At 40.5% G+C, this 72,089-nt stretch overlaps 2 protein-coding genes and 1 long non-coding RNA gene across 4 annotated transcripts; all 3 read right to left on the bottom strand.

The window, feature by feature from the left end:
• Positions 1–23,745: 23,745 nt before the first annotated feature.
• Positions 23,746–28,231, bottom strand: LOC110792297 (uncharacterized). 2 transcript variants are annotated; one of them, XR_008923528.1, is made up of 6 exons: positions 27,945–28,231; positions 27,764–27,842; positions 26,944–27,018; positions 26,020–26,148; positions 25,304–25,935; positions 23,746–23,825 (listed from the first exon to the last, which is right to left on the bottom strand). XR_008923528.1 is itself a non-coding variant. In XM_056831673.1 (5 exons), the coding sequence occupies exons 4-5, from the start codon at positions 26,084–26,086 to the stop codon at positions 25,514–25,516; spliced, it is 489 nt and encodes a 162-aa protein (XP_056687651.1). In that variant the 5' UTR covers positions 26,087–26,148; positions 26,944–27,018; positions 27,764–27,842; positions 27,945–28,231; the 3' UTR covers positions 25,003–25,513. The 2 variants fall into 2 exon arrangements, 1 of the variants encoding a protein (XP_056687651.1); XM_056831673.1 differs by lacking the exon at positions 23,746–23,825 and having other exon boundaries at positions 25,003–25,935.
• Positions 28,232–32,018: 3,787 nt separating this feature from the next.
• LOC110797962 (peroxidase 3) lies at positions 32,019–34,489 on the bottom strand. The gene is made up of 4 exons (XM_022003093.2): positions 34,205–34,489; positions 33,851–34,048; positions 33,567–33,729; positions 32,019–32,674 (listed from the first exon to the last, which is right to left on the bottom strand). Exons 1-4 carry the CDS (start codon positions 34,415–34,417, stop codon positions 32,259–32,261), a joined length of 990 nt encoding a protein of 329 aa, XP_021858785.2. The 5' UTR covers positions 34,418–34,489; the 3' UTR covers positions 32,019–32,258.
• A 27,157-nt stretch (positions 34,490–61,646) lies between these two features.
• On the bottom strand, positions 61,647–63,122 carry LOC130464224 (uncharacterized). The gene is made up of 2 exons (XR_008924579.1): positions 62,893–63,122; positions 61,647–61,868 (listed from the first exon to the last, which is right to left on the bottom strand). It is a non-coding gene; the product is annotated as an uncharacterized lncRNA (long non-coding RNA).
• Positions 63,123–72,089: the final 8,967 nt, after the last annotated feature.

Genomic DNA, 72,089 nt, shown 5'->3' with positions numbered 1-72,089 from the left:
TACGAACTCTAGGCTCGTTAGGATTTCAATTAATACGTAACTCTTATTTCCGAATCATATTAGGAATAGGATTCTCGCAGTTTTCTATCTCATTTAGGATTTATGTTGGAATGCAACACCTAATTCTGACAGGTTTCTATCTTTTATGATTTGCCACTTTTAGAAGCTACTTTTTACGACAGTTACTATTTTAGCAGGTTTCCATAAATAGCAGGTTTGGGGTGAAATGAAATGGGGAATTGAGATTCGTTTATTTCATAGGAGATGCGTTGTCAAGTGGAGATTTACGTTTTCATCATCGAACCTTTCCCTTGTGGGAATGGGGACAAAAGTAGGTGTCTACAATAGTACATACTCATGCCGAACGTAAACGAATTAATATATGCAGTGTATTATATTTGCATCGAAAAACAAATAGCAGTTATCATAAAAAGATAAAAATATCTTTACCAAATTCAACAATAAAGAGTTATGGAATCACAAAGAAATAAATCACTTTCTATGGATCAAAATTTTAAGATCAGAAATCACCCACCAAATACTACGCTTCCTTTGGTGGTTAAGAAAAGAAGGATAATCCACAGTTTCGACAATATCAATTGATTAATATAATTGGAAGATAAATAAATGGTAATGATTCATAATACTGATTGTTTGGGCTCCCAATTGATATTCAATTGGGCCACTAAGTCCAAAGCCCAATGGCTCAAAACAGTAACATCAAACCTGCCACAAACCAACATGGCTATTCAGCCATCCACTAAGGCCCAAGGCCCAATAGCAATAAATGACCTATGGGCATTTATTATGCAAACACTATAAATAGGCCGCCAAGGCTCACACCTCAAGGTACGTCCAATTTATCGCCTTAAGACTACTCTTCTAGGGAACTTCTCTCTTGAATCCGAGCATCGTTCTTACTTAGGCATCGGAGGGGCTTTCCTCGGAAACACCCCCGAGGCTAGTGATTTTATTCTTGTGCAGGTGAATTCGGACTCGACTCATTCAAGCAAGCAAGATCTTCAACACACACGAAAGGGCCTTCATTCGAAGCCCATTGTTTCCACCTTTACAACACCGGAACAATTTGGCGCCGTCTGTGGGGAAGAACACTTCAAAGCTTTGAAAGACATTAACCACCTCTTTCTGCAAAATGGTTAGTGAATTTGTCAACAACAATGATGACGATATGATAGTGCGGTCAGATTCAGAATCTGACGAAGAAGCGCATCCTCAATCAGTGGCGAGGTCACAGCCAAGCAGAGCTACGATCGCCACAAACGCAGGACCTCCGATCCCAACTAGGGAAGAGCTCACTGCGGCCATGACCATCATGCAAAACTTCCTCTTCAACGAGAAACAGCAAGGATTGGCAAAAGATCGTAGAGAGGAGAGGAGGACCAAGCGACGGCTGAACGAGCCGCTCAGTGTAGAGGTGTCCAGACCCGAACGAGAACTCCCTCCCTTGACAGGAACACACCTGACGTCGAGATGGATGGAAAGCACGTGGGACACCCAAAAAAGAGCACAACAACAACCAGATTGGTTTGCAAGACCAACGCCTACTCCAACAGCTCTCCAAAGCGAATCGACTACTCCTAACACTCGGATCCGAAGCTCGGTACTCAGCAGGTTGAGGCCCTCGGTCCATTCGAGGTTAAGACCTTCGATCCATTCAAGGCTCGGGGTAGGCGAATCAAGTAGATCCAGCGAACGGCCCGAGGTCAGTAGCCGAGAAAGAAGAAGAGACAGGAGGCATGATCGAACCCCTAGCCCCCGTCGTACGCCCGAGCGTTCTAATCACAGAACCTCGGCAAACGAAGGCATCAGGGCTAGACTCGGGAAAAGAATCATGACTCCCACATCATCCCCTTTCTCGGACGAACTGATCATGGAAGAAATCCCCAAGGTCAGGCTGCCAGCACACCTGACATATAGCGGAACCACGGATCCGAGGGACCACATCATCTCCTACGAACAAGAAATGTTCTTGAGCCCCTACTCCGAAGCATGTTGGTGCAAATATTTCCCAACCACGCTAACCGGAGTGGCGGGAGAGTGGTTCAGATCGCTGCCGAAGGGATCGATCAAAAGCTGGAAGAAGTTGAAGAAAAGATTCTGCACGTAGTTCGTGAGCAACAATCGCCCCGAAGGAACCACCGCAGAATTAACCTCAATCCAACAAGAAAGAGACGAAAGTCTAAGAGAATTCATGGCCAGATTCATGAAGGAATCAACACACATACCAAACTTGCAGCCAGACGTGGCCATCTTCGCTTTGAAACACGCACTCCAGGAGGGGAAATTCCGTGACAAACTTTCAATGAAAAACCCCTCCAAAATAGCCGACGTGCTCCAAATGGCTGATGCATTCATCAGAACCGAAGAATTCAACAAAGCTGCTGCAAGGTTGAAAGGATCGTCGGATCCGAGAGATACGAAAAATGTCCAGAGCAAGCCCGAGGGCAGCTCAAGGAAAGGGAAAGAGAAAGTGGGAGTTAGAGATATGAGCCCGAAGAAAGACGGGAGAAGAGGTGAACTTCAACCCAAATACGCTAACTACACTCCACTAGCTCTGCCCCGAAAGGAAATTTTTAGCCTCAACAGAAACGATGAGAAGTTTAAGCTACCAGGGAAGCTCAAGTCCAACCCAGCTCGGAGAAACAAGAACAAATGGTGCCAGTTTCACGATGACTTCGGTCACCACACCGAAGAATGCAACTCGCTGAAAGATAACATTGAGGACCTCGTTCGCCGAGGCTACCTGAAACAATACTTGTTAGACCGAAGGGAGGAAAAAGAAAAGGCCGCAAGCGGTAAACTGCACGAGCAATCCCAGAAAAGGGTTTACGAAGCAACAGGGCAGAAGAAGAATGACATCCTAGTGGTGTTCGGGGGGCAGAGGTCTGGCCAGGCCAGCAAGAAACACGTACGAGCTCTCTCCCATCGAGTCAACTTCAGCGCTGTGGGAGACAGCCAACCACACCCCCCGAATATGACCTTCACCGCTGATGATTGCTTCGGGGTCAAATACAAACATGACGATCCTTTGGTCATTTCCATGGATCTCAATAACCACAACGTACACCGAGTGTTGGTCGACGGAGGAAGTGTCGTCAACATCATCTTCAGGAATTGCTTCGAGCAACTGATCCTCGAGGAGTCAGAAGAATCGCTGACGAAAGTCAGCTACCCCCTGATCGGATTCAACGGATCCGCAACTATCCCTCGTGGAAAGATCACCCTACCAGTTACAGTGGGCGAAGGCCAAGCAGCAAAAATCCTTCGAGACGAATTCTTAGTGATGGATTGCGACTCAGTATACAACGTTGTCATGGGAAGAACCATGATTCACAAGATGCAAGCAATCCCATCCACATACCATCAGCTGATGATATACGTCTCGGACGCAGGATTTGCCGAGCGAATTAGAGGTGATCAAGAGGTTGCAAGAAGAACCTGCCACACCGCCATCCGAAAGCCAAAATTAGGAGACTGTTCCGAGGCTGAGGAAGAAAAGAAAGATACTCCAGAAGAGGAGAACGAGGCAAAGAGGAGAAAAGCAGGCACGAGCAGCCTATCTCCCGAGGAGGTTGATGCTCGCCCCGAAACCCTATCTCCCGAGCCAGATCAAGAAATGGAGGATATCTTCCTCGAAAAAGATTCAGACAGGAGCGTCCAAATAGGCAAGGGCCTAAGCTCGGGGCTCCGAATCGATTTGATCCAACTACTCAGGGATCATAAAGACATTTTCGCATGGTCAGCAGCAGACATGCCAGGGATAGATCCGAAGCTGATTTGTCACAAGCTGGACGTCAACGCTGAAGCTCGGCCAATCAAACAGAAAAAGAGGAACTACTCCTCGGAGAAAAACAAAGCCATCGCCGAAGAGGTAAAAAAGTTGCAGGAGACTGGATTCATCGAGCCATGCATGTATCCAAAATGGTTGGCCAACGTGGTGATGGTCAAGAAAGCAAACGGCTCTTGGCGAATGTGTGTGGATTTCACAGATCTGAACCGAGCCTGCCCCAAAGACTGCTATCCCCTGCCGAGGATAGACCAATTAGTCGACTCTACCAGCGGCCATGCACTGCTCAGCTTCATGGACGCCTTCTCAGGATACCACCAAGTGTTCATGCACCCCGATGATAGGGCGAAGACAGCATTCATCACGAGTGCAGGAGTGTTAAACTACAAAATGATGCCCTTCGGCTTGAAAAATGCCGGCGCTACCTACCAAAGGCTAGTTGATCACGTCTTTGCCGACCAAAAATTAAGGAACGTCGAGGTTTATGTGGATGACTCCATCGTAAAAAGCATCAAGAAGGAGGACCATGTCAAGGACTTGGCCGAGACCTTCGGAAATCTGAGGAAATACAACATGAAGCTGAACCCGAAAAAATGAGTCTTCGGGGTGAAGTCAGGAAAGTTCCTCGGATTCATGGTAAGCGAAAGAGGAATCGATGCAAACCCGGACAAAGTCCAAGCAACATTGGATCTACCCGAGCAGAGGACCAAGAGAGACGTGCAGAGGCTAACCGGCAGGTTAGCCGCACTGACAAGGTTCATATCAAAGGCCTCGGACAAGGGAGACCCTGTCTTCAAAGCGCTAAAACCAAAAAATCTCTCCGGATGAGAAGTAGAGCCAATCAAGAAAAAGGGCGTCCCGAGGAAAGGGGACCCCAAGCTGATATGGGAACAAGAGCAAAAAGAGGCTTTCCAACAGCTCAGAGCCCACCTAGCCCAACTGCCGACACTGGCCAGACCAAAGGAAGGGGAGACCTTATATCTATATGTCGCAGTTAGCCTCGGAACCGTCAGTGCAGTACTCCTTCGGGAAGAAGAGAAAAAGCAACAGCCGATTTACTTCACCAGCCGAACACTCACAGGGGCCGAAACTCGGTACCCACTCATCGAGAAAGTTGCATATGCAGTGGTGGTAGCTGCACGGAAACTGAGGGCATACTTCGACTCCCATCAGATCACAGTACTGACCGACCAACCACTCGAGAAAGTACTTGACAAGATAGAGAGGTCGGGAAGATTGGCTGCCTGGGCCTTCAAGCTATCAGAATTCGGCATCAAATATCAGCCGAGGACAGCCATCAAGGCACAGGCGCTGGCAGACTTCTTGGCCGAGTGCTCATACCAAGAGATGTTGGATGATACGAAAAGCACTTGGGAGGTCTTCACTGACGGATCTTCCACAGTAAACGGCTCGGGAGCAGGAGTTGTATTAATCCCCCCAACAGGGAAAAGCATAGAGTATGCATTGAAGTTCGGTTTCAAAGCAACTAACAACGAGGCCGAATATGAGGCCGCGATCGCAGGGATAGAGCTTTGCTTATCCCTGGAGGCCGAACATGTTTGTCTCAAAACTGATTCCCAGCTTGTAGCCAACCAGATCCGAGGGGAGTATGAGGCCAAGTGGCCCAGCATGACAGCTTACCTAGCGAAAATTAAATCCTTAACGTCAAAGTTAAGATCCTTTGAAGTCATCCTCATTCCCCGAGGACAAAACACGCAAGCCGACGCACTGTCAAAACTCGCAAGCTCAACACTCATTGACCTAAACAGGTCGGTCCACGTGGAGGTTCACCAAGAGAGAAGCATTGATTTGCCACCCCCCACAGTATGCAGTTTACAAACCGAGCCTAGCTGGATGGACACAGTAATTGCATACAAAGAAAGGGGAGAACTTCCCAAAGACAAGCTACAGGCGAGAAAGCTGAAAAGATTCAACAAATGGTTCATCATCGACGCCAAAGGAGAACTCATGAGGAAATCATTCTCTGCTCCATTGCTGAAGTGTTTGGGTCCAACCGACGCTGAATACATCCTAAGGGAAATCCACCTCGGAATATGCGGAAACCACATCGGAGGCAGGACGTTGGCACACAAAGCCCTTCGGGCCGGATACTGGGGCCCACTATGGTTTCCGAAGCAAAGCAGATGGCAAGGAAATGCGAGAAGTGCTAAAAATTCGCACCAGCTATCCACCAACCAGCTCAAACTCTACAATCAACACTATATCCCTTACCATTCGCACAGTGGGGGTTAGACATCATTGGTCCCTTCCCCTCAGCTGCGAACCAAAAGAAGTGGCTGATTGTAGGAGTCGACTATTTCAGCAAACGGATCGAAGCCGAAGCTGTTTCCTCCATTACCGAACCTCAGGTTCGCAAGTTCATATGGTAGAACATCATCACAAGGTTCGGCATACCAAGACTAATGGTCTTTGACCACGGGAAACAGTTCGACAACACCCCGCTGCAAAAATGGTGCAAGCGATTCGGCATCCACCTAGCTTACTCGGCAGTCTGCCACCCACAAAGCAACGGGCAAGCCGAAGCTGCAAACAAACTCATTCTCAACGCACTCAAGAAAAGAGTCGAGGATGACAAAAACAAGTGGCTAGAAGAGCTACCTGGAACGTTATGGTCCCTTCGGACCACCGAGAAGGAAGCCACTGGGCAAACACCATTCCATCTAGTGTACGGATCCGAGGCTGTCATCCCTGTGGAAATCGGAACAGAAAGTTTGAGGATCCAGGCATACAACAAGTATGATGGACTCCAAGGAGAAAGCAACGACCAACTTCTGTCCGAAGCTCTTGACCTACTAGATGAAGCTCGGAACGATGCTAGAACACTCAACGCAGCCTACTTGCAGAGGGTCAACAAGCATTACAATCGAAGAGTCAACGCCAGACCTCTAAAGGTCGGCGATCTAGTACTCAGAAACGCCGCCTCAGTTCAGAAAGGACGGATCCATGGCAAACTCTCAGCCACCTGGGAAGGACCATACATCATCCATTCCGAAAAAAGGCCAGGCACTTTAATGCTGAAACAATTAGATGGAACAATCTTGAAGAACCATTGGAATACCGATGTTCTCAAGAAATATTTTGTATGATCTCTGTCTATAAACCAAGTAAGTTGTTTAATGAGAAGAGGAAAGCCTTTTGGCACCATGTGTTTCATTAAACCTATCTCTATATTTCAAATTCATTGTCCTTTTATATATACACGCAGCCTCGGATCTGATCAATCCGAGACTAAAACAAGTTGACTTTGCCCATTCCTTGATAAAATGCAAGAAATGACCAAATCATACACTTCGGGGAATCGTCCAGAATCCTCGGATTCGCGATACCTCGATAAACCTTGTTCGCAACAAACAGTCGCTCAAATCAAGTTATAAAACTTCGGCTCAGATCCATGGATCACCAAAGTCATAACTGAGAGGCAGACTAGCGATCTCTTGCCCAGGTTTCCGAACCACAAGAGATCGAAAGAACAATTCAGACCTCTTAGCAGATCGACGGATTTGAAGAGTCTGGAAATTAAAGAGTCTCTTAGCAGATCTACGGATTTGAAGAACTCGCAAAATTAAAGAGTCTCTTAGCAGATCTACGGATTTGAAGAACTCGCAAAATTAAAGAGTCTCTTAGCAGATCTACGGATTTGAAGAACTCACAAATTAAAGAGTCTCTTAGCAGATCTACGGATTTGAAGAACTCGCAAAATCAAAGGGTTTCTTAGCAAGTCTGCAAAAAAGAAGAGCTCGAAAATCTACGGATTCAAAGGCAAAGACTTAAAACTTCGGAAGTGCAAAAAATTGAAAAGAGGCAGCCAAGTAACAAACATTCATTTTTCATTCAATATTCGGGGGAAGTACAAATACATCAAACAGCTCGGTGCATACCCGAGGACCCTAAAAAATTGAAAACAAAATGAAACAGTTAAAATCGGCAGCCAACAGACAATACCGGCCTACCGAAGTACTAAGAAAGCAAAAAGAAATAAGTACAACGCAGCGCCGAGGCAAAAAGGGGAAAGGCAAGCACACATTCGGAAGTCCTCAACTGGAACCAACCGACTCTTAGGAAGACGGCTGCCCGAATCCCTAACTCTTGGGAATCTCAGAAATAGCCCCTGGGGGAGCATCTTTCGAAGAACCTCCAGCAGTGGTGTCACCTTCAGAAATCGCCTTCTGAGCCCGAGCCTCTGCAAGAGCAGCTTGGCGTTCAGCTTCGGCTTCATCTCGGTCAGCCTGGCATTCCTCCAAGTGGTCCTGGGCCCGCATCCAGAGAGGAACCTTCTCATTCAAAGGGAAATGAGGCATGTGCTTCGCAAACATGCGCCGAGCACCCAAGATACCATTCCAATACTGTTCTCTACACTGATCGGCAGTATAGAGGTCAGCTCGGTCTTGCTCCAGCCTCCGAATGTACTCATCCTTCTCTCGGATCTTCAGCTGAAGAACGGGCACCTTGTTAGCTTGATTCTGAATCATCTCCCGATTCTTGACAAACCGCTGGAGCCTCGCCTCCGCATCCTTGCTCTCATGATCAGCCGCCTGAAATTTAGACTTCATCTACTGGAGAAGTCTATCCTTTTCTTCAAGTTCGCTCGCGCACTTGGTGGCCATATCTTTCTTCTCCTTGTCGAAGGAAGCTATCTTCTCAGCATCCTCTTCGACTCGGAAGGTGAGCTTGCCAACTTCGGCCCCGATCTTCCCAGCAATATCTCTAGACTCGCGACTGTACTGGAGGTACAGTTGCTTGACTTCCACAAGCTCGGAGAATAGCTGCCCAGCCTTCTGGTCCAAGATAGGAATATCACGAGCATAAGCCTCCTGATATTTCTTCAGTTTTCTCTCCTCAACCAAGCTGCACTCGGAAGCAAACGAGGACCAGAAGACAGCTTGGGAAAGAGGAAAGGATAAGCAAAAATAGGAGAAGCATAAAACAAAGGGACAACCCAAAGAAAATCCCAACACTTACCTCATTCAGGTAATACTGGGCCATCATAGCTGGATTCCTCTCTTCGACCCCAGGAATCCTCCACTGCGGATTGGCCCGAAGCAGGTTCTCCCTAGCAGCTTCGGGACCCACCAACGAACCCACATGAGCCAAGGGATCCTCCCCCAGGACCGAAGGCCTAGCATACTGAGCCATCGCCTCCCTCACTTCTTCGGGAATTCACTTCAGCGGAACATCCGAGCAAGGGTCAGAATGGATCAGCCTATCTGTAGACACCTACTTTTGTCCCCGTTCCCGCAAGGGAAAGGTTCGATGATGAAAGCGTAAATCTCCACTTGACAACGCATCTCCTATAAAATAAACGAATCTCGATTCCCCATTTCATTTCACCCGAAACCAGCTATTTATGGAAACCTGCTAAAAATAGTAACTGTCGTAAAGGGTAGCTTCTAAAAGTGGCAAATCATAAAAGATAGAAACCTGTCAGAATTAGGTGTTGCACTCCAACATAAATCCTAAATGAGATAGAAAACTGCGAGAATCCTATTCCTAATAGGATTCGGAAATAAGAGTTACGTATTAATTAAAATCCTAACGAGCCTAGAGTTCGTAACGGGCCCAGACGCATTCCGTCATAAAATTGATACGCGCTAAAAGACTCGAATTAATCTCAAACTCTAGGGATTTTAGGAATCCGAATCTGACTAAACAAAACTACCCAGACCCTATTTTCAACGCCTGGCTCTGGGCGCCGAAATCTTCGGCGCCCAGTCCTGGGCGCTGAAAATACCTGGGTACGTGTTTCTTCCTAATTCTTTGTGGATTAGAACTCTGCAATTCTATCTTTCCACGAACTCTTCCCTATAAATAGGCCCCTAAATTCGACGTGAAAGGACACACAACAACACACAATCATATTCTGAGTATTGACTCCAACCCTTAGCCTAAGCCTCTCGCTGCGAAACTGTTCACGCGTTCTGTCGCAATCGATCCATAAATCGAACAGAACGTATCCTGTCCCATAATTGAGATTCGTTAAATAAAAAGGAGAAATAGCAAAGTCAAAGTGGTTAGTTTTCTGAGAACCGTGACGCACCTCTCAAGGGTGCGTCGTAATGTGTCCCTTTTCGATGATTTAACTGCTTTCCTCGCCCTTTTTATGAACTGTTAAACTAACCTAATCTGATTGTTCTATCACGCCTAACAAATATAATATTTTTGGGAAATCGGATTATCATGCTAGGTCCCTTAATGCTATTTAAATCAGATAATCACGATCGAATTAGTATTATATGTTGCATATTGCTAAAATCAACTCAGATTAGTTTAATAGTTAACACATGTCCCTTCAATTATTTATGCTGAGCTAGTAAGGATATCCTGCCTCTGGAGTTATCGACGAGCGAAGTACTCCTCTCGGTAGTTACAGTCCCCCGAACCCTCAATATCTACCTTGCGGGTGTATAATGAGAGATCCCCACACCAGGGATCACAAGGGAACCTACGGCCGTCGTGGTCAAACATAATTGCACTCCCTTTATGTCACGATAATCGGGTTTTGTCAGTTTTTCTCATTGTTGTTAAAAACTGAATGGCGACTCCTATATTACTAGTCAATTGGGTGTATACTCACAGGAAATCCAATTACACTTGATTGAATAAAAAGAATTGTCACACCCACGAGGGACAAGGTCACGCATTAGCCTCGCGCTTTTTCGACCCCCCTCATAGTGGCGACTCCACTGGGGATAGTGAAGGAAATACTCTTGCTTGTAGGTAATCAAAATAGCCGAAGGGTGAAACGATCCTACCCCGCGTTTATTTCCCCATCAAGTTGGGACGACCTGAAAATCAGCATATTAATGTGAACGGGCAGAACATGATAACGAATCTCGGCTCCCTCGGGAGTTGGGACTAAGGATACCTTTTTTCGCCAATAGGGGGGTGCATACGTCGCGCATGTTTCCCACTCGGTACTTGTGCAGGTAGTACACCCATCCCGAACCCAATCGCTCGCCCATTAGGTCCCTCTCGCCTGCATGCCCCCTTGGCTTGCACTTGCGGGTTGGCCTCTTGAGCGAAATTCGTCCGTTGAAGACACTACCTCGACCGGGGCATGTGTTGGATCTACGATAGAAGCGGTACCAAGCCAGGCGCAAATAAACTACCCATAGAAGCCTATCATAAACTACGTGGCATATTTAATTTTCAAATCCATGTTTGTAATGTAGTTATGTGTAGCGAAATATGTGATTGTGTGTGATAAACTATCCTAGAAAACTAACGACCTTAAAAATTACCCAAACATTCATAAACCAATTGGCCAAAGAGTTATACCGAAACACGTGTTCCGCAAGCCCGAACGATCGCCACAAAAATAAGCGACGCTCGGGATGGCCTGTAACGAATCCCACAAACGCTGCACAACGCGTAAAGGACGTTATAAGGCAAGCACGCAAAACTAAAGTCGCAAAAACAAAAGAATACGCAAACAGAAAACGAGAACCAGCCAGGGACGCATTTTCAACGCCCCTGGCTGGGCGCCAGAATTTCTCACGCCCACTGCTGGGCGCTGAAGTTGCTGCCTGGCCTTTTGGTCAGGCACAGCAGCCTCGGTGCCCGCGCAAAAAAAAAACACGTAGCAAAAAAAAAAAAAACTTTTCGTAAAAATTGCTGCGAGGGCGTATGAAAAGGCACTCGATTCTAAAAGCGACAAAAAATAAAAATAAATAACTCTTTGTGTCGTTGTTAGGCCTCCTACGACGACAATGCTCGGCACCAAAACCGAGCATGCTAATTAAACGACCTTGAATATCACATGGGCAAAGTATTCAAAAAAAAATGTTCAAATGAAGTTTTCAAGAAAAATAATGTTCAAATGAAGTTTTTAAGGAAAAATAATGTTCGAATAAAAAAAGTAAATCCGAATCTGGACTAGGCTATGCCAAAGTACAATCCAAATCCTAAGTCTTAGTTGTCTTATCCATAGAATCGGTCCTAATGCTTGGTGTCGTTCTGCAAATAAAAGGTTAAAACATATTGAGTCTCCCTTCCTAACATTTAAATCAATAAGCACCCATATGTAATTGTCATCCCTTGCTAAGAATCCACGGCCTCAATACTCTCTCACCAATAAAAAGAATATACTATAGTATTTGCAAAATGGAAACAGTCACATTCTGGAAATCATCCCCCATAGTCGCACAACCCCAAAGTGAACCTAAGGTGTCAATACCATTGGCAAGAAAAATTAATGGCCTCAAGGCGTATAATCACATTGGGTCACGACTATCATAGTCCTCTCGAGTCACTCACTCCTTGAAATACTATTAAGTACGGACTAAAAGATTTTCCGTGAATGCAACATGACCAACCATGAAAATACCCAAATCGGCATACCAATAGGGCTACCATTGGGGTAAAGCAATACACACTAAGAGAGAAGCCGCACTAATGATTCTAGTCTTGAAAAAATAAAAATTCGATCTCCCCAATTAACTACCTTGCCAACATTAAACAAAATGGCGCATGACAAATGAACACCCAAGGGTTAAAATCTAAAGTGTCAACCAACAAAAGTTATGGTCCAATTAGCCTAAGTCTGAGAGTTGCTTGGTCAAGTATTATAGGCTTACGCCGCGTCATTATTTTGAGTCTAGGCCACCTCCTTGTATTCATACACGGGTTATAATCAGAAAATTAATGAAAGTTTGAGTCTAAATCACAACTTCCAATTAAATCCCGAAAACTGGAATCTGAAAAGAAGCAAAAAAGATATTTTCGATTTAATTCTTTCGTTAAATTTCAATAAGGTAAAAACAACATTTTGAATCTACGCCATTTGCACATTTTAAGAAACGACTAAATACGCTTGCAAAGTAAGACAATTTAAAGGTCCACCCTAGGCCTACTAAAATTAAAGGTCCACTATAGGCCTACCAAACGAGGCTCACTCAGTCTCGCCTCGTGACTCAAAGACCACAACCATCTACCTTTTAGCCCAAATTGATTGAAGGATTTATGTTGGGGAGAAATCCCAAGCAAAAAGAAAAAAAATAGAAAGAGAAAAGGGAGAGCGAAAAGAGCCATGAAATACTTAGCCCGTACCTCCCAAAGTGCGAAATCTACCCAAGTAAACGAAGGAAAAGAATTGAGTCAACCAATCCAAATCATAAAATTCTACGATATCTACCATTTCCAATCCTTATTCTCTTAGACGCCTTCGCTCTGGGGTCCCTGTTCAGCTCATTTAACCCATCCATGTTCTCATTGCCATAACCCAAGAAACCATTACCTCAACTCTTGTTTTTGAACTTGTTATCAACCGCAAACCACGCACGGCCATTGACACGTGCGTCATGCCCACTCCAAAGCCCAAAACCTGTTCTTACACCACCATTAGCATAATGACCACATAACTTGTATGGATACATCCTGTTGATATACCCTTAAGCCGTCCCCATACTACTCATTGACCTTGGTTGATTTAAACTCATAACACTAGCTTGAGGCTGCAAATTGTGAGCCCTAGCAGGTGTAATCCTCATGCTCGACTAATACCTATACAACTTATCCTATCTCATTCAACCCGTCTTTCAAACCGTCTTGAGTCACGAATAAAAAAAAAGACAAATGAAAAGTACAAAAAAGTAATAAATAATAAAGAACGAACTTTGCAAAGCGCCTCTAAAGAAAAAGAAGCATTTAGCGCACCAAAAAAGATCCGCCCAGAAAACATTTTCAGCGCCCAACGCTGGGCGCCGATATCTTTAGCGCCCCAGCCTGGGCGCTGAATCTCCCTGCTTGCTAAATTTTGTCCAGAAGTGCTCGTCATTTTATCCGCACATGCACGGAAAAATAACGAACACTTGGAGGGGTACAGCACGTATTCAGATATACGTACCACCAAAAAATACATGTACTCAAAAAAAATATAAAACAAATTTTTGGCAGCAGATTTAAATAATAATAAATTTCACTTATTCTACCATTTCAAATAATATGTTTCCACCTCGGAACGTACTTGTTTAAAATCGGCATTCTAAGAAACAATTTTCTAGGCTAAGAACTACGCAAGACCTGATTCCAAATTAAATCTATTTAAGGCGGATACGTAGGCAATCCATGATTCGGTCCAACCAATTTGCAAAAATATTAAAACCTATAGAATAACAAGAATAAAAATAGAAGTCCCTTATTGAAATTTAATTACTTGCAACCCAAGTCGAAAGAAAAATTTAAGTCAAAGGAAGAATCCAAGTCACCAAGATGCCAAGTTAATGAGCACACATCGAAAAATAATAAGGGCACGTACCCTTGCCAGAAGGAGCACTCACACTCCTAGGCACTTAGCCAAGACTCAAAAGATCACTCTGCCTCAATTGAATGGGGGCTAACGCAAGCGTCCATGACCTCTAAAGTACTCGACTTGACCCTCCCTAAAGCGAACTAACTCACTTAAAGACTTTCTTTCACCACTAGACATAGTCGTTCGCTTAAAGACCTTCTTTCACCACTAGACACAGTCATGATCGCCAACAAGTAGTAAGGGCAGTAAGCTTGCAATAAAGAGGATTGTTCTACGGCATCGCCCCATCGTTCCTTCGAACTCAGGGCACCCGTTCATGGTAATTCAAATGCTTGCTAATCCCCTTTGAAAAAAAATAAAAAAAATGGTACATTGTCAATAGGACTTGGCACTTAACCAAGGCTCACCCTACTCAGGAATATGACATGGGCATTTAAAATCGAAATCTGAAAGCATCATTAATGGGAAGACATAACAGCAATTGGGGGCTAAAAAGTGAAATGAAAGAGCTAGGGAAAGAACTAAGTATACCTTGACCTTTTGTGCAGACATACACCAAGTAAATCTAAGTCAATTTGAAAACGGTTTATATTCCCGCAATTCTGGAAAAGATGGCCCTAAAATCCTAAAAGCATATGCCAAACGGGCACAAGTAATATCTTGACGCCTGCACCCTGGCTTCCAGCAAATCCTTAGACAGCATTCCAAAAATCGTAACAGTATTTTGATTCACTCATGTAATCCTGTACGAACCCTTCTATAAGTCAACCTACTTAGGACACCTCGGATTGTACACAGTAGGACTCGGATTTCAAATAATCTTCAAATAATTTTCAAAAAAAAAAACTTCTTCGAACATAATAAAGTGTCGTTGGTTTAAGCTAATTATGCATTTATCTCGATTTTGCAAGTGAGTCAAAGAGATTTCTAAATAGGATTATGGGTAAAGAAAGGCACCTAGCTTTTGATAAAGGCACACTTCAACATGTGACTACCTTGACCATGGCAATGTCGCACAATACGACATTTACAAGAGAAGTAGCAGATCACTACTCGAACGTACCTCGCACTAAACGAGTCTGGTTCAAACTATTCATGATCCATGTCACCATGAATGCATAAAAACGTATGCAAAGCATTATAGCACCAAGCCAATCCCGTAGCTACAATTGGGGGCTTGAGAAAAACACTCTAAAAATGCTTGAAATGACAATTTTATCACAAATTCTCGACGCTAATGCTATACATACATCATAGGGGCACAATCCTAAGCTTTAATCGTGTAAAACGAACCTTAGAATGGCTACAACCCCTCCCAGATTCTAAGCACTACTTAGAGTATATAAAGTCGCCCCACTAACAAAGGTACCTGAAAATCGCGAGTCACCAAAACTCCGATCAAACCACTGCACATAACGCTCGCCCTATAAAGCGCCCGTTACACAGTCTACATCGTTCCAAAGCAAAAGCGAAAGAAAAAAAATCAATCAAAAAAAACCTGTCAAAATTCTGCCCAGAAATCATTATCAACGCCCAGAGCTGGGCGCCGATATCTTTAACGCCCCAGCCTGGGCGCTGAATCTTTCTGCTAGCCAAGTTTTGCCCAGATATAAAAATAAGAAAGAAACACCTATGAAATCTCGCATCGAACGAATTAATAAGCCGTGCAAACCCATGCAGAAAATGCCACACTTGTTCGGACACCTGAACGAGGCATAATGAAATACTCCAATGCAAAAAAAAAAATTATATCCCAACACCTGGAGAAATGTTCTAAGACACGCCGTTAGGCCACACAAGCCTACGTCGCACCATAAGTTCAACCGTCCCACGTTACAAGTCTACAAGAAGAGTAAGGCATATTGCACTAATGTAGGCACGACCAAGAGGACGTGTAAAAGAGGCAAAGACTACTTATCTCCCAAATTCAAAATGCAAGCCACACGACTTCTACATTAAGGATTAAAGATAGCAAAATATTACCTACCACGGAAAGGATAGCTCGCACCTACACGAGCGGAACCCCAAGGCATCTTTCTGGAAAGAACCTACAAAAATCGTACGCCAAAAGGAAAGTATCCCAACATGCATACTTGGGGGCTCCAAGCTACGAAACGACCATAGCAAAATAAAAAAACTCGAAGCAAATGTTTGAACGATCAAGAAGGGCACGATGCTTAAGCCCACTTCATGAATGGGCCTGAACCCTATCAAGCTTCTAAGCAAACTATTCAAAATCAGTCATTGCTCAAAAAAATGATTCAAGCAAACTGACTAATGGACCGCACACAACGGCCATTCTATGAACGCTCGTTCGCACATACATATCATCATTCTGAGTATCGAACATTCACGAACGCGTTCAAAAGGAAAAATATACAACAACAAGAGCGGTCAAAGTCTTACGCCTCAAGGTATGTTCCTCGGGACATATAGACTCGCCCAACTATTGCAATAACTGTACGCCTTAAGAGCAACAGTTCCTTAAAATAAATCGCCCCAAAGCGACAAGCACCGTAGTCCACCAATCGGCTACGGCTTCTCAAGAAAACCATCACGTTCTAAAAACAAAGAAAAAAACAAAAGAAGAGAGAATACATAGAACTTCCAAGTGAATGAGCAAGAGGCCAACTGTGTCATCAAAAGACCAGCCCAAACAACACTTTCAACGCCCCACCTGGGCGTGAATTATTTCAACGCCCCACCTGGGCGTGAATTATTTCGACGCCCAGGCCTGGGCGCCGAAAATGAACCCAGGCACAAAAAAGGCCCTAATTTCTATTGGGCCCTGCCGCATCCATTCGACTTGAAAGTAGTCGATTTCCTTACTGAAAGTCGCACCTCACGACTTTGTCAAAGTAGCACACCACTACAAAGATCGCTCGCACTTACGAGCACGATCCCAAACACGATCAAAGACACTACAAAATGCGTAGGAACCTCTTTGACAAAAAATGACCGTCAAGCACGAGTGCTTGGGGGCTCGAAAGAAAATATAGAGTATACAAAGTTAAAAACAATATTCCCAGACTACGCTATACGAAGTCCCGTGTTTGGATGTCTCAAAAAATAAAAAGTAAACCGGTTTACGACCTCAAGACAAAGGTCGCCGTTGATACCTATACATAGTCCCCTAATCAAGGACCCAGGTAGTGGCAAAATTGAGCCGTAAGGACTAACTCAAAACCATAAAAGATGATGACCACAAGACAATGGTCCGTCTAAACATGTTGTCAACCCACATTCAGGTTGCAACTAAATCCGAGCATCCCTCGAAAGAATTCGCTCCTGCAAGAATAAATGAAAAGAAATTCTCAAAAAAAAATCACAAGAAAAAAAATGAAATAGGGACTTGCCCACCTCAGTCGGCAAGATCGCGTCACAAACCGCGCGAGTTCCCAAATCGAAAAGAAAACGAATTCAGGGACGTCCACCCTCAGCGGACAGGGCTCGCCCACCCTCAGCGGGCGGGGTCTGCGTCACTAGCCGCGCAGGTCCTCAGTTTTCGACAAAAATAAAGTCTTCAAATTTAAAATAGGCTCGCCATCTTCAGCCGGCGGGGTCTACGGCGCAAACCACGTAGGTCCTTATTTTCAAAAAAAAATAAAATAAAATTTCAAAACAGATTCTTCCACTTCTATCGGACGGGGCGTCCACCCTCAGCGGACAGGTTCGCCATCTTCAGCCGGCGGGGTCTACGTCACAAACCGCGTAGGTCCTTATTTTCAAAACATCAAAACAGATTCGTCCACTTCTATCGGACGGGGCGTCCACCCTCAGATGACAGGCTCGCCCACCTTCAGCGGGCGGGGTCTGCGTCACTAACCGCGCAGGTCCTTAGTCGCTGCAGCGATAACTTTTTTCGGTTTTCCCTTTTTCCAAAAAGTAAAGGATTGGTTTTCCGTTTTTCCAAAAAAGAACGATGTGCTGGATTTTCCTTCGTTTTACGTCCTATAAAAACAAGGGGGTTTTCTCGTTTAGCTAGCCCTGAAAATGAGAATCTTTTAAAAAAATGTTTTTCCTCGTGATTGGGCTTGGCCAGGCCCAATTACACTTTATAGCTTTGATTTCGAAAAACTCTGTAGCTACTCCCAATGACAAAGTGAGGGAGTTTCTACGCACCTTTAGATTCTTCCAATGACAAAGTGAGGAAGTTTCTATACTATCAGTTGACAAATCTCAATGACACGTGAGGGATATGTCGACACTTCAAGTGATGACCCTTAAGTCAAATGTTATCACTCGGGGGCTCGTGAGACCCTCGCAAAACAGGTCACATACACCATGGCTTGTGTGACGCACTCCGTCTAATACTTTGACCATCGTCTTACTCCAAGACTCAGTCAAAGTGGGGGCTAACTGTAGACACCTACTTTTGTCCCCGTTCCCGCAAGGGAAAGGTTCGATGATGAAAGCGTAAATCTCCACTTGACAACGCATCTCCTATAAAATAAACGAATCTCGATTCCCCATTTAATTTCACCCGAAACCTGCTATTTATGGAAACCTGCTAAAACTAGTAACTGCCGTAAAGGGTAGCTTCTAAAAGTGGCAAATCATAAAAGATAGAAATCTGTCAGAATTAGGTGTTGCACTCCAACATAAATCCTAAATGAGATAGAAAACTACGTATTAATTAAAATCCTAACGAACCTAGAGTTCGTAACGGGCCCAGACGCATTCCGTCATAAAATTGATACGCGCTAAAAGACTCGAATTAATCTCAAACTCTACGGATTTTAGGAATCCGAATCTGACTAAACAAAACTGCCCAGACCCTATTTTCAACGCCTGGATCTGGGCGCCGAAATTACCTGGGTACGTGTTTCTTCCTAATTCTTTGTGGATTAGAACTCTGCAATTCTATATTTCCACGAACTCTTCCCTATAAATAGGCCCCTAAATTCGACGTGAAAGGACACACAACAACACACAATCATATTCTGAGTATTGACTCCAACCCTTAGCCTAAGCCTCTCCCTGCGAAACTGTTCACGCGTTCTGTCGCAATCGATCCATAAATCGAACAGAACGTATCCTGTCCCATAATTGAGATTCGTTAAATAAAAAGGAGAAATAGCAAAGTCAAAGTGGTTAGTTTTCTGAGAACCGTGACGCACCTCTCAAGGGTGCGTCGTAATGTGTCCCTTTTCGATGATTTAACTGCTTTCCTCGCCCTTTTTATGAACTGTTAAACTAACCTAATCTGATTGTTCTATCACGCCTAACAAATATAATATTTTTGGGAAATCGGATTATCATGCTAGGTCCCTTAATGCTATTTAAATCAGATAATCACGATCGAATTAGTATTATATGTTGCATATTGCTAAAATCAACTCAGATTAGTTTAATATTTAACACATGTCCCTTCAATTATTTATGCTGAGCTAGTAAGGATATCCTGCCTCTGGAGTTATCGACGAGCGAAGTACTCCTCTCGGTAGTTACAGTCCCCCAAACCCTCAATCTCTACCTTGCGGGTGTATATTGAGAGATCCCCACACCAGGGATCACAAGGGAACCTACGGCCAACGTGGTCAAACATAATTGCACTCCCTTTATGTCACGATAACCGGGTTTTGTCAGTTTTTCTCATTGTCGTTAAAAACTGAATGGCGAATCCTATATTACTAGTCAATTGGGTGTATACTCACAGGAAATCCAATTACACTTGATTGAATAAAAAGAATCGTCACACCCACGAGGGACAAGGTCACGCATTAGCCTCGCGCTTTTTCGACCCCCCTCACACTATCCAGAGCCGAAGTAGAGGTAGAGCCCAAAGTTTCATGGCGCCTCTTCTTCCCCTTGCCCTGTTCGGGCTGCTCCTCCTCAGCAGAAGGGACGATCTTCTCGGCCGCTGAAGCCTCGGGAATCTCAACATCAGGACCCGTAAGATCTACCATCACCTTATCTGGACTTCTCTCCCTTTCGAGAGGGACGTCAGCAGATTTCTCTTTTTCCTCGGCCACGATGGGGACATCCGAGCCAGGAACTGAGTCGGTTTAGAGCGCCTCCACCGCCTTGGTGATATCCTGGATCACGATCCCTGAAGGAGTAGACGGCTTCAGCGGAGAAGGGATGGTAGTTTCCTCGGCCAACGGTTGATCAAAGGGCGGCAGCTCCGAAACCACCACACTCTTTAACTTCTGCCCTGGCAGGGGCATGAAGTGAAGAAGGTACTTGGGAGGAGGCATATCTTCCAAAGCCGTTTCCTACAAAAGCGCATTCAAAGGTCAACTTCGGAAGAGAAAAAGATGGACTACAAGAAAGCTCATGAATCAAATTTATATTCATGTATAATTATAATTGCCAATATGTTCTTTTTTGTAGCGATTATAATCGCCGCTATAGACTGTCAATCTGGATTTAACAAATATTCATGTATCAATTACGAAATGGATAGTATTACCTAAATATGCAACGATAAATAACCTATAGTAGTGATTATAATCGATACGATAAGTATCTAATAGCGTCTATTGCATTCGCTACTATAACTACCAATAGCATCGATTCTTTTGCCACTGAAACGAATGTATTTGGTATGTGAAATTAGGAAATTATAGCGATTATAATCGCTACAATAATCGATACTATTACACATAGTATTTCGTATCGATTGTTTTGGTCTACCCCATTGAATGCACTAATCGCTACTAAAGGCTATGGCAACGGTGGCTACCGCCTCGAATAACTAAATGATGGGGAATGTTTTCGTAGCGAATATATTCGTTACTAAAGGCCAAAATAATCACCACGAAAGCCCTTTTTTCTTGTAGTGTATAGGTCATTTATGGACAAAAATGGCATTTTCGATCCCAACTACCAACTACCAACAAACGAATTTATATCCACATTCTAAACCTTTTTCATGATTTAGATGATTAGTTATGTGATCATAAGACTCATTTCAAGTTCGTTATGCACGCCTATGGTTCATTTGGGTCGATATAGGTCCTTTATGGCCAAAAATGGCATTTTCAATCTCAACTATCAACAAACAAACTTATATTCAAATTCTAAACCTTTTTAATGATTCATATGATTAGTTATATGTTTATGAAACTTATTTCAAGTTTTTTATGCACGCCTAAGGGTCATTTGGGTCGATATAGGTTATTTATGGCCAAAAATGGCATTTTCGGTCTCAATTACCAACAAACGAACCTATTTCCATATTCTAAACGTTTTTCATGATTCATATGATTAGTTATATGATTATTAGACTCATTTCAGGTTCTTTATGCACGCCTATGGGTCATTTGGGTCGATATAGGTCATTTATGGCCAAAAATGGCATTTTCGATCCCAACTACCAACAAACGAACCTATTTCCACATTCTAAACCTTTTTAATGATTCAAATGATTAGTTATATGTTTATGAAACTCATTTTAAGTTCGTTATGCACGCCTATGGTTCATTTGGGTCGATATAGGTCATTTATGGCCAAAAATGGCATTTTCGATCTCAACTATCAACAAACGAACTTATATTCAAATTCTAAACCTTTTCATGATTCATATGATTAGTTATATGTTTATAAGACTCATTTCAAGTTCGTTATGCACGCCTATGGTTCATTTGGGTCGATATAGGTCATTTATGGTCAAAAATGGCATTTTCGATCCCAGCTATCAACAAACGAACTTATATTCAAATTCTAAACCTTTTTCATGATTCATATGATTAGTTATATGTTTATAAGACTCATTTCAAGTTCGTTATGCACGTTTATGGGTCATTTGGGTCGATATAGGTCATTTATGGCCAAAAATGGGAGCGAAAACGGCTATTTTAATCAAAATATGACATATAACGATCAAACGAGCCTTAAATTTGCTAAATTGACCCAAAGTAGATGATAATGACGATTGGCAACCTAATACTAAGTATTTTAAACATGTAAAGGGTTAAAAATTCCCATTTTGGTTCATTAGTTGAGAGTTGGGAGCGAAAACGGCTATTTTTGTCAATAATGACCGACTTTTTCATTTTAAGCTAGGAAAGGTAGCCAAAAATCTACTCCCGAAAGCTTTTCAATTTTGGCAGCAATTAAGATTTACACATATAACTTTTAAAAGGTTGCACTTAATAAAGCTACAATAAAGATAGAAGCTTTAATTTCTCTAACAGAAATAGTTGCTGGTGAAATGGTAAGAGATATTTTCAACTCACAGATGAATAGGCTGATATGCAATAATCGGGGTGCCGAAGCAAAGCCAACATCGATTCTGGAAGAACACAGCCCCATGGGCAGGCCTTGCACGCAACATAGCAAAGGGCAGAACAGCAGCTACCTAGCACACGAGCAGCCACCTAGCAACGGCAACATTGCACCACTACACGAGCCTTACAGCAGCAGCTCCACACCAGCAATGCACGAGAAGAACAGCAGGAGCAATACACCCAGAAATTAAGAAGAAAAAATAAAGTATTATATCCATAGAAATTACGCTGCTGAATATTATATCCATCGTAGTTGAGATAGATGTTCCACCAAAGCTATTAGAGATGAAACTGGTAAAGAAAAAGTCATGACCTCTAGAGATCAGTTATCAGTACATGCGTACTAGGGTAACGTAAGTGATCTTTCCTATTACTCCATTACGATGGAACTCTACAGATATTAAAAATACTAAAGAAACACCAATCCGGTCCCCCTTAAATAAATACTAAAGAACATTATGGATATTGAAGATTATGGGTTAAGGGAGTGCATAAACTGCATAAATAAGCAATCATCTTTTTTTAGTGTCCTACAGTACGTACTTCTCTTGGCAGCAGGAACACACTGGTTCACTTGTTTTGGCCGGTCCAGAACATACTGCAAACAAGTTTTCAGAAGGAAGGTAACCTATGTTGCCATAGTTGGCCTGCTTTATCTACTCTGGAACTCAGCTCTTTGGGAATGAGACAAGTCAGTTCCAAGTTATCTTGTTGTAACAAAACTTTGACTAAGTTCACTTTATGCCAAGAAAGTATATTGCCATAAACAAAAAATTGAACCAAGCGGGAATATAGACTAACAAACCAATTGAATAAAACACTGACATAGTTTACTTTGAATCACAAAGGTTAAATTCCCAAGCGGTTATACAAACTAACAAGGTTATATTTCAAACATGTACATTGTATAAAATAACCAACAATGAAACCACAAATGATATATACCCACGCGAGAATATAGACTAACAAACAATTGACGAAAACCACATATTCCCATGTCAGACTGTAGACAAACTTTAACTTAATTCATTTTATTATCTTGGGGGTCGAGTTTGGTTATAAGATACTCCGTAGTTGAGCTCACTCGAAATGGGCTCAGCTTTGGATTCGTCAAGGAGAAAGAGAAGGAAATGATGAAAGGAAATCGAAATTCCAGACAAACAAACAACAGATTCTCCCATGAAAAAGGATATGAAGTTTAGGAAGCTAAAACAAAAAACATATACCTCATGCTCTTCATTCAATATTCATTGCTGACGATGGGGGAGTCATAGAGACTCGAAAAAAAGACCTTCAATAGCATCTCTGAGACTCTTAAATATCAAAACAATTCACTTCCTGATCGATTTCCTAATAAAATAGGTAAATTTAACTTAAATAGATAAAATTTTAGAAGTTTCAAACAGAGAAAACGAGAACGTTGAGATGTAGCCATACCTCAATTGCTGCTGATCGATGAATTCAATTTCAGCTGCGTCAGAGTTTAATCCGAGATCCTCAATCAACCCCTAGAATTCTGCATAAAATCAAACAAAATCAAGGGCTAATAATCGTAAAATGAAGAGGAATCTGAAACGAATTGCAAATACCGAAAAGAAGAAAACCCTAACTATTACGGAGGAAATATATGAGAGAAAGTGAGTTTGCTAGTCGGTGATGGTGGTTGAATTCGAGGTCCTAGCAGGTGAGTGGTGAGGAGGAGTGAAAGAGAGACAAGCAGCATAGCCACCATACACAGAGGAGAGAGAGGGGAGATACAAAGGATGCGCTTGAATTCGAGGTCCTAGCAGGTGAGTGATGAGGAGGAGTGAAAGAGAGACAAGCAGCATAGCCAACATATATAGTGAACCATATTAAGCAGCATACGAATAAGACAAAAAAAAATTCACTGGTCACAATATCCTTATCCTCAAACTCAATATTAACCCAGGAACTGCTATCCTATCATTTTCATCTACAATAACGAATTCGAATTGAATGGAACCTATATTCACATGTACGTAAATCCATGTACGTTGGTTTGCATGATCACATGAGAAAAGGAACCTATAATTAAATTATCAAATCTGTTAATGAGAAAAGGAACCTATACGTTGGTTTGCCAATTAAATTAAGTTTCAAATCTGTTAAGGAACCTAAACGTAAATCCATGAGAAAAGGAACCTATAATTAAATTATCAAATCTGTTAATGACTTCCGGCAGAAAATTAAACTAAAATGTTTTCTAAAGAAATGATGTACATATTATAATAGAACTATACCAAGTTGTTGCTTTGATTATATATGACATCTGAGATTTCAGGGCTAACAAGAATTGTTGTGGGGGCGCAGAGCATGGTCTGTGCGCGCGCACAGCCCTCTCATGTGCGTGCGCACAGCAACACGGGCTGAACTCATATAAAGAGCTGCTGCTGCAGTTCGAAAGGCAATCAGTTTTTGGGGAGAGAATAGCAAGCAGTAGCGATAGAATAGTGCAGCAGTAGAGAGCAGTAGATTAGGATAGAATGATAGATTAGGATGAGATTTTAGGCTTTAATTCTCTAGATTGAACACTTTAATTTCAGTTTCATGACGAACAGGGGGGGAGGACAAAAAATTCAAAAACGAAATATGGTTAAAAAGACTAACATTTTTATATTCAGAGGACTCTTTTTTTTTAATACTAGGTCTTACAACTTAATTCCGCACTGATAAGTGACAACCATTGGCTTCTGGATTCATGATTAATCCTATTAGAAGGCAGGCGGTCTTTTTACGTAGTCGCCTCTAGAGTCTAGGATGCCCCATTAATCAAATCCAATGTATATACTAAATGAAATCTATATCACAAATTCTAAATTGGCTCAGCTCATAAAAATAATCCAAGCAATGTTTTAAAAAAATAGTCCTGAATTCAATTTATTTTTCAAATTAAACTCTAATTATTAGCATAATCAAGGAGTAAATTCAATTTATTAAGCAAGAAAAATTAAAAGAGGGAAAATCAGAACACACCATGAAAGAATCATCTCCGGAGCTTACTCATCTACCCGAGAAAAACAGTACAGCAAGTCTTCTGACGATTCTCCAGTTGGTAAACACGACATAACATAAACCTTGGATCTTAGATCAAATATGTGTTTAAATGGAGAAAGATTTGACTCTACATCTCCTTTCACTCAGATGATGAAAAATTTGTACTTTCAACCAAATGTCGACCTTTAATTACTCAACTCCTTCATCACCGCTGCAGTCCCCAAACAGAGCAGCCATTTGCATTGCCAATTTGGCAGCCATCTCTCGCCTCTGAAAATCAGGCATCGACCTTGAATTGCTGCGCATATTTGCAATATCTGACATTAAATGCTCCAAATCCTCAAGCTCCAGATGTGCACCCTTATCAATATCATCACTAATGTAATCCTCAACCTCTTTAAATTCCACATCCTTATCCTTTTCTCTACATTCAGAAGACTTTGAATCTGATGGCTCTGCCTTTTCAGCATCAGAAACAGATTTTAGGTCAGAAGATGCATTAGGAGGAATGGAAGACACCCAGTTATCCTCTATATCATCCCATAGTTCAGCTGAACCCCCAGAAAGAACTTCATACTCGGCTTCATAATCAGATTCTTCATCTGATGACTCTGCAAGGAAGAAAAAATTGTCAGAACTCAGAATCATTAAGATATTTAAACAAGTTGAAAGAAATGTTTCAGAGAAGTTAGTACCTTGTCTATCGGGTAGAGTTGGTGCAAGAATTCTGTTTCCAGATTTCAAAACCATCCCAGGCCACATGTGGGCAGAAACCGCACCGTGAAGCCGTGCGACTACTTGTGAATCACCATCAATGGATAGACCTGACAAAGAAAATTATGTTCTATAAACCGCATATTGCAGAAAATGCGCTAAAACTTGTCTAAAAAGTTGTCATGTTACTAGTATTAGTATTCCAGACATTTTAAGAGCGTGCGACGCTTCCACATATCTGATGTTCATTTGACAGGGAGAAGAAGACATAAAGGAATCTTCAATTGATTTTATGTTATGCAATAGCTTAAGATGTGTCCAAATGCAGTTATGACTTTTTTTTACCTTAAACTGGGTCTTCCTTTTAGACTAGCCCACACCTTGTCCCTTTCCTTCTCATTATTTCCCTTTCATCACAATAACTCTCAGTTACTAAAGCTTTCCTCTCTAGTGGTGGCAGTCTCCATATTCTTTCTCCCCTCAGATGAGCCTCATTGAAGTAAGGCGCATTATATAAAAGGTAAAAATTTCGGCGAAAAAAGAAGTTGTGCCTCATAAAAATAACCTCACCCAGACATAATGAAAAGGAGCACAACACATGTAGATAGAAGTGACTAAAAGATTGTAACGATACACTAGTATAAGCTATTTATATGCTTATTTTTCTGGAGAGGGAATTTTAAAATAACATCTACTTCGTATATAATAAAGCATCATAGTCAAATTCTGGGATCAACTGAGAGATGAAAAATAAAACTGTTAAAGAAAGGTCTAACACTTCTCTAACGGTCTAACCTACTAAACCCTGACCACATAGTAACAACCTTAATCAAAGAATGGATCAAAATAAAGTAAATTTTCTATGGCTTGACTCAAGGCCCTATCATCATTATCATTATCATTACCTCATTATCATTACCCTTGTATGAGTACTTCAGGTGAAGTATCAGAACCCTCTTCAAAATCCACAGACAAAAGTCCTGAAGTAAAGGAAAGAAACATATTAGAAGGAAACTGACAAAGCCAACAAATATGGCACATCATCTGTATACCAACATCGAGATTCAGGTGACAAAAACATCTTGTGAAAAGGTGAAATAAAACGGGTGTTACCCACTATCAGTCACTCGAGGTATTAGTTTACATGTCCCTAAAATACTGTAGGTGTGGTTATCGTGGCAACAGTCACAACGACTCACAAGTCAGAACTCATAAGTGAGAATTTATGGGTGTTATCACTAGCAGCTATCACACAATAAACTGAAAGTATTTTGGAAAACAACCCTTTATCATTGTAGACTATAGTTCTGCAGCATATTTATACTCTGTATTAAACTTGAAAATATACATTTTGAACCCGAACTTGTTAATTTACGAAGTGGTTGGAAGATCTGAACATTTATACAATCACCAAAAGCAGAAATGTGTGTTCTCCTATATGCGCATTCTATATATCAATACACAAAACAACTTACCCACGAATTGTAATGAAAATGCAGCAACAACCTATAAAAGGATGTTGCAATGGTATGAACAGCTTATGTACAACAGTCTTTTACTCCTCTACAAAACAATCTTACTAATTGAATACGAACAATTGGTCGATTATCTCTTACTCGAACTACGAAACTTTTCAGAATTTTATCAGATACTCGTAATTAATACTGAACTAGTTAAGCATTAAACTGCATATGCAATAATTTCATAACCAGACACTACTATAACCTGTAAGCATCTTCTTTGAATCCTCGGGAGCTTGATATTGAGATAACTCAATCAAGGCTCCTCCCCATCTAGTCAAATTCTGCAACACAAATATGCAAAATAAATCAATTAACTTAAAAGCAAAGTTCTCAAATTTTTATTTATTTTCTTAAAAAAACGATGTTGGGGATAAAACGGAGACCTCAGCATCGAGAGGGTTTTTGGTATAGGCGGCTACAGCGGACTTGCGAGCGTGCTCAAAGAAGAGTAGATGATCAAAATCGATGTTGTCGCCTGAGAAGGAGGAGACAGGGTGCGAGTGTGTGAGTGTGGTTTCGCCGGTTACCTGAGAAGGAGGAGAGAGCCGGTGGCTTCGCCGGTGAGTGTGGTTTCACCGGTCAACTGCAGGGAGATGGTTCACATGTGCAGGGAGGAGAGACCGAGGCTGCAGGGAGGAGAGACCGAGAGAGCAGTGTTGGTTTATTTTTTTTTATTTCCTAGGTTAAAGGGTGCGTTTGTTTCTATGGAAAATTTCAGATTTTAATTATTTAATTTTTTTAAAATTTTTTGGTCTTAAAGGTTGCTTTTGTTTGGTAAGGGCAACCTTTGATGAGCAACCTATAACGATTTTTCCTCTAGTGTTGGTACGCGATTGAAAGATGGGCGAAAATACAACCTTCCAACTACACAGGAGGTCGCAGCATTAATTACAGGGAGTGGTAACACAGAAAAAAACACTAGAGATGTTATCATTGAAGAAAGAGGATATGGGATACGAAGGATATCCGAAAACCACCCTAGTTTCATGTCCTTGCAATATCCTATGTTGTTCCCTTATGGATAGGATGGTTACAGGATTGACATCCCACATATATATTCAGAGACGACATCTAGGAAAAAAACACCACAATCACCATGTGAGAGTATTACGCTTATCGTTTGTGTGAGGAAGCAATGACTCTCATGCTTTGTGGGAGATTACGCCAACCATTCATGGTGGATGCATTGACTTGCATTCAAGAAGTTAGATTAGATTATTTACTCTTCAACTAAGGTACAATAAGAAAAGAAGTACTACGTGGGTTGACTGATGTGGTTTCTCGAGGGGATACAACACAAACTTCAGTAGGGCAGCATATAGTATTACCATCCTCATTTATAGGAAGCCCTAGATACATGATGCAAAACTACCATGATGCAATGGCCATTTGTCATTGGGCTGGGCCACCTGACCTCTTCATCACGTTCACATGTAATCCAACATGGAGCAAAATAAGAGATTATGTGGCAGCCATTCTAGGGCAGCGACCAGAAGAACGACCGGACATAATTGCTCGTGTGTTTAAGATCAAGCTTACTGAATTAATGAGAGATGTAATAATAAATGAACACTTAGGAAGGATAATTACAGGTATGAACACTAACACTATGGTAAATAAAAGAAAATAAAAACATTTATGTACATAACAACATTTGTTTAATTTTGCAGATTTTACACAATTGAATTCCAAAAGAGGGGTCTACCCCATGCCCACATTCTGTTATTCCTACATCTAGAGGCCAAGATTGACAACATAGAAGACATTTGATCGGCTAATTTCAGCAGAACTTAAAGACAAAGAGACCGAACCCCATGCATATGACCTAGCCGTCCAACTTATGGTTCATGGGCCTTATGGGGATATGAACCCGAGTTGCCCATGCATGGAAGACGGAAAATGCTCCAAAAACTATCCAAAAGAATTCAGCACCGGAACCGGAGTAATAGATGAGGGGTTCCCACTAAATATGAGGATTGATGATGAGAGAACAACAACAAAAAATGGCCAGACAATAGACAACAGATTCATCATCCCCTATAATGTTGACCTATTGGTGAAGTACGGAGCACATATTAATGTAGAATGGTGCAACAGAGACAAGTCACTGAAATACCTGCTCAAGTACATGAATAAGGGCCCAGATATGGCACTTGCAATCATTGAAGAAGCACAAAGACCCTGGGGGGGGTACAGAATGGGCAGGAGCAAGTAGTTGATGAAATTGCTTCTTACCTAAATTTTAGGTACGTGTATTTGTTACATTTATCAGTTTCATTTCCAGTGAGCTATAAAAAAAAGAAACTGAAATCGACACTTATTATCATACATTTAATTACTGCTTAAAATATTCATATGATTAGCATACTACTGACCATGATGCATCCTACAAAAAAAATGCAGGTACGTGTCAACATCAGAATCTTGCTCGAGAATTTTTGCCTGCGACATTCAATACAAGTACCCCTTAGTTGAGCGTTTAACCTTCCATCTGGAAGATGAACAATAGGTGATCTTCAATGATAATGAACCACTAGACACAGTACTTCAAAGAGCCAGATCAAGAAAAACAAGCTTAACAGAATGGTTTGAGGCAAACAAGATGTAACCAAAGGCTAGACGACTCACTAATGTGGACTTTCCACCAAAGTGGTCATGGAATAAAGACATGAAGGTGTGGAAAAAAGGAAGTCAAAGAAGACAAAAGTTGGCAGAATTTACTTTAATTTCCCATCCTAGCTCCGGCGAGAAATACTATTTGAGGATGCTCCTCAACATTGTAACAGGCCCAACCTGCTTTCAAGACATTCACACGGTGAATGGAACAATTCTCCCCACTTACAAAGAAGCATGTTATATACTGTGTAATACCTCTTATTTTTCTGTAATTATAAATATATTTTATTATATTTATAAAGCATTTTTATGATTTTTAGAATTTAAATCGCATTTAAATATTATTTAAATGTATTTTTAATTAATTAGAATATTTATTATTTTAATTAATTACAAAAAGAATTTATTATTTCATGTTGGGAATTTAATTGGGTTTCAAAGTAAAACGATTTTTAATTAATCTAGCCCAATTCAATTCCAAGTTCAAGTCCAAACAAATTAAGCAAGTCCGTCTTATGTTTAATAAAGTCTTTGGAAGCTGAAAGCTAGTGACCGTGATGCTGTTGTTGATAAAATGATTGCCATAATCAAAATTTGAAGATTTAGACATCTATACTTTGCTGGAAGATCTCGACTGGTTAACTCGGTTCTCATGAACATTAGTGTGTACTGGTCTCAAATATTTTAGTTTCCTAAAACTGTGATCAAGAAGATCAATACTATATGCAGATCATTTCTATGGGTTGGCTCATTTGAAGATAACAAACTTGGTATAGTGGCTTGGGATAGTCTTTGTCAGCATAAAACTCACGGTGATCGATCTTGGTTTAGGAAATTAATGTTATGGAACCAAGCTATTGTGGGAAAACAAGCTTGGGCTATAACCAACAAGCAGGATAACCTCAGGGTTAGATGGATCTATTTAGTGTGTGTAAAAGATAAGGATTGAGTTCAGTTCACTGCCCCTGCCGCAACTAGTTGAGTGGTGAAATTTGTGTGAAGGGCAACTAACTCAGTGGCTTAATACCCCTAAATACACTATAAAGGAGATGTACAATATATCATATCTTCTTAGAGAACGAGGGGATATAAGTCATTGGCAGAAATATGTGTGGAACATGTTTTCTATCCTAAACATAGGTTATCCTATGGCTTTCAATGCTGGACAGATTAAAGACTAAGCCTAGACTCCAAAAGTTAGGCATTGGTCTTGATGATCTGTATGATGTGTGTGGAAATGGACCTGAAACATATATGCATCTCTTCTTTGATTGTCCCTTTAGTGATGAATGTAGGAAATGTAGCCAGTTTGGTGTACAACATATGGAAAGCTAGGAATAATGCAGTTTGGTCTTACAAAGTCCCTACTGTGAAGCATACAATCAAGCAGATTCATTTTGAGGTCAAATATAGAGTACTAAACTTGCTAGTTAGCAAAACTTGTACTAGAGATAGAGATTGCGTTCATAGTTTGTAAGTGTTCCATTCTTTGTTCTTTTAGGCTAGTGTTCTAGCCTTTTGTTTCTGGCTTGGTCTACTTCTTAGCAGATCTCTCTTGATTGTAAACTTGTGTTCTGGTGATCAATAATATATTTGATCTCTCTTGCTTGCCAAAAATAAAAAGATTATTATGAAACAGGGGTAATATCTATCATACAATTCGGGTTGTCAAATCGGGTCATCGAATGATCACAGATCAAGCCTAATCAATTTGATTCTAATTATTGGATAATGTTTTTTGCGTGGTTATTATGCCCATACAAATTGAATATGCATTTTTTTTCCTGGGTCATGTGAATTCTTGTCGGATGTCAATCTGATCGAATTAGTTTTTTACGGTATGATAAAAAATATAGAAATAATTACTCACAATAAAGGTAGTTTACATTTCATAAATTATTCAAAAGCATCACCATCATCTAGAGGAAAAGTGGCATACAAGCCACATGCTAGAAAGAGCACAAACAACTGCCCCCTCAATTATTTCCATCATAGATGACACAATAACATCCACTCTTAACCCATTCTTAAGAAATATTCAAACCCCCCAAAAAACAAACAAACCAATAGTATGTGATGTACTAATTAACAAAAGCACACTGTTTCCTGATCTCACCGGCTGAACCAGTAAGAACCTCAACATCACCCATTTTGACCATGGATTTACTAAACTCGGCAAAAAATGTCTCCAATGGACCATTCACAAGCTCCTTGATGTAAGACAATGTTGTAGAAGATTTGGTTAAGGCGGCATCGGACTCGAATAGGCCTCGCCTTTTCAACAGAAGTTTGTAGTAGCTAAGGTCGAATGTCCTGTGACTTCCAGGGTCCATCTCTACGATAGTTGTGTTGTCTGTAGGTGTTGTACATTTTCTTGTCATGAGGTTGGTTGCGTACTCGCTGTCGAGTGATGGGTCTTGGCCGTACCCTCTTCCGGTGAAGTTGTATAGCCGTTCGGAGAATGATGGGCAGTGTGCTACTCCTATGGTGTGTGCACCTAAAACGTTTTTCAGGAAAAATAAGTTCATATCAACCACATATTACTTAATAACAATACAATTGTTTTTTATATATTACTAAGTAATAAGAAGATTAATGTGGTCAAAGTTTATGTAAGAATAGCGCAAAAGTCAACTCGCTGCAAATTTTCAGAAATAGATGAAATATTATTTTGTTACAGGTTACTTGTATATTCTTCCGACCCTTGGCTTTGATTGGTCTAAAATTTCAAATTTCATGTGGAGTTGCTATTTCAGATTTAAATTTTAGGGTGATGATAAAGGTCGCAAGTTGTCGCAATCTTACGTGTCCTAGTTTAATTGGTACATATAGTCGCCACGTAGGCTATGAGTCATTATAATATTTTTACTATCAATGCAATATTTTTACTATGAAAATATGTAAATAAGGTAGACGATATAAAAAAGGAAACAAATTAGAATATTAAGAATTTCCTACCTTTTTTTGAAACATGTATAATAGGATATATAAGTTAAATATTTTAGTTTCCAATTTAAATCATGACACATAAGCATGTCATGTCATTATTGTGACGCGGCTTAAAGATCGCATGTTGCGACCTTTATCATTTTCGTAAATTTTAATCTCATATGGGGTTGCTTATGTTAAAACAACCAACGAGAGCACATGGTATGTTGCTACTTGGTACCCTTGGGGTATATATATCGACTTCCATATTCTTCTCGGTTACTCTTAAACTTACAGGCATAATTTTGCGTCTGCAGAGAGTCACAATTCACAAAGGCCAAGTCGACAAATGGGGTACACGATATCCAATCTCAAGTTTTGGTCCACCAGCTCAAAACTTTACTAACTAAACTAGTTAACATTCACTTCCATATAATAGGCCTAATTAATCAAACACTTACCAGAAAGTAAGACAAGGTCTTTCAAATCAAGACCCTTGCTAACAAAAATGGTCTGGAGTGAGCTGAAATTGCTAAATGGTGGTGGGATGTTTTGTAATGCTTCGGTCTCGTTTGATATCCTTCCGTCTCGTCGGCCGGTTGTGACCGGCCACCATGGACCACCCTAATAATTAATATCATAAACATAAAACATTAAACATAAAACATAAAATATTGGGCTAAAAAATTATAATGTAACATATACTTGGTATTTGGTAAAGTTAATTTAGTGAATATATACTTACAATGGTCCAAACCGAATCTCTAGCAACCAAAGCAATGATATCTGCACAAGACACAACACCAGGGCATTCTTCTTCAAGCAAGCTCTTAACACCATCAATGAAGCCAAATCCTCGAAGTGTCAGATTCGGATTCGCGGTCTTTTCCGTATCATTGTTCCCTGCTTCAGTTCTATCTAACAACACCGATGCATCACAACCCTGTTATAATTTTGGAAACACGAATTGAAATACAGGTTAATGCATTGTTTAATAGCATTACATAAACAGTACGTACATATGTAACATGTTTATGTACTAATATATACGTAGTAGCTACCTAAAAAAATGAAAATTAAAGAAAACATGTTTACTGACCCTAACGAAGCAATCATGGAACTGCATTCGAAGAAGAGGAGCAGCCAAAGATTGAGCATGCGGGATATGTTGATGCACGAAACTTTCAACAATCGCCTCGGCTTTTGGGCAACTTTCCGAATAGTAACCAAGCTTCAGTTGCGCCTCAGCAAACCCTACTATTGCTATTGCTATTGCTAAGAACACCATAATCATCATATTTGAATAACCCATTTTATAAATTAAAATCTTAAGAGGCTAAGGTTTGTAGTAATTACTAGAACAATTGCAAGGAACTATATATACCAATAGATGATAAGTTATGCTAACTAACATGTAAATACTTTATCGTAATTTTACGTCAATAAGGGATATAAATAAATGAGTAGTTTGTGATAATGTAACAACTATATAGGGTAATTAATTGTATGATTAGTTAGAGGCGGCTATCATAAATTAATAGTATTGTACGGGATCATATCCAGAGAGGGCAGAACATCAATGACAGAGCAAACCCTGACACCCAGGGCACACCCAAGTCAAAGAAAGACTCTAAACCCCAAGCCAAGTATATGCAGCCCAGGCAGATCAAACCTCCCCAGATCACGTGTAAAGACACAGAGCAGAGCTAGGCAAAGCTGCATCAGTCCAAGAAGGGACCTGCAGGCTAAACGACAACGACAAGGAATAAAGTACATCGCCGTCATACACGTGGCGGCATCTGAGTAGGCCAAAGTACAGAATAGTACGCCTATAAATAGCACCCACATCATTCATGATGGGACAGATTCTTACACACGGTACTTGCTCCACCTTCTCTCTATATTCCCTCTCTAAAGACTTCTTACCTATTTGCTGACTTAGGCATCGGAGGGGGTTTCCTCGGTTAAACCCCCGAGGTTAGCTCACGTTTGCTCTGCTTGACAGGGCCAAGGCACTCCGGAACGTCCTCCCAGTTCCACACCCGGAACAAGTGGCGCTAGAAGGAGGGGACTTCCCAGACCTTGCCTCTAAAAGACCTACCCTCCCACAAAATGACTGAGTCAAGCGAACCAATAATCCAGCAAATAGAACCACCCACCTCTAGAAACAACCAGAGAATCACAAACGTACCTTTGTTCGGCATGCCTCAGAGTCTTGGTCCGCCAAGAGAGACACCACAACCCAGAGCTATGGCAACCCCCAGCCAGGGCCAGGGCATCCCAGTTCCAACCAGTGCCTCACTAGCACGGTTGGGGGCACAGTTCTCACCCGACCAGATGCGCACAGCCATAGAAGTCCTGACCTTCCTTACCCAGACAACACCGCAAGCCCAGGTCATGAGGACAGCCCCAGAGGTTGAGGTTGAGCAGAGGAGGAAACGTCCCAGACCCCAAAACAGTCCGAACGTCTGGAGGAGGAATCTGCAGCAGGAGATGGAAGGGGCTGACAGCCAAGAATATGAGGCAGAAAGTATCACGCCTAGCAGAGCTCAACCCAGAGCGAGAACCGAACAAGCACCCAGCCAGAGGCACCACTCCGGATCAGGTATGCCAAATCCCACCCGAGCAATAGTTAAACCTGATAATTCCCCTTTCTGTGATGAGATACTCTCGGAAAAAATGGAAAAGATAAAAATGCCCACCTGCAAATATTCCGGAAAGTCAGACCCAACGAATCACCTCTCTGCCTTTGGAGGACACATGATGCTATATACCAACACAGACTCTATGTGGTGTAAGGTTTTCCCTTCCACTCTGGAGGGGATGGCACAGAGCTGGTTCGGTAAAATACCCAAGGGCACCATAACCTCTTTCCGGCAGTTAGCCATCTTGTTTCGCACCCAATATGTGGCAAACATTGCCAGAGAAAGGATGACAGGGGAGCTGATGTCAGTCATCCAAGGACCTCAGGAATCTCTGAGGGAGTACATATCCAGATTCAATATGGAGGCATCGAATATACCCAAGTTACAGCAAGAGGTAGCAGTCCTGGCTATGATGACTGGTCTGCGGGATGGAGAATTCAAGAGTTATCTGGGCAGAAAGTCATTCACAACCCTGGCAGAGGTACTGGGGAAGGCAAATGAATTCATAAAAAGTGAAGAGATTGGCAGAGCAACCTCACGACGATATGTAGCAAGTGAGAACAATTACGGTAGTCAGAGCAGAAAAGAGCCATACAAAAAAGAATACCCAGACAAAAGGGAAAATCAGCAGCCCAGAAAAGATTGGCACGGGCAGGTCAGAGGAAGGGGTAGTGAGTTCAAAACTGAAAAGCGAGGCAAATTCAATGAATACACTCCTCTAGTTGCATCCAGAACCCAGATTTTTGCTATCAGCAAGGAGGATGAGAAATGGCAGAGACCACCGAAAATGTACAACAAATACAGGGACACGAAGAAGTACTGTGATTTTCACAAGGATCATGGTCATCTCACAGAGGAATGCACTCACCTGAAAGATAACATTGAGGACCTGATCCGAAGGGGGTACCTAACACAATTTAAGGCAAAGAGCTCATACAGCAGGACCTACGAAAACAGGGATGATGAGGGTCGATTTGATAATAGGAAGACAGAGCAAAAACAGAACCACCCAGCAGAGCAGAAGAGGTCGAATGATATACTGGTCATAACAGGAGGACCAGTCTACGCTGGTACTACAGCCAGCGGTGCTAAGGCCAGTGTGAACGAATTCAAACACCAGGTTAATTACCACAACTCAGGAAAATGGCCTGCCCCTCCAAAAATCCCACAGTGCACTTTTACTGAAGATGATTGCAAGGGCATAATTTATCCCCATGATGATCCAATGGTGTTAGCTCTGGATGTGGCTAACAGAAAAATCCATCGAATCCTGATAGACGGAGGAAGCTCTGCAAACATTCTATTCTGGCCAGCTTTCCAAGAGCTGCAGATTGAAGAGAAGCACGTAAAGCCAGTTAGCTACCCAGTAATTGGTTTCACAGGAGCAACGGTGATACCAGAAGGAATAGTTAGCTTACCTGTCCAAATTGGGCAGGGGAAAGATATCAAGGATGTCATGGTTGATTTCATGATAGTCAAGGTACCCGCAGCATACAATGCCATTCTGGGCAGACCATTTATTCATGATGCAGGAGCAGTGGTGTCTACTTATCACCTCACCATGATGTACACAACGAATGATAACAGATCAGCTAAGGTCAGGGGAAACCAAGAGCAGGCTAAGAGATGCTACCACACAGCCCTGAAACAGCCACCCAGACCCCCGCCCCTGGCAGAGGCAGACATTCCCTTGTCCAGAAAGAGAAAGAGAGCAGAGCGTAAAAAAGACGCACTACTGGACATGGAGAATTTTGAGCATCGTGAAGAAGGACTGTTAAAACCAGCCCCAGCAGAAGAAACAGAAGAGATAGAGCTGGAGGAAGGAGTAGAGGACAGAACAGTCCGAATTGGCACAGATATAGACCTTTCCCTGAGGGTAAATATCATCGATCTGTTGCGAGAGCACGCGGACATATTTGCCTTCTCTGCCGACGAAATGCCAGGGATTGATCCCAACGTCATGGTCCACAGGTTGAATGTTAATAGAGAAGTCAGACCGGTGAAACAGAAGAAGAGAGCTTTTTCGACAGAGAAGAATGTAGCCATCCAGGAAGAAATCAGCAAACTATTAGCAGCCAAATTCATAGAAGAGTGTGACTACCCGGAATGGTTGGCTAACGTTGTGATGGTAAAGAAAGCAAATGGTCAATGGAGGATGTGCGTAGACTTTACAGACCTAAACAGGGCTTGTCCGAAGGATTGCTACCCGTTACCCAGAATAGATCAACTGGTGGATTCCACCAGCGGGCATGCCCTGCTGAGTTTCATGGATGCCTTTTCGGGCTATCACCAGATCAGTTTGTTAGAATCAGACCGGAAAAAAGCCGCCTTCATCACAGACGCTGGAGTTTACAACTACAGGGCTATGCCATTTGGTCTAAAGAACGCAGGGGCCACATACCAGAAACTGGTAGACAAAATATTTGCAGGACAAAAAGGCCGAAACGTGGAGGTGTATGTAGATGATTCCATAGTCAAGAGCAAAAAGGAGGGTGATCACATTAAGGATCTGAAGGAAACTTTTGCAACATTGAGGCAATTTGGTATGAAATTAAACCCAAAAAAATGCGTGTTCGGTGTTAAGTCTGGAAAGTTTTTGGGATTCCTGGTCAGTCAAAGAGGAATTGATGCCAACCCAGAAAAAGTAGAGGCCATACTCAACCTACCAGAACCAAAAAACATACGAGACATCCAGAGGTTGACTGGGAAAATGGCAGCACTCACCAGGTTCATCAGCAAGTCCGCAGACAAGTCTCTCCCCTTTTTCCAGGTGCTAAAAGGAAGTCAAAGGGCACCAAGTAGCCCCCCCTCCCAAGCACAAAAGCAACAAAACATTTAAGTGGGGAGAGGAGCAAGAGAAAGCATTCAAGGAGGTGAAGAACCATTTGAAAAGCCTCCCAACCATAGCCAGACCAGAAGTGGGGGACATATTACAGCTATACATCTCTGCCTCCAAGAAAACTGTAGCAGCAGCTCTGGTAGTCGAGAAGGATAAAATCCAGCAGCCAGTCTACTTTGTCAGCCACATCCTCAACCCAGCAGAACAGAGGTACCCCCTGATTGAAAAAATGGCCTTCGCCATCATGATAGCTGCCAGGAAATTGAAACCATACTTTGACGCGCATAAAGTGCAAGTGTTGACTAATCAGCCTTTAGAGAAGTCATTGCAGAGGCTAGATACCTCTGGTAGACTCCTGAAATGGGCAGTGGAACTCTCAGAATATGACATCGAGTACAAACCCAGAACCGCCATAAAAGCACAGGCACTGGCAGATTTCATTGCAGAGGCATCATACGAGGAGGAGGAAGAACCATTGGGGACTTGGCAGATCTCAGTAGACGGCTCCGCCGCAGTCACAGGGTCGGGCGCAGGTATCATAATGGTGTCACCAGAAGGCAACATTTTCGAATATGCTATAAAATTTAAATTCAAAGCTTCAAATAACGAAGCAGAGTATGAGGCGGCAATCGCAGGAATCCAGATGTGCAAAGCAGCAGATGCTAAGAAAATAGTGCTCAAAACCGATTCACAGCTGGTGGCCAGCCAATATAGAGGCGAATATGAAGCCAGAGAACCGTCTATGCAGAGGTACTTGGCCTTGATGAAAGAAGCAGTAGCCCAGCTAGAAAGCTTTGAGATTCAACTGGTTCCCAGGGCAGAGAACAGTCAAGCAGACGCCCTATCCAAGTTAGCAAGTTCGACGCTACAGGACTTGGAAAGAACAGTGATGGTAGAGGTCCAGGAAGAAAAGAGCATTGACAAAAAGCCTTTAGTCAACTTCATTGACACTGAGCCACAGTGGTATGACAGTATAGTCTCATACAAGCTGGGAAGGGGCCTTCCCACAGCAGAGCAAGAGCAGAAAAAAGTAAAACGAAACGAGCATTGGTTCGTCATTTACCAGGGTAAGCTGTACAAGAAATCATTTTCGTTGCCTCTGCTGAGATGCATATCAGCAGAGGAGTCACAACGAGTCATTGAAGAAATACACGAGGGAATATGTGGAAACCACATAGGCGGCAGGACATTAGCCTTGAAAGCTCTCAGAGCAGGATATTATTGGCCAACCATGGTAAGTGATTCTCAAGCATATGTTAAAAAGTGCGACAAGTGCCAGAAATTCGCCCCAGTGATCAACCAACCCTCTAATGACTTACAGCCAATCATCAACCCCATACCATTCGCCCAGTGGGGAATGGATATTCTGGGACCATTCACAGCAGCAAGCGGGGGAAGAAAATTTCTGATCGTGGCAGTTGACTATTTTACTAAGTGGATCGAGGCAGAGCCCACTAAAAGCATAACAGCCAAGCGGATGAAGGATTTCATCTGGAAGAACATTGTGACAAGGTTCGGCATCCCAGAAAGTTTGGTCTTCGATCATGGAACACAGTTCGACTGCACTCCTATAAAGGATTATTGCGCTGAACTAAGAATAAAATTCGCATACGCATCTGTGTGCCATCCCCAGAGCAATGGTCAGGCAGAGGCAGCAAATAAACAAATCCTGGGAGCACTGCGAAAGAAGGTAGAAGATTTTAAGGGTGCATGGGCCGACCTTATTCCAGAGATCTTATGGTCCAACAGGACCACTGAAAAAGAAGCAACAGGAGAAAGTCCTTACAAACTAGCTTTTGGGGCTGAGGCGGTCCTGCCTGTCGAAGTAGGTCTACCTAGCTTTAGAGTGCAGTACTATGAGGAAGGCACTAATGAGCAGCGTATGAGGGAAGCATTAGATCTCTTACCAGAAGTCAGGCTGCAAGCAGAACTCAAGTTGGCAGCAAACAAAGAAAAAATGAGCAGGGCATACAACAAGAGGGTAAAGCACAGACCTATGCAAGTGGGGGATCTGGTCCTCAGAAGAACAGCTGCCACTGGAAAGGGAAAGGCAGAAGGAAAATTCTCTGCCAATTGGGAAGGACCTTACCAGATCACAAAAGAGGTAGCCCCAGGCTCATACCATCTAATGACGATGGAAGGAAGAGAATTGAAGAATAGCTGGAATGCCAACATGCTAAAGAAATACTATGTATAGACACAAGAAGTTAATACTATAACAAGGCAATAGAAGCCAGAGTAGTTCTTCACTTTTGTAATTTTCCACGCTTACAAGCATAATAAAAATTGGCCCAGCTACCTTCGATAAGAAGAAAGTGCGTCAGGTCTCTTGGAAAGGTAAAAGGTGAACGGCTAAAACTCGTAAAAAAAAAAGGGGGGGAAACGCTACCCACGAATAACTTGGTCTGATCAACCAAGTTATTGGGTAAGTTTTTTCTCAACGAGATTTAAGCAAAAACGTTTCTCGAGCTTTGTCCTGGCCAAAGCCAGGACAATTCAATAATACGCAGCCAAAGTAGGCTGGAATAAATATGAAGATACTTTTTCAGCTTTGTCCTGGCCAAAGCCAGGACAATCCAATAATACGCAGCCAAAGTAGGCTGGAATAAATATGAAGATACCTTGTGAGCTTTGTCCTGGCCAAAGCCAGGACAATTCAATCATACTCAGCCCAAAGAAGGCTGAAGTAAATACAAAAACACTTCTCGAGTTTTGTCCTGGCCAAAGCCAGGACAATTCAATAAGGCACAGCCAAAATAGGCTGAAGCAAATGCGAAAACACTTCTCAGTTTTTGTCCCGGCCAAAGCCAGGACAACTCAACAATACACAGTCCAAAACAGGTCGAGACGAATATAGAAATACTTTTTGAATTTTGCCCTGGCCAAAGCCAGGACAATCAAGCATGCAAAGTGGGCCAAATGGAAATATGGGGGAAACAAAACAATAAAAAAAAAATTGCAAGCAAAAAGCAACAAGGTAAAAGGCAACATAAGCACGACGAGTTAACAAACAACGGGACCGGCGACTATACCTCAAAAACTTATGCAATGTACAGCCCTACAAAAATGGCCACTGTTGATCAAAACTAAAAACGATAAATATTATCCCAGAAACAAATTCTTACTCTCCACGCAGGGAGGACAAAAACAACCAGAAAATAAACTACGCATTGGCTGAGGTAGTGCAAGATGAACATGGGGACAGCCGCCTGTGCCATTATTGCCCAACATCATCTTCAGCATCAGACAGAGGCAATTCCCCAGGGTGAACATTCTCAACACAATGATCAGGCACCCCATCATCTTCTGGCACCGCACCGCCCGCAGCTAGAGACGCTTGCTCGGCCTCCCTCTTCTTTCTCAAAAGCTCAACATGGAGCCCAGCCAACCAAGCAGCTTCGATTGGAGACCAGTCAAGATCAGGATGCTTCTCTTGCACTATTAGCGAAGCAGCCTTCCACCCGCCATCATAGCTCTGAGTGCGCAGAGCATACTGCTCATCTGACCGACGGAAGTCGCGAACGGCAGCCGCAAGCTGATCTTCGATGGAGTTCTGCAGTTGGGCCATCTCATTGTCATGAGACTGCTCAACAGAGAGAAAGTCTTGCTGGAGAGCCTCAATTTTCTGCTGTCCGGTGACCAGATCAATTTGGGCCTGAGAAAAGCTAGCCTGCAGCTGATCACGCTCTTCAGTAACAAGCTTCAATTGATCATTAGCCGAAGTAAGACAAGTCGAAGATAACTCCAGATCAGCAGTGAGCTCCTCAATTCTCTTCTTTTGGGCCTCTATGTGAGCAACGTTGGCAGCAAGTCGTTTCTGGTAGACTATGAAGACTTCTGTCAACTCACGAACAGCGTTGCCACACTAAGGACACAGAAAAAGAGACAAGCATTATAAGTTGGTGCATAACAAAAGAAACGAACCAATGTACCAAAGGAGAAGAGAAGTAAACCAAGTATACCTCCATGACCTTCTGGCAGGCATTCGCCCCAGGAGTATACAAACGCTCTTTCGGCAGGTCGCTGGGCAACTGCAGACCTCTTAACATCCTCAGGGCAAGCGTCCCGCCTTTCTCAGGGTAGTTCCCATATAAGCTTTCTGACTCGGACACATCCCAGCGCGGGACAAAAGTACGATCCAAAGCAGCAGGACCAGAGAAGATAGCAGCCAGCTCGGGGTCGGCCTGGGGACGAATGTCGAGAAATTCTTTCTCAACAAACTCCTTATGCCGACCCGTGATATGCAGGTCAAGATCATCAGCAGCCAGATCACTTCCTTGAAGCTCGTGCTCCAAAAACTGTCGAAGAGAGCTACCAGAAGTGTTGCTACGATGGGGATCAGCCGCAGAAGGGGAGGCTCGAAGTTGCTCAGCTCCGCTATCAAACCTAGGTTGTTTCCCAGGACGCTGAACAAAAGGTGGCTCCTCAGCTTCGATATCCACAGGCTCCGACGCAGAGCCCGAACAACCTGGCTGGTCACATACCTCACCAGCCACCTCCCCAAAATCATGGCCTGCATCCTCTGTCGGAGCTTCGAGCCCAGCCTCGAAATCGGCTCGGTCACGACGAGAGCCTGACAGAGCACCACGATGGGAAGCTCCGCGAGAGGTCTGCCCTCGACGAATAGGAGTGCTCGCAGAACCAGTGTTTGTAGAGGAAACCACTCGAGACACTCTGGGAACGATCCCAGAACCGCCACCCCGACCAGAACGGCGTGTAGAACTTCTCCTGCTGCCCTCTATTTGGTCAGCCAAAATTTGATACCCATTCGCAGCAGGATCGGGGGGAGCAGCGCAGATGAAAGAGCCATCAGCCCGAACACCCAATTCCTCAAGATTCAAGAATTGACGACCTGAAACAAAAAAAAAAAGTAAGTAAAAAAAAAAAAAAAAAAAAAAAAAAAAAAAAAAAACTCGCACAAAGAGAAAAGAAAACGTGAAGTGAAAAAGTAACACAGAACTAACCTTGAGGGTGAGTAGAACAAAGAAACATAGCGGACAGCACGTCATTCCGCAGAACATAACTTGAATGCGGAAGCCAAACACGGGGCAACCGCCCAACCTCTTTACCAGCAGCATTAAACTTGGGCTCAGATGAAAAATGCTCAAAAGCCCTCTCCTCCAAGACAGCACCATCCAAAATCTCGACTCCCTCTAGCCGAGTCCGAGGTCTAACAAAGCCCCGAGCAACAGGAAAGTCAGCAGGGACGGCGAGCCAGTAAAACCTATCCTTCCACTCCTTTTGGCCGGTAGGCATCCCATGGCAGGTCAATCTTCCACGATTGCAATAGATGGAAAACCAGCCAATCTTGTTCCCAGTACCGCTGTTGCGAAGATGATGGACTCGCTTACAGAGAGAAAGGGTCTCAGGAAACTCCAAAAACCGACAGACCCAAATATAGCTGATCAAAGTACGAACAGCGAAGGGATGGAGCTGAGCTAAGCAAACGTTGAAGGCACGAAGAATCTTCACCAGGGTAGGATCCAGAGGAAAGCGCAGACCAAAATCCAGACTATAGGCATAAACGCCTATGCACCCCTCTGGTGGATGAGTAATCCGAGCATCATCGTCTGGCACGATGAGTCGATAACCATCAGGCAGACCATAAAACTCCTTACCAACAACAGCGTGATTCTCTTTTCGCGCATCATCAGTCCACTTAGTGTTCAGCTTCGCGTGTAAGGGACCAAAAGCAGAGGCCTCAGAAAGGAAGGGCGTCGAATCCCCAGGAACGACATTCTCTTCCACGTAGTTCGGAAAAGGCCTCATCTCATTCACCTGGGCCAAAATATCCTCCCCACCAGCTTGCCCACCCACGGAAATAGTGACATGGTTGGCCATCATAGAACGAAAAATAGATTCCCGGCGTCTGTAAACACGCAAAGACAGTTCAGACTCATTAGCTCCAGCAAGCTGCTCAAAATCATCTAACCAGGCCTGTTCAGACAGAGGCTGAACATCAAGCCCTGGGGGGACATTGGACGGCGGATTTATCCTAACTATCCGCGACAGATAATCATGGCGCATCTCCCTAAGAGTTTGACGTAAAGAGGGGGACAGGTCGGCCGTAGAGTCAGGACACCCAGAATCACCCGCATCTGGGGGGGGCGGCTCCTCCCCAGAGGATTCATCGTCAGAGGACAAAGGAATCACAACAGGCACAGAGCGAGACAAAACATCATGCATTGATTTGGTTCTGTGCTCAGCAGAAGCCCGAGTCTCCTCATCAGAAGATAAAGAGACAGAGGAGGGAGAAGAGGTAACATAGGAAGCAGAGGAAACGCTTTTAGCGCCCGAGCTACTAAGGTTTTGGCTATCAGATGCATCAGACATTATGAACTGAAAGTCACAGGACAAGGGAAAAGGGCACAAAAGTAAATAACAAAAAAAAAAAAAAAAAAAAAAAAAAGGGGAAAAGCTACTCAACAATGGCGGAAGTTCAAAAACGACTTAACAATGGCGAAAAATACCAGAAATTGAAACCCCAAAGAAAGACACTAAAATCAAGCGAACAACAAACAAAAGTCGTGCAAAAGAATCGAAAAAACAGCAAAAAATAGAAACTTACCGGAAAAAGAAGATAGAGTTAGAATCAAAAGAAACACAGCAACGAAAACCTCCCTTCGCGAAATGGCAAACGAAAACACGAGGGGCAAATGACCACCACAAGCAACAAGAACACTAGCAATCGACCGGAAAAGTGACGGCAAACACAAAAATGTGCAAAAGATCGAATTTTGAGAAGACTTTTGCAAATAACAAGCAACGGAAAATGAGAGCACTCGAATGTTTTTCTCAGAAACACCAAGGAGAGAGAAGGTAAGAAATGAAGATGAAGAAGGAAGGAAGTTACTTTTTTCTCTTTAAAAGCCAAAGAAGAACGGCTAGGATGCGAGCAACGATACAGTTGCACAAGCAGGATGAAGGACACGTGTAGACCTCAATACAACCAAACTTAATCATGATGAAGGACGGTCCAGATTGAGCGACGATTCCAATTGACTCTTCGGATGGGCAACGCGTGGCACGAGAAAAAGCCGGTTAAAATCCCCAAAGATTTCTTACCATTCAGAAAGCCCGCCCAAAAAAAAAAAAAAAAAAAAAAAAAAAAAAAAAAAAAAAAAAAGATCTACTCTGGAGGGACTGGTAGGAAGAAAATACACAGCCAGGACAAAAGCAAAAAACCAACAAAACAAGCATTGCAGCCCCAAAGAGTCCAGATCAAGGACAGAAGAGCAGACCTGACTTAAAAGGTCAACTCTACTCTTGAGGGACTAGTTGTACGGGGTCATATCCAGATCAAGGACAGAAGAGCAGACCTGACTTAAAAGGTCAACTCTACTCTTGAGGGACTAGTTGTACGGGGTCATATCCAGATCAAGGACAGAAGAGCAGACCTGACTTAAAAGGTCAACTCTACTTTGAGGGACTAGTTGTACGGGGTCATATCCAGATCAAGGACAGAAGAGCAGACCTGACTTAAAAGGTCAGCTCTACTCTTGAGGGACTAGTTGTACGGGATCATATCCAGAGAGGGCAGAACATCAATGACAGAGCAAACCCTGACACCCAGGGCACACCCAAGTCAAAGAAAGACTCTAAACCCCAAGCCAAGTATATGCAGCCCAGGCAGATCAAACCTCCCCAGATCACGTGTAAAGACACAGAGCAGAGCTAGGCAAAGCTGCATCAGTCCAAGAAGGGACCTGCAGGCTAAACGACAACGACAAGGAATAAAGTACATCGCCGTCATACACGTGGCGGCATCTGAGTAGGCCAAAGTACAGAATAGTACGCCTATAAATAGCACCCACATCATTCATGATGGGACAGATTCTTACACACGGTACTTGCTCCACCTTCTCTCTATATTCCCTCTCTAAAGACTTCTTACCTATTTGCTGACTTAGGCATCGGAGGGGGTTTCCTCGGTTAAACCCCCGAGGTTAGCTCACGTTTGCTCTGCTTGACAGGGCCAAGGCACTCCGGAACGTCCTCCCAGTTCCACACCCGGAACAAGTATTTACCTTTAATGTGTATAAGTTCGAACATATAATTACAAATTAGTTGTTCCCTTTGAATTGACATGCATGTTCCACAGATTGTAAAGGGATATTGCCATATTGGCAAGGCTGTTATGATCCCGGCCAGCCGACCTCTCTCTATTCAAGTGGCACAAAAACACATTCTTACATATAATTGGAGTCTAAACTCTAAAGTTAAAAGATAAACAGTAAGAGGCCGTCGTCTAGACTTACATAACATATTGTACATCAGTACATAGCGAGCATATAACCTAGTGGATCGTAAAATTATACTCTTATGCTCCCTCCGTTTCTTAATACTAGCCCAGCTTCTTTTATAAATTCGCCCCTTAATACTCGCCCCGTTTCTATAGATGATATACTTTTAATAATAATATATCATTTCTCTTACTTAATCATGGACCTACCTATATATTATTATTTTCAGAAAAAAAAATAAAAAATTCTCCTCTCTCTCTCGCACCCTCAAAAAAGCTTGACATATTTCCCACTAACTATATTAAAAAAATACCTACTATCAAATACCACATAATAAAGTAATAAGTCAATCGAATTACCTAAAATTATATCAGGTCAAACCGAGACGAGTATTAAGTGACGGAGCGAGTGTTTTTTATTTATTTTTTATTTTTTAGCGGACTGAACTCTTTTAAATAGCCCGGCCTAAATGGGTTGAAAAGCACGAAAATTTGGCACGAATTAATGGGTTTGGGCACGTTGGGGCTGACATGAGATTCTAGGCTAAATATTTTTTGGGGAAGCCTGGCCCAAACCTTACCAGATCTACCTATTGACCAGGTCAATTTTGTTCGGAGTACATAATTATATACTTCATCCGATTGTTTTTAGTAGCAACACTTTATTTTGACGATTGACAATGCATATCTTGAACAATTAATATATTTATCTACCGATAAGTAAAAATTATAAAAAATTGATTTTCGCAAAATATACATTAAGACGAATCTAACAAGATCTCACAAGAATATGTTTTTCCTAAAGTATAGATTATCGAAAATAAACAAAGTAGATTACGTGAATAGTGAAAAAACCAATGTTGTAACTATTTTGAAGCGGAGCAAGTAGTATACAAATGGCATATACGAAGTATGATACTATGTGCAGAAGATCGATTTGCAAGCGGACAAGTGTAATGAGAACAATAATTCGTTAGAACCACAGAGATTTGCTTATGATCACCCAAAAAAAAAACAGAGATTTGCTTATCTGCTTGATTACCTACTCTTGGATTGATGCATCTCTTATTTATTTTATTTTTAGTTCGTAAGACGTATTGAAACCACGCACTCCTTTTATAATTCTTGTGTTTGGAAATTTTCGAAACATTGGTCATTTTTATGCATGCCTATGCACAATTTTGATCGTTAACATCTTAAGTTCTCTTCAAGTAAAAAATTAGTTTAATGATTAGTTTAGATTTTTATTTAATTAGGAGAGAATAGTAAGGACCTAGTTTTTCCCGATTAAATTGGCGCCGTTGCCGGAAACTTCGGTTTGCAATAGTTTGTGTTAGTGGATAAGTGTAGGTCATTGTGCATAGCTCTTTATTTTTCTTATTTATTTGTTTTATTTTGAAAAGTTCAAAAAATGGCAAGTTTTTCGTTTCCTCAATTTGAGCATGAATCATTTTGGATGTATTTTGAAAGACTTGAGGAGTCTTTCGGGGGTTGTGAGGGGGTCAAAAAATACGACCGGCGTACCTTTGCTAAGAAAGTGGCTCAGAGACTTTCCCCTCGGGACGTGGCAATCATATTAAGTAATACGTACAGGAACTAACTGTGGGCGTTAGCCTCTTTTTACTAGTCTTTAGGAGTCGCCATCAGTTTTACAACTACATTGAAGAAAACTGACAAAACACGGTTATCGTGATTTATCCGAAGGGAAAACATATTTGACTCACAACGGACTTAGGTTCCCTTGTGATCCATGTTATGGAGATCGCTCAACGTATATCCATCGAGTAGATATTGAGAGTTCGGAGGACGTTTACTAATATGGGGAGTGCCCAACATTAGTCCACGCGATGATCCTTACTAATTCAACATGACGACGAAAGGGACATGCGTTATGCTACATTAATAATCTGAGTTGATTTTACGGATTTTCATGAAATACCCCTGAGTTTTGGCGTAATTCACCAAATGCCCCTCGACTTTTAGAAATTAATAAAATACCCCTATTTCAATACTTAATGTACAAAATACCCTTATTTCAAAACTTAATGTACCTAATATATTTAATGACGTCATCAAAATCATAATCAACCAATTAACGTCTAACTAACCCAGCTAATCACTAATTAACACCCCCAATTAACCCACCCATTAACAAACCTAATTAACCCATCCATTAACCCATTAACCCACTAACCCACCCATTTCTTTTTCTTTTCTCTCTCCCCTTCCTTCTTCCATTAACCCACCACTCACCTCAACTATCATGGCAGGCTGCCATGTTTATGAAATACTCCACCTCCACCCTTGTCAAACACATACACAACTCCTACTCTTATATCTACCCATTCTCTTATTCGACTACTCCAAATTTCTGCAATTTGATTTTTGGTTCTTTTTCTAAATTTTCAATTGAAACGGGACTTGAGCTTAATCTTCAATCAAATCAATCCATCAATGGCGTTCTTATGTACTGTGGAACTTGAGCTTATACCTCTCCTTCAAATTATCAAGCTAGCTTATTCTTACATTGCTCCACACTCTTGTGCTGATTCTCACACCTCACAATAGCTGCCACCTCCTCCCATTCTCTCCCCTCAAATTACCCATGTTCAGCTGCATAACTCATCCGTATAAGCATCCAACAAACAATCAACAGTCGTATCACTCCACTCTTCTCGATCCTTCCTATAATCATCGGCGCCAGAAAACAGAACACCTCTGGCACCGAGGAGAGGTCTCTTCTTCTTGTAGCTCTCGTCTCTTAGATCGTCTCTCTACCTGTCCTCCTTCTTATCAGTTGGCTCGGTGCAAATATTTTCCCCTCGCCTAGACTTTTCGCTGCTTTTACCATCTTCATCCTCCTCACCAAATTCCAATTTCAATTTCTAATTCGCCCAAAAAATTTGATTGATTTTTGCCGGAAAAATTGATTAGAGACGCCGAAAAATATGAGATCTACCGGGAATCAGAAGGTTGTTTGTGTTTATAATTAATGGTGGTGGTCGAGCTGCTGATTTCCACCAACTTTCGGTGGTTAAACCGAGAAACTCGGCGGAGCTGGAAGGAGGGACGGCGAGGTGTTATAGTATGTTTGGTTAAAGGGGAAGCCGAAGGTGTGGGGTAGACTTTTACGGCGGTGGCGGAGGAGAGAGAAAACGAGGGTGGCTGCCGGTGAAATCATACTTCAGTGAAGGAGGGAAAGGAAGAAGGAACGGGTGAGAGAAAAGAAAAAGTAATTAAGGGAAAAATTGGTTAATGGGTGAATTAAGTGGATTAATTAGGGTTGATGACGTCATAGGGGTACTTCGTGTATTACGTATCGAAATAGGGGTATTTTATGAATTTCTGAAAGTCGAGGGGCATTTGGTGAATTACGCCAAAACTCGGGGGTATTTCATGAAAAATCCGTTGATTTTAATGAACAAATAATTAACTAACCATCGTAAAAATAGTGATTTAAGTTAATTAAATGTGCTTAACAATACAGCTTCGTCTAGAGATTATCTTATTAGGCGTGAGTAATACAACAAATTATGTGAACAGATTTATAATGGTGGGAAAAGCGACAAAACACGTAGATTTAGATTATGAAGGAAATAATGCCCTTGGTCCAAGTATGCATTTAATGTTAAGTCTAATAAATGCGGTTCAGTATTAATTAACAAGTTAATAATTCAGTGAGATTAAGTGAGCTGAATGCCTAGCTAGAGGCCGCTTCAGTTCAAGTGGAATTAATGATATTAATCCACAGCTTACTCTTGACTGAACCCGTAGGGTCACACAAATAGTACGTAAACGGATCAAGTATTTAATGGCATTAAATACTCCATCTATGGATATTCGGAATCGACGGATCTTGGTTTCAGTGGGAGCTAAGATCGTCAAAGGCAAGTAAATGAATACTCCGGAAACGATGATATTGCCGGAAACGGAAATATGGATCGTATCGGAAATATAAATATTATCCAAGTCGTAGATGTTGCCGGAAACGGAAACATGGTACGTATCGGAAAATATTATCGGAAATGGAAATAATGCCGGAATCGGAAATATTATCGGAATCGGAAAATAATTCCGGAAACGGAAATATTAAATATTTGTTCGAAACGGAAATTAATTCCGGAATCGAAAATGTTAAATATTGTTCGTATCGGAAATGAATTCCGGAATCGGGAATTTAATCGGAAGCGCATCATACGAATTAGCATCGGACGAGACTTGCTAGACGAAGGCCCAGCACGAAGCCAGGCCCGCGCCCAGCAAGCCAAGCGCCCAACACACGCTGCCAAAGCCTCGCCAGGCCCAGCGCAAGGCCAGGCCCAGCAAGGCATGGCGCGCGCGCGAGCTATGTGGGCTGCGAGCAAATGGGCTGCGAGCGGTGCAGCTCGCGTGGACCGAGAGGCTTGCGCCGGCTGTGCGGTGCTCATGCTCGTGTGCGGTCCTAATCCTAGTAGATAGAATTTATTTAATAGAGTCTTAAAGGGATTCTAATTAAACTAATTGGTATATAGGATTCTAAATCCTTTTCTATACTCTATAAATATGTGCCTAGAGTCACAAATTTATACACGAGATTTCAAGTATTCAAAGCTAGGATTTTTAAGCAGAAAAATCAGTCATAACTCTTGCCTTATTTAGCCGAAAATAATAGTACCTTAAGGGCGATTTTAGTTGGTCAATCTTAAGGCGGATCCGGACATGCTGTGGACTTTCTACGGAGGGACGACACTTGGAGTCCTAAAGACTTGTTCTTGTTCGGTTCGGGCGCAGCTAGGGAGGGCACGCTACAAAGTGTATGCATCCTAGACTAATTATATGATTATGTACAATTAATATGATTCCTGGCATTAAGGTTTTTCCGCGTGATTTATGTTGTTCATATGTATCATAACCTAACAGATTACTGTATAGCGTAGGCTGTACCGCGGTTCCCAAAAACACTTACCATTCGCCTTAGCAGAGCCTCTTTTTAGCTTTAAAACGACCTTTAACTTTTAGATTCTTAGCCTTCCTTCAATTCTAGCATTGTTTCCCCTTATATTCTTCAATTTAGGCTAATGAATTGGCTATAACTTCGTCAGTAATTGAGATGGTTTGAATTCTTATATGGACAAAGTTCGGCTTAATAGAGTTTTTACGAAAGAACTATTACTAATACTCGCCTTAGCAGGGCCTCTTTTTAGCTTTAAAACGACCTTTAACTTTTAGATTCTTATCCTTCCTTTAATTCCAGCAAAGTTTCCCCTTATATTCTTCAATTTAGGCTAATGAATTGGCTATAACTTCGTCAGTAATTGGGATGGTTTGAATGCTTATATGGACAAAGTTTGGCTTAATAGAGTTTATACGGAAGAACTATTACGAATACGATACGGCACTTTATGAGAGATTTGTAATACTAGAGAGGGAAGAGAGAATTCATAATATCAGAAGACTGCGACTGAATTGATGATGGAAATCGGGGTACAGAAGGGTTGTATTTATAGTGTAACCGTCGAAATAAGATAGATATTTGAAGAGTTCAAGTTTTTGTGAAAATCAAATGGCAGCGCCAGAAAAAAGTGGAGTTGGCCATGAGTGCGATAGAAATTTCTAGCGCAGGCAGATCTGCAGATTTCCAGAAAATTCGATCTTTAACAGCTCATAATCCCTTCATACAATCTCGGATTCTTGCAAATAATATCTTATTGGAAATCTACGGAATTTCTCTTTCCAACGCCGCTAGTCTCGTATCAATGGGCTTCGTAATTTTGAGTTATGGCCCAAAGAGTGAAGGTCGGTCTGTTTTGGCTAAGCCCAAGTAAAAGCCTTATAACTTATTAGTTTTAAATTGGATTTGGGCCAATGATAACTCTATGGAAAGCTTATTCCAAGGCCTATACAAAAACGTGATATGCATAATCCAAATAATAATTTATAAGACAAACTTTAACTTTGTAAGGACGTATCATTTGCTAAATGAGCTAACGAGCGTATTCCAGGCACTCGTAAGCATATTTAAGTAATTTGGGTTAACATTTACATGTATTGTGCACAATAAATATGAGTTAGAGATATGATATAATTCGAGCTATGTTATTCTAGAGTCTGAATGCAAGCACTAGAACATTGTGGTGCGTACAAGTGTGATGTAACACGAGCAATTTATGGAAGTTACTATATATAACAGGTTTTGATGCGGATGGTCTCTTTAGTCAGTTGAGGGTCGTTATTCAGCTAATCAGAGCGCATTGTTGACGAGTGGGTTATAGCTTCATTATTGAATTCACCTCTTCGGGCCTAGGGGAAAAATGTAGGCGTCTACAGTTAGCCCTCACTTTCATTGTGTCTGGTTAAGACGTTAATCAAAGTATTGGTAGACGGAGTGCGTCTGAAAACTCAGTCTGAATAAGACCAAATTTAGGCGAGGGTCTTACGAGACCCCAAGTTTAGACGGTGATTGGATATTTTCGAAAATAGAAACTTAAGTAATTTTGATAATGCTTTTGACATTTTATTAAAGAGGAATGAATAAACCTCGAATCAGGGCTGATGACATTTTATTAAAGAGGAATGAATAAACCTCAGATCGGGGCTGATGACATTTTAGTATAGAGGAATGAATAAACATCAAATAGCTGATGACATTTTATTAAAGAGGAATGAATAAACCTCAAATCGGGGCTGATGATATTTATTAAAGAGGAATGAATAAACCCAAATCGGGGGTGATGACATTTTATTAAAGAGGAATGAATAAACCTCGAATCCGGGCTAATGACATTTTATTAAAGAGGAATGAATAAACCACAAATTGGAAAAAACTCATGAACTGTCGTTTTTTTAAGAAAACGAAAACTTAAACTTATTTTAATTTTTATTTTTTGGAAAATAAATGTAACTTAGAACTCAAACTTGATTATTTTCTATTTTTTGAAATAAAAAACCAATACTATGAATGTTTGAAAGCCATTACCTGAGTAGGTTGCGGTTATTTCCTGGAATATCGTTGCCTGTAAGTGGACCAACGGAATAATTATTATTTTAGGAAATAATAATTTTAAAAACAGTTACTCTTTACGTGGGAAAGAAATAGAGTAAAGCTGACTGTTATTTGCGGTATACGAAGGGCGAGGTGGCCCGACATTTTTCTACAGGAGAATGAATATGCGCCAGAACTTTCTAGAACTTTCTAGCACGTGTTCCTGAAGCACTAGAAAACCCTAGCGATGTCTTCATTTATATACGGGTTCGCAACAATTTCTTTGCCATTTATATAAGGATTCAAGTGTAACTAGGTCGAATAAGATAAATGTTTGAAGAGATTGGGCTTTTGTGAAACTGAAATTACAGCGCCAATAACTTCCAACACTGGTCAAGTTGCGCCGGATTTGTTGGTTGTTGAGTCAGTGATAACACATTTAGAAACTTTATTCGTGCATTGATTGGCTGAGAACCAAACTGTAGGGCCAGAATAAAATGGCGCTGGTGTCTGGGTGCTGGAAATAAGGAGCGCGTATATGCCTCGCGCTAGAATTCTCTAGCGCTGGTAAAATATATCTGCTGGTTTTCCTCATCCTTTCGGTTTGTTCTGAATTTCTATCTCACTCATGGTTTTATCTCTTCGATGACGCCGGTTGGAGTGCAAACTTTATCTTTCCTCAAGGATTAATTGTAGTGCAATGTAATCACTTTGAATATTTGTCTTGTACGGTTACTATTTCTGGTGGCTGTTAAGCATGGAAGCTACTATAAAAGACAGTTACTATAAATGGAAAGATAGGTTTCGGGATCTCGTTAGTTATTTCACTGTTGTTCTTTGTGATTTCGCATTTTCTCTTAACTCTTGCTGCCCATTTTTTCTCGGATTTTGCAGATGTCTTCACCAAATTCGTTCCCAAGTAATCCTGGATCACTAATATGTAAGTAAAATCAGATTTTGCTTGAGTTTTTGGTTTAATTTTGAGTAAATTCATATAGAAATTTAAGCTCAAATTGATTTGGGGTCTCTTGATTTTGGCCTGATTTCCTGCAATAGTTTACTTGTTTTTGATGTTTGCAACATGTATAAGTGTTCTAGCAAGTTAATTTTCACAAGTATGTTGATTCTGTGAATTGATGTTGGGACACAATGTAGGTGTTCTTGGCTTATTGCTTGCGCTTTACATGGTCTATGCATGAATTTATATTTGGAGTTGTTTTTCTCAATTTCACATGTACGGGTTTACTACCAATTTGACCTTAGTAGCATGTTTGTACTTAGGGAACAAAAATTGTTTGACTCCTCTAGGTAAGATAAAATGGTTATGAATTTTAATACATGGATTTTAGAAATAGTATGTGTTATTTGCTGGGTTGAGGTATGATGCCTCTCTACTTTTCAAAATGCTAATTTGTAGATTGTTCTTTCCAGCCTTATTTACTGTTATCTGTTTGCAGTTGTGCGCTTTTGAGCGTTTTCCTTTTCTCACCCCTTGGTCGGGGAGGGAGAGTCATGAATATCCTATTGTTACTTGTTGGGGGTGCTGCGTGGCAACTGAAGGGCAGCTTAACCTATTGGTTAGCAGGAGATGTTCAAGACTCCAAGTCCTACTCAGGTAAGTGTAAGGATTTGCTTACTATGTATCATCTCGTTTTATACGAGATATTAACTATTCGTTTTCGTCTTTTGTTCAATGTTGTAGATGCGAAAAGTGTCTGTAAGATGCAGTGTCACGAGGGGTATGCTTCATGGGTACTTGGGGTTTGCGGAAAGGACTTGTCGCGTGTGCCCCATTTTCGTAGAAGAACTCGGGGGGTTTCAGCCCCCAAGTGTTTACCTTTTCTTTCTTTTATTGCGGTGGATATTTTCCTACGGCTTTTCAGCGTCCTCTGAAGCAATGGTCAAACTGTAAGAACAGATATGTGCAGAGTGATTATCATGCAAGTTTGCTGCAGCAAGATGATCGGAGTTCTCATAAACTCGCAATGTTTTATTGCCCTATAATTAGTTTGGAGAAACTTTCAAGTTCTAATTAGTTAAACTTTCTTAGAGCTGAGATGAGGGATTTAGAAAATTAAGGTTTGTTTTGCACGACTGTACAATTGGATTTGCTCCCTTTGACATATGTATAGCATTAGCATGCATCGAGACTTTGCGATAAAATCGACGTTTGTAGCAGTTTTGAAGTGCTTTCCTCAAGCCCCTAAGCATGGCTATGGGATTGGATAGCTTTTGCTATAATGCTTGGCATATGTTTTCCATGTTCGTGATGTCCAGAATGAAAAAAGATTTTGCGACCAATAGTTCATGAATAGTTTGAAGCATACTTGTTTAATGTAAGGTATGTTTAAGGAACGAGTAGTAAATTGTACTTGTCGTTTTTCTTTGTAGGTGTCGTATTAGGCGACAGAGCCATGGTCAAGGTGGTAAATAAGTTGAAGTATGCCTGGACCAAGGCTCGAGTGACACTTTTTTAGTCAGAGTGAGGAATTCCAACCTGTAATCAAAGAAACAGATATAAAACGAAAGCATGCGCATTTTAAGTTTAGGGTCAATAATGTAATTTTTGCAGATTTAGAGGTTTTAAGTCTGTAGGAAGATATCAGTTAAAACTTGCGGATTTAGTTCCAAACTATACGTAATGGAAAAGTCTTGTATGTTCAATTAGTTGTGAAGGGAGAGAATGGACGCGTTGGCTAAGCTAGCCCCCATTATAAAGCAGAGCAAGGTTTTTGCCTCTTTTGAATTATACATGGGAAGGTGCATCCAGACTCGATTTCTTAACAAGGAAATGCATGAACTGACTAAGATATATAGAGGACATATCCAACTTTGTTAATAATATTTTGAAAATAGAAGGAAGAAGTAGGATCCTTATTTTAAGAGCATATTGAGAATATTCGTTTTCAAGGAAATCATTTGACAATGAGGTTGCATGACAATGCGATCTCATTGTTTGGTTTATGTCTAATGTCAAACCGTCTTATTTTCGTATCAGATTCAGAAGCTTCCACTTAGGTTTTTGGATGTAGTACTTTGAAAGTTTCTTATAAGAAGTATCGGTTGCTCGATTCGGGATGAATCTTATATGCTCAAAGTTTAAGAAGCTAGGTGAAGGACATTCTTGCATGAAGAGATGTCAAGGGATGGTAAGGATAGTAAGTGCTACCCTTTTCTATTTATAATGGTGGGAAAAGCGATAAAAAACGTAGATTTAGATTATAGTATCGCGTAAGCTATAATGCGGTTCTCAGGAACACTTACCAATCGCTTTTACAGAGCCTCCTTTTTAGCTTTAAAACAACCTTTGTACTGACTTTTAGATCCTTATCATTCCTTTAATTCCAGAAGAGTTTCCCCTTAGATTCTTCGGTTTAGGCTAATAAATTGGCTATAACTTCCTCATTAATTGAGATATTGTGAATGCTTATACGGACAGAGTTCATCTTAACAAGAGTTAATACGGAAGAACTAATTCTAATACGGGATTGGACTTTATGAGAGATTTGGAATACTAGAGGGGGAAGAGATAATTCAGAATATCAGAGGAGTGAGACTGAATTGATGGTGGAAATCGGGGTGTAGAAGGCTTGTATTTATAATGAAACCGTCGAAATAAGATAGATATTTGAAGAGTTCGAGTTTTTGAGAAAATCAAATGGCAGCGCCAGAAAAAACAGGCGCTGGCCAGGAGTGCACTAGAAGTTTCTAGCACAGGTGTGCCAGCGCTAGAAATTTCTAGCGCGGGCAGATTTGCGGATTTCCAGAAAATTCGATCTTTAACAACTTATAATTCCTTCATACAAACTCAGATTCTTGCACACAATATCTTATTGGAAAGCTACAGAACCTAGCTTTTCAATGCCGCCGGTCTCATATCAATGGGCTTCATAAATCTCGAGTTATAGCCCAAAAAGTTAAGGTCGGTCCGTTTTGGCGAAGCCCAAGTAAAAGCCTTATAACTTATGCGTTTCAAATCGGATTTGGGCCTATGATAAGTCTATGGAAATCTTATTTCAAGGTCTATACAACCATGTGATATGAATGACCCAAATAATAATTTTTAAGACAAACTATGACTTTGTAAGGACGTATCATTTGCTAAATGAGCTAACAAGCATATTCTAGGCACTCGTAAGCATATTTAAGTAACTTGGGTTAACATTTACATGTATTGTGCACAATAAATATGAGTTAGAGATTTGATATAATTCGAGCTATGTTATTCTAGAGTCTGAATGCAAGCACTAGAACATTGTGGTGCGTACAGGTGTGCTGTAACACGGGCAATTATATTCTTTCTTTCTATCAATGCAACCATATATTAAGCCGTATCGGGATGCGAATGCGAAGAAGTACATGTCCAGTCTATTTTAGAATTCTTTTTATTTATGGAAGTTACTATATTTAACAGGTTCTGCTGCTGATGATCTCTTCAGTCAGTCGAGAGTCGTTCTTCAGCTAATCAGAGCTTATTGTTGACGAGTGGGTTATAGCTTCAACATTGAACTCACGGCTTCGGGCCTACGGAACAAATGTAGGCGTCTACATGGGTGATCATATAGGTTTGATTTGTGGGAATTGTGTGAAATGATTTATTAAGGTCTTAATGAGTTTATTAGAGGAATGGTTGAGAGTATGTTTCATGGTAAGTTTCGTGCTAAATCATTGAATGCAGCTTGGAAATTTTATAATTGGTTATCTAAAGATACATATGAATGGAAAATGACCAAACGTGGGTCATGTGTTGGGGATTTTCATGTTTCTAATGTTCATTCTAATTTTTGCATAAATTTCCTTGAAGTTTCCTATGTTTACAATAGTGAGCCATATACGCATGATCTTAATCCCCCTCCCTTTTATTGTCATGTTGATGAGTTGCATTCTAATGTAAATTTTTTTTTATGCTTCTTATCAAATTGCTTTAAATATTTGCATGAATTTCCATAATCTTCGTTATAACCCCAATTGTGAATCTCACATGCTTGATTGTGACCCGTCTTACCATGTTGATTTTCAAAATTCTATTCATTCAGAATCGTCGAAATCAAACTTGGAGCTTCTCCTTGAGAATTACATTAAAGAGTTTAATTCTAGGGCCAACCAAATAGCCGATCACATGACCTTTCTTGAAGCTAAAATCAATGCTTTTCAGAAACCTATAAACCATTTTGCTATGATTGATGACGATTTGAGGACGTTGAGAATGAAAACCCATTGGAAAAGAGAAGTCTGAACCTTGATAATGATTTTTGGGATAATGAAGATGAGGAGTATGATTTTTGAGTCTCTTATTCCTATCTCAAGTGATCTTAATTTAATTCTCTTTTCTCTCTATTTATAGCATTCGTGCTCTCGTATTCTCTCTTCGTTTAGTGAATTCTTTGGTCAATGGAAAGTAAGACATATGATTTGGTGGTTGAGGAGTTTTTTGAGGCGAATGATAGGGATTTGGAGGAAAAATCCTTGATTGAGGATCCTTTGGTCGAAAAACCTTGTGTTTTGAAGTCTTGTGATGCGGGAGAAGTTGTTTGTGAAGCCCTTGTTCATCCAATTTATGGAATATAATCTTCGGATCTATCCATGGCACGCATGTCAGCCGCCCACCATGCAAATATGTCCTTGTGATCCCTTAATGGTTGTATGAGATCAATTCGGAGCCCCGAGTTTAGGCCCTTGTTTATTCGAACGCTCTTATCATAATCTTCGAGCACTAAAAAAAATACGACAAATAGTGGCTCTTTTTGGGTAACATTTTGACGCACATAATCGTCGTAATTTTGTTTAGTGACGCTTCGTAGAATCGTCGATATTTTAATAGCCGATATATACCGGCGCTTTTATGCGTCACTATTATCACAAATATAGGCGCTTTTTTGCGTCAATATTGTCGCATATATGGACTCATTCTTTCAACGAAATATTTAAATTCTCTAAAGCGTCACAATTTATTTAGTTTCCTGCAACTTCTGAGCAAATTTCGACGCTATATTCCGTTGGTGTTTGTGCTTGCATTTTGTTATCCTAATTAACATCAAACAAATATTGACGCTTTGGAGCGTCACTATTTCACACAATAATTTATTTATTTTTCAATTTTATTGCATAATATAGTAATTAATACTAACATAAATTTGTCTAAAATATATATTAAGCACATATGAATGCACAATAAAATTTAAATATTAATGTACTACATAACGAAAAAAATAACTAATTTATACTTAGCGATAATGTACTTTACAAAAAGTGCTAATTATCATCCATGCATTAATTTGCACTATCTAATAAAAATAAACAATTTTTTGAAACAAAAACAACTTTCTAGCATTATTTTTTCTACATTAATCAAGATTGTCCAAAACTAAATAAAAACAATGTACTAATTAACCAAGTAAAAGCCTATCGCCATGTTAGCTTAGGTTCAAGGTAACTTGTTGATCACTTGATATACGTTTCACCGTTACCGCTTGAATCATCAATAATCTGCAAATACTAATATACTATGTCAAATATATCTATAAAGAATTATTTACACATTTTAAAATCAAATCACCTAATCTTGTAGAAATAAAACAGTCAAATAAGTGAGTAGGATTCTCACCATACCAAAATCGAGCATCTCCAAGGTTTCAAAAACCTTAAAATTTTCATAATTTATTATAAATATAGAGATTGAATATCATCAGAGACTAACAATATACTCCCTCCGTCCCTTAATACTTGACCTATTTTGACTTTTTGCACTATTCACATAATTCACTTTGACCCTATTTTATTTCTAATATATGAAAATAAATGTTAGTATATATTATATTGTTGGCTTCATCTTAATGTATATTTTCAAAATTTAAAGAAATTGGTGGTCAAAGTTGTGCATCGGCAAGCGTGTCTGGTCAAAACAGGTCAAGTATTAAGGGACAGAGGGAGTATCATAATTACACAACTATGGAGGGGCTTCCCTTGAAAGGACCTCCAATCCCCGTTACATTACAAAACTAAACTCGGAATCAGGTATACATCGAATAGGTAATCTGATAGCTCAACTAACAATAAAGAGTCTAACCCTAATGAAGACAACCTAACATTTAAATCCTATTCCATAAATTATAATGTAAGGACAACAAAGTGATACGAAGATTGGTGGTATAATCAACAAAGTTAAAACCTTATATTGGTCTAAATCAATTATGTTGTTATGGTATCTAACAAGTAGCACCCTTTCAAATGTCACATAGTTGGAGAAAATGGGAAAGTTTAATTTTCTTAAGTAGAAGATGATGGTTTTTATGAACTATAATCGAAGGAAGAATCGGAAAAGTCAAGAGCATGTGCAAAATTACAGATAGAGTTTATGAAATCACCAAAGGATTGTTTCAACTTAAGATGCCAACGTCTAATCAATTTCTACCTCATCTTTAAGAGATTCGAACTGAAGGAAATAATGCCCTTGGTCCAAGTATGCATTCTATGTTAAGTCTAATAAATGCGGTTCAGTATTAATTAACAAGTTAATAATTCAGTGAGATCAAGTGAGCTGAATGCCTAGCTAGAGGCCGCTTCAGTTCAAGTGGAATTAATGATATTAATCCACAGCTTACTCTTGACTGAACCCGTAGGGTCACACAAATAGTACGTAAACGGATCAAGTATTTAATGGCATTAAATACTCTATCTATGAATATTCGGAATCGACGGATCTTGGTTTCAGTGGGAGCTGAGATCGTCACTGTAACACCCCGACAATTCTCTCTTTTCTAAAATAACCTTTTTATATAAACGTGGAGAATTATCAAGGCATTATCGCCCGTGTGAAAACGTTACGGCTTATTCAGAATTTTGCAGCGGAAAACATAAAACTAACTTTAGGTTTATAAATAATCGATTACAGGTTTAGTCCCAAAAATCAACCAACGAAAATAAGGAAATATAAATAGTATGACAAGTTTAAAGTCCAATTAAGCAAACCCAAGTCAACTTAGCAAATCAAAACTAAATACAAGCTCTCTATTCCCGATCCCAATGATGCAACATCTTCAAACCTGCAGATGGACAATGCTTATTGATCCTTAGAGACTGCTCACCAAAGATTGGGTCATCACAGGATCAATAAGGCATAGCCATGATCAACATGCACAAGCAAAAGCACGTAATCAGCAAAGCTGAGTACTACATACTAAATCAATAATAATCCTAACATGATTCTATTAAACGAACAACCCTAACATGATACTAATGAACACAAACAAGGGCAGACAAAACATGATAGTTTGACGACCATACTTGACCAGACTAGACTAGGCTAGACTTTTAGCAATAATATTATTTTAGTTGAAATAGACAATGGACCGAGTTGACCATCCAGAAGTCTTCACTAAGGAAGACGAGGTACGGGCGCGACTCCGTAACCTCAGTGACCTGCGATATCGAGGAACGTTTAAATAAAAATAAGACACGGTGATCAATCCGGTCCCAGAAAAGGCCATGGGCTACCACCATGAACCCCAACTCCTGTTTGTCCGTCACTTCAGACGTGCACAGTCTAAAGCTATTGCTATTCAGTTTCACTTTACATGATTTACAAATTGAGATTCCGTTATGACTCAACCATTACATAAGACAGACAATTCACATTTGTTCACAACTGTTTTTATCTTGGAATTAAGTAAGTGATCATAAAAGCATCAATCAAGACTCATTCCAACTTAACCAACCTTTCCTTTAACCATGAGCAACCCTGTATATGGGCATAAAGTTTCAACTTACTAAACAAGGTCCTCCGCCCTTATAAAGTAGTGAAAAGATAGAAAGGGAACAACAACCAATTGATCCAACCCAATCATATAGAATAATCTAGTGTTCCCAACCAACATGTTTGTATCAAACATCCATACTAACATGTTACAGTTCTTATAGTGCAAAATAAGTTCAATAAGTTTGTCCAACAGTATTAAACATGCACATTCAATATAACCCAGTTCGTCCATAATATCAACATCACCAAGTTCAACAATAATATCAACATAACCAAGTTCAACAACGAGATTCAACATGGTTTCAACAATTAGCACACGTTCCAAGCACACAGGTATGTACGTACCTTGTGTAAACAAACTGATAGGCCACTTTAACGAATTCAAAAGTCGCCCACAAAGAATTCTCCGCCTAAAATAATCAAGAAACGTACCCAAATCAATTCCTAATAATTTACAGCAACACTAACGTACTCTAAACACATCCTAAACATATTTAGAACATTCCCCAATATCGAAACTTAATTAATTAACTTCCTAGAATAGTGATTAATTCCCTAACGATCCCTAATTATCATAAACTCCAACAAACGTTCCTTTTTAAATTTCCAGCAACATTAGGGTGCTTCAAACCCTTCCTAAACATAATTAGATCCTTTCCCAATAGCAAAACTTGAGTATTTGATTTCCTAGCATAATAATTATTGAATCAATGATTGAAATTCGTTGAAAACTCTTCGCAAACATCATACTTTAAATTTTCAGCAATACGAAATCGTTTAAAGCTTTCCCAAAACCAAATTATCATGCTTAGAACATAAAATAATAATTTTAATAATTCACAACCATTCTATCATGATTTTAAATCTATTAAAACCTTAAAAATTCATGTTTTAATAATTAAAATCCTTATTTTAATTCAATTATATAAATCTGAAAATTAATGATTCAATTTTGCGAAACATGAAATCTGGAATTCATAATTGGATAATAAAAACTAAACATTTAATTTAATAGAACATAAATTACATAATTAAAACATAATTTAAAACATTTAATTAACTTAGGGTTTAAGAAATTAACCAAATAAAGGTTTAAGGAGATGCTGGCCGGCGGCATGGGAGGCGCGGCAGCGAGTGGTGGTTCTGGTGGTTGATGCGACGTGGCTGGGCGTGCGGTTGCTGTGCGACAGCATGAAAGCAAATGAGGAGAAGAGCGCAAGAAATAACAACCAAGAAAGGAGACCGAAAAATAAAAAGGAGGGAGGAGAAGTTACCGAGCAGACCGCCGGTCAGGCGATGGAGAAGAACTCACGGCGGCTGTGCTGGTGGCGAGCATGGTGGTCTCGCTGCGCGAAAGCAGAACAACCAAGAGGAGAAGGGTAAGAAACTGAAAGAAGAAGAAAGAGATACGAGGGGAGAGAGAGAGTACCGGACGGAGAAGAGAAGGAAGGTGAGGCTCGCGGTGGTAGGGCGGCGCGACTGAGGATGGCGGCGCTGCGGTGGTGCGGCGGTTGCTTGAGGAGCAGCAGTTCCACGTGAAATTGAAGAGAAGGGTTTGGAATGGTTCACGTGAAAGAATAAGAGGGAAGGGAGTTTTGTTGTTTTTGTTTTGCTTTTTACGTGAGATTGAAAGAGAAGGGAGTAAAGAGTTTTGGATTTAATTATTTGGGCTTCATCCAATTGGGCTAGAATTATGATTTAGTTTTAGAACTTGAATCCAAAACCGTTTAGGATTGTTTTCCAATTTCGAACGTGTTTTCGTAATTCAAATTCTTTTCAACATAAAGTCTAAAATTATTTTAATTTCATACATCGTTGAAATATTTAAAACGTATAAAAATAAATATTCGTTAATTACATATTTATTTCTAAAATTCGTAAATTCTATATAAATATAAATAACTATACGTTAAAATATATTAATAAAATTTATAAAATTACGGGGGATTACAATCTACCCCTCTTAAAAGAAGTTTCGTCCCGAAACTTTACACGAAAATTCACATATTTTCCAAAAGTTATCAACTTATTCTTACTGGAGAAGTACTTGTGCCGCTCATGTGCACTCTTTTGCCAACTTAAAGTTGCTTGTGTTACTCATGAACACCTTTTTCTTATGCGGAGAATCTATTTATTTTGCACCAACATGTATAAGTTGCTAAAAATGAGCGTAAAATGCATAAAATTGCTATAAAAATAGGTAAAAGCGCGAATTTTTATCACATTCTACCCCTCTTAAAGAAAACGAGTTACGCCCTCGTAACTCATCTCAGGGAATACTTTGGATATTTCACCTTCAACGAACTCTGTCCCCAATACAATGTTTTCGCGAAAATCATTCCAGCAAGTGGGGCTTTTGCACTTCTTTCCATGGAATGCCTCAAAATGTGACATCTTAATGCTCGCATGATAACTATTGTTGCAAGAAATTCAATCGACTCTAGGTGGTTTTTCCCGGTTACCCTTAAAGTAAATAACACAAGTTTTCAACATATGTTCCGTTAGTAATCTCAATCTGTCTATCGGTTGCAGGGTGGAAAATAATACTCATTTTCAATGTCGTCCCCAAGATTCATTGTACCTTTTTGCCAAAATTTCAGAATTTTATGGTCGGTAAATATCTTAGTTTCATAAGCTTCATAAGGATCTTAGTTCCAAATCTTCAAAGCGGACACAATAAAGTTAGCTCTAGATCATGGGTAGGGTGACTAGCCTCATAAGGTTTCAATTGACACGACAACAGGTGCGGAGGTCAAACGCTCTTTTAAAATCTGGAAAGCTTCCTCACATTTCTTACTCCACTCGAATTTCGATTCCTTTTTCATCAAGTTGGTCACTGGTTTTGCTTTCTTCGAAAAGTCTTTCACAACCTCCTATAATAGTCATCTAGGCTTAGAAAACTTCAAATACCGGACACGTTCTTTGGAGTAGGTCACTCACTCACAGCTTGAATCTTAGCAGGATCTACGGAACTCCTTCTGTTCAACTTTTCCTTGTTACCGAACCTCATTACGCTTTTCATTGCTGTATAACTTTTGGGCTTAACTCTTAGCTCTTGCACCAATTCATGTATTTCTTTTCATCTTTTCCAGACAACAAATGATTTCTAACGATCCTGGACCACTCAAATCTTCTCTTAAATTTATTCCCTTACGTAACATAGTTCTCAATCAATTTAGTCCTTGACTTTTCCGTCGGTGTCACTGATACACATATGACTTCAAGATTTGTATACTTCATTTAATAAAACTAGATTCTTTCTAAGCGTCTCCAAGTATTCCTCAAGTGTTTGTCATGCTCTTTCTCATTCCTTGAATAAATCGGGATATCATCAATAACATAATAACGAACTTAATTCGGAATTCGTAGAAAATCTCATTCATCAAATCCATAATTAATGCAGGTGCATTGGTTAACCCAAAAGACGTTACTCTAAATCCATAATTAATGCAGGTGCATTGGTTCATATTCTCTTGAAATTCCCTTGGTTTTCCCCAGCATTAAACTCTTTTCTTTTCTCCCCAACAACATTTTTCTTGTCTCTTTTTGGACTACAAGCCATAAATATGAGCAGCTCTCCCATACACAATATCTAAAGACATAAAAGTTTCCCCACCTAATCCTAAGGTGGTCATGCTATAAGTCTACAGAGTATTCAGCGATGGTCATGCTCCCCATACTAAGGTTTAAGAATTCCTAAGATTTTTGCTTTCTCATAAAAAGTAGGGTAAAACTTTCCCCTTAAGGCAGTAACAATTGAATCCTAATTGAATCTCTCCGCAGCGCTAAGCCTAGCTCCAAGTACATGACAACTTAACCCACTCTCATGTTCTCAAGACAGTTCACAGCCCAAAACAATTTCTCAAACTCTCTAACATAGTTCCCTAGGAAGGTAGGTTCAGCTTGCCCCTTAAAGTAAGATGGCTTAACTTTGACTAACCTTTCAAATATGTCCCTAGCAGAATCAAGACGCTCAGTTCTTTCCAGGGTCAGTTTTTCCGACAAGAGGCGGAAAGCAGCAGTTGGGTCATTATTGTTAGTCATTCTAGAGCGCAACCTCAAATTAATATATCCTACTTTAGATTCAAAACATCATTTAATAGTATCCTATATCACGTAATATCGCTTCAACAGACAAAATTCACGTAAAACAACCAATCATTTACGAATGTGCAACAATCACCTACGAAGGTGCAACAATTATTTCAAGGTAATCTCCTTGAACATTCCTGAACGATTTTCACATAAGGGACATTCAATTGAGGAACAAGGAACGAAATTCAATCATGACGAATAATAAGGTAGAATAAAAGAAGAAAACATTCTCCATCGCGTCCCAAAATGAACTCTTGATTCTTTGAATAATCAATAATCTAACATTTACTCCTCAAAAAGGTGTTAATAACAATTTCTAAACCGTAATAACGCATTTGTCATCAAAATACAATGAATGTTCTATTACATCCTTGAAAAGAATAAAGAATAACTCAAACTCCTATTGCTTGAACTTTAAACTTTTGTAGCTTTGCTACTTATTCTTTAAAACATAAAAGAACTAACTAACTTTTACAACTTCAAATACTTGTGGCATCTTGTCTATCTGTTCTTTCCTTGGAAACTTGCGGGGTGAAATCTAGATCTTCAAGATTTGTCGAACTCTTCCTCCAGCTCCCTATTTGAATTACTAGAGATCTCAATGGTAGGCTCATGGGCCCCTGGGTTAGGGTTTTCTGCCTCAACCCCTACATTCTCATCCTCAACGGCTACATCATTTTCCTCTAGATCATTATTTACACCAACTCACATAGGTTTCTCTGTAACTGCATCCAAAACATGACTCCCTATGTCTTTACCCTCCTTGAAACCCCTTTCTACTGCCTCAATAATGATGGTCATAATCTCTGTCGTATCTCCACCTACCATCCCTAGTCCCATACTTAGTCAACTTTGGTGTTTCATCATCAGAATGTGCGTCTTTAAACCTATCTTTGAGCTCTATGTATGGAATTTTGTTAGGTAAGCAATGAACAATGGTGGATGCTATGGTATCTCTCTTATTAAGATGGGTTGGTCTTATATCCTAGCAAAATACTCACAATCAAACACAACTTCCTTTACAAATAGACGAGGAGTCTCTTCGTCGATATTCTTAACGGATCCTACGTTTGTGCACTTGGAAAGAAACATTTAATTCCTGAAGGAGACAACTTAAGGTCTTACTACCGATTTCCCACCAAAGCATAATCGGAATTCAATAAAACAATAAGTTTGGTGGAATCAAACAATTTCTATGCACATTTAAATGCAATACTTAAACATTTAACACGTTAACATAGCAATTAACATCTAATGCTAGCAATTAACTACTAATGCACATATAATTCTATCCTATATGCCCTTTCTTATACTACCCATCTCTCATAAACTAAAGCATTGAAATAATTTAAATAACAAGGTAAAAGGATGATAATATAATAAAATTATAACATAGAATAATAACATAAATAAAAATATAAAATAAATTAAGTAAAATAAATTAAGGAAATGCGTAGCGAATAAATTCGAAAATAAAGTTATTAATTCGAAAAAGATTTAAATTTCCTAAATAACGAATTCTAACTCTTGAAACAACTTTTAAAAAAAAAAATTGAGCTCCTTTAAAAAAGTGTATTCATATTATTATTTTATTTTTATTTTGAATAATAAATAATAAGAAAAATAAAAATGTCAAAAGTATTTAACTTGAATAAATAATTTGATTTCGAACTTAAAAAAAATAAATATTATATACTTTTAAACAAGATAAAAGGAAATCGGCCCCCCGAAAAAAAGTACCAATTTTTGAACACTATAATACGTAGAAGCTCGATTTTTAAGAAATTTATTTTAAATAACTAGATAGTTAGGCGCCTAAAAATTTATTAAAGTAAAACCTTGGCTTCTAGATACCACTTTGTAACACCCCGACAATTCTCTCTTTTCTAAAATAACCTTTTTATATAAACGTGGAGAATTATCAAGGCATTATCGCCCGTGTGAAAACGTTACGGCTTATTCAGAATTTTGCAGCGGAAAACATAAAACTAACTTTAGGTTTATAAATAATCGATTACAGGTTTAGTCCCAAAAATCAACCAACGAAAATAAGGAAATATAAATAGTATGACAAGTTTAAAGTCCAATTAAGCAAACCCAAGTCAACTTAGCAAATCAAAACTAAATACAAGCTCTCTATTCCCGATCCCAATGATGCAACATCTTCAAACCTGCAGATAGACAATGCTTATTGATCCTTAGAGACTGCTCACCAAAGATTGGGTCATCACAGGATCAATAAGGCATAGCCATGATCAACATGCACAAGCAAAAGCACGTAATCAGCAAAGCTGAGTACTACATACTAAATCAATAATAATCCTAACATGATTCTATTAAACGAACAACCCTAACATGATACTAATGAACACAAACAAGGGCAGACAAAACATGATAGTTTGACGACCATACTTGACCAGACTAGACTAGGCTAGACTTTTAGCAATAATATTATTTTAGTTGAAATAGACAATGGACCGAGTTGACCATCCAGAAGTCTTCACTAAGGAAGACGAGGTACGGGCGCGACTCCGTAACCTCAATGACCTGCGATATCGAGGAACGTTTAAATAAAAATAGGACACGGTGATCAATCCGGTCCCAGAAAAGGCCATGGGCTACCACCATGAACCCCAACTCCTGTTTGTCCGTCACTTCAGACGTGCACAGTCTAAAGCTATTGCTATTCAGTTTCACTTTACATGATTTACAAATTGAGATTCCGTTATGACTCAACCATTACATAAGACAGACAATTCACATTTGTTCACAACTGTTTTTATCTTGGAATTAAGTAAGTGATCATAAAAGCATCAATCAAGACTCATTCCAACTTAACCAACCTTTCCTTTAACCATGAGCAACCCTGTATATGGGCATAAAGTTTCAACTTACTAAACAAGGTCCTCCGCCCTTATAAAGTAGTGAAAAGATAGAAAGGGAACAACAACCAATTGATCCAACCCAATCATATAGAATAATCTAGTGTTCCCAACCAACATGTTTGTATCAAACATCCATACTAACATGTTACAGTTCTTATAGTGCAAAATAAGTTCAATAAGTTTGTCCAACAGTATTAAACATGCACATTCAATATAACCCAGTTCGTCCATAATATCAACATCACCAAGTTCAACAATAATATCAACATAACCAAGTTCAACAACGAGATTCAACATGGTTTCAACAATTAGCACACGTTCCAAGCACACAGGTATGTACGTACCTTGTGTAAACAAACTGATAGGCCACTTTAACGAATTCAAAAGTCGCCCACAAAGAATTCTCCGCCTAAAATAATCAAGAAACGTACCCAAATCAATTCCTAATAATTTACAGCAACACTAACGTACTCTAAACACATCCTAAACATATTTAGAACATTCCCCAATATCGAAACTTAATTAATTAACTTCCTAGAATAGTGATTAATTCCCTAACGATCCCTAATTATCATAAACTCCAACAAACGTTCCTTTTTAAATTTCCAGCAACATTAGGGTGCTTCAAACCCTTCCTAAACATAATTAGATCCTTTCCCAATAGCAAAACTTGAGTATTTGATTTCCTAGCATAATAATTATTGAATCAATGATTGAAATTCGTTGAAAACTCTTCGCAAACATCATACTTTAAATTTTCAGCAATACGAAATCGTTTAAAGCTTTCCCAAAACCAAATTATCATGCTTAGAACATAAAATAATAATTTTAATAATTCACAACCATTCTATCATGATTTTAAATCTATTAAAACCTTAAAAATTCATGTTTTAATAATTAAAATCCTTATTTTAATTCAATTATATAAATCTGAAAATTAATGATTCAATTTTGCGAAACATGAAATCTGGAATTCATAATTGGATAATAAAAACTAAACATTTAATTTAATAGAACATAAATTACATAATTAAAACATAATTTAAAACATTTAATTAACTTAGGGTTTAAGAAATTAACCAAATAAAGGTTTAAGGAGATGCTGGCCGGCGGCATGGGAGGCGCGGCAGCGAGTGGTGGTTCTGGTGGTTGATGCGACGTGGCTGGGCGTGCGGTTGCTGTGCGACAGCATGAAAGCAAATGAGGAGAAGAGCGCAAGAAATAACAACCAAGTAAGGAGACCGAAAAATAAAAAGGAGGGAGGAGAAGTTACCGAGCAGACCGCCGGTCAGGCGATGGAGAAGAACTCACGGCGGCTGTGCTGGTGGCGAGCATGGTGGTCTCGCTGCGCGAAAGCAGAACAACCAAGAGGAGAAGGGTAAGAAACTGAAAGAAGAAGAAAGAGATACGAGGGGAGAGAGAGAGTACCGGACGGAGAAGAGAAGGAAGGTGAGGCTCGCGGTGGTAGGGCGGCGCGACTGAGGATGGCGGCGCTGCGGTGGTGCGGCGGTTGCTTGAGGAGCAGCAGTTCCACGTGAAATTGAAGAGAAGGGTTTGGAATGGTTCACGTGAAGGAATAAGAGGGAAGGGAGTTTTGTTGTTTTTGTTTTGCTTTTTACGTGAGATTGAAAGAGAAGGGAGTAAAGAGTTTTGGATTTAATTATTTGGGCTTCATCCAATTGGGCTAGAATTATGATTTAGTTTTAGAACTTGAATCCAAAACCGTTTAGGATTGTTTTCCAATTTCGAACGTGTTTTCGTAATTCAAATTCTTTTCAACATAAAGTCTAAAATTATTTTAATTTCATACATCGTTGAAATATTTAAAACGTATAAAAATAAATATTCGTTAATTACATATTTATTTCTAAAATTCGTAAATTCTATATAAATATAAATAACTATACGTTAAAATATATTAATAAAATTTATAAAATTACGGGGGATTACAGTCACAGGCAAGAAATGAATACTCCGGAAACGATGATATTACCGGAAACGGAAATATGGATCGTATCGGAAATATGAATATTATCCAAGTAGTAGATGTTGCCGGAAACGGAAACATGGTACGTATCGGAAAATATTATCGGAAATGGAAATATTACCAGAATCGGAAATATTGCCGGAAACGGAAATATTGTCAGAATCGGAAATATTACCGGAATCAGAAAATAATTCCGGAAACGGAAATATTAAATATTTGTTCGAAACGGAAATTAATTCCGGAATCGGAAATGTTAAATATTGTTCGTATCGGAAATGAATTCCGGAATCGGAAATTTAATCGGAAGCGTATCGTACGAATAAGCATCGGACGAGGCCTGCCGGACGAGGGCCCAGCACGAAGCCAGGCCATCGCCCAGCAAGCCAAGCGCGCCACACAAACAGCCACGCCAGGCCCAGCGCAAGGCCAGGCCCAGCAGGCCGTGGCAGCGCGCACAGCGCGCGCAGCGCGCGGGTGCTTGCGTGGGCTTGTAGCTCGCGTAGGCCTCGCTGCGTGGGCTGCTGCTCGCACGCACGCATGGGCGGCCCATCGTGGCTGCCGTGTGTGTGTGCGTA

The sequence above is a fragment of the Spinacia oleracea genome, chromosome 6 (assembly GCF_020520425.1).
Source record: "Spinacia oleracea cultivar Varoflay chromosome 6, BTI_SOV_V1, whole genome shotgun sequence".
NCBI lineage: Eukaryota > Viridiplantae > Streptophyta > Magnoliopsida > Caryophyllales > Amaranthaceae > Spinacia > Spinacia oleracea.
The sequence above is the reverse complement of the archived record's forward strand: the minus strand, read 5'-3'. Positions and strand labels throughout refer to the sequence as shown.

Bases quoted from the DNA above. Each gene is read 5' to 3' on its own strand.
- LOC110792297 (XM_056831673.1), bottom strand. From the start codon at position 26,086: ATGTGGCCTGGGATGGTTTTGAAATCTGGAAACAGAATTCTTGCACCA. The intron at 25,936-26,019 runs GTACTAACTTCT...TCTTCCTTGCAG, and splicing joins AACTCTACCCGATAGACAAG to AGTCATCAGATGAAGAATCT.
- LOC110797962 (XM_022003093.2), bottom strand. From the start codon at position 34,417: ATGGGTTATTCAAATATGATGATTATGGTGTTCTTAGCAATAGCAATA. The intron at 34,049-34,204 runs GTCAGTAAACAT...AAATTATAACAG, and splicing joins TCCATGATTGCTTCGTTAGG to GGTTGTGATGCATCGGTGTT. The intron at 33,730-33,850 runs GTAAGTATATAT...ATTAATTATTAG, and splicing joins GAGATTCGGTTTGGACCATT to GGTGGTCCATGGTGGCCGGT.